The 72,089-nt window shown below is 37.3% G+C and overlaps 1 protein-coding gene across 6 annotated transcripts; it reads right to left on the bottom strand.

The window, feature by feature from the left end:
* Window positions 1-16,549: 16,549 nt before the first annotated feature.
* POSTN (periostin) lies at window positions 16,550-53,608 on the bottom strand. Of its 6 annotated transcripts, XM_065678355.1 has the most exons (24): window positions 53,237-53,608; window positions 51,656-51,754; window positions 44,252-44,316; window positions 42,821-42,978; window positions 42,020-42,184; window positions 41,018-41,164; window positions 38,613-38,754; window positions 37,041-37,253; window positions 36,753-36,887; window positions 36,521-36,669; window positions 35,840-35,976; window positions 34,967-35,097; window positions 33,111-33,241; window positions 32,837-32,939; window positions 32,390-32,457; window positions 31,776-31,821; window positions 29,604-29,651; window positions 26,408-26,503; window positions 25,701-25,790; window positions 24,101-24,178; window positions 23,593-23,673; window positions 20,698-20,784; window positions 18,076-18,117; window positions 16,550-17,809 (listed from the first exon to the last, which is right to left on the bottom strand). In XM_065678355.1, exons 1-24 carry the CDS (start codon window positions 53,356-53,358, stop codon window positions 17,769-17,771), a joined length of 2,574 nt encoding a protein of 857 aa, XP_065534427.1. In that variant the 5' UTR covers window positions 53,359-53,608; the 3' UTR covers window positions 16,550-17,768. The 6 variants fall into 6 exon arrangements, with proteins under 6 accessions (XP_065534427.1, XP_065534431.1, XP_065534428.1 ...); XM_065678359.1 differs by lacking the exon at window positions 26,408-26,503; XM_065678356.1 differs by lacking the exon at window positions 29,604-29,651 and having other exon boundaries at window positions 53,237-53,606.
* Window positions 53,609-72,089: the final 18,481 nt, after the last annotated feature.

Raw genomic sequence — 72,089 nt, 5'->3', positions numbered from 1 at the left:
TAGCTTCATTAATTTCAGTTCTTTGAAGTTTTAAAGTCAAATCAGTAATGCACTGGTTAGCTGCTTTCAGTACAAATACATGCAGGCAAGAGATCCCAAGGTTTGTGAAGAACAGCAGCAGGACAAACGACTCATGAAGCTTTTTATATCTTAACACACTCTTGTATGGAATTAATGAGACAGAGCTACCAGTCTGCCCATTAAAATGGATCACCAGAGATTTTTGGTTCTGTTTTTTTAGAAGTAAAACAGCTTTTTCTCAAAGTATTTTTTTCACCCTTACTGCAGCCTGTGCTTTCTTTATAATAACTACAGTTTCAGTTAAGAAAGTTTAGCTTGATTGGCCTCACACAAGCCAGAAAATGTCCAAATTAGTAGCAAAGAAATTTAAATTGCATATTTATTTCTTTGTTTCTTGCTTTCATTTTCTTCAACAGCACAATCTGGGAGTGTAACACTTACTTAAACTTTATAATCTGGACATCAGCTTTTAAAACATTTCCCTCCTCTTCATCCAACAAATTATCAAGTGATATAAGAAATACATTGGTAGCCAAAACTGGAAAACTGCTGTTGTATGCAGTGCTGCAACACCTAGAAGACTAGTCTGACTCTGGGATGAGAAGTTATGATGCTCTCCCTTGTGGGGGAAGACCTTGTTTTTACCAGGAGGGCTCTGACTGATTTCCTGTTTACCCCATGAGAGACCTTACACAAAACTTGTGCTTTAAGCTGGACACGCAGTTGCTGGGTGCTGAGCCACCAAAGCTGTGCACTCTGGAAGGCTTTTCTAGTACAGTTTATGGATTGGTACCTCCAAAGTTATATGGCCCAGTGGGAGCAAGCAGCTGACCAATGAAGGCTGGAGGGAGGACACTGCTGAAGTACTCACCTGCCACTTTATTAAGCAGGTCTCATCTGGCTCTGCAAGCTGAAATCTCTTCCTTGTCTATGAGAAACTCCAGGCTCTTTGAGTGATTTATAGGATTATGTGAAGCTATAAATCTTCTGCTACAGCTAAAGGCAACAGTGATACTGTTTGTATAACAATTTGCGTCAGCTTCGCTTGACCACATCTGTGTCAATGCAGAATTGCTGAACAACTGAGTAATGGCTGTACTGAGAGCGTGACTAAAATAAGACCAGGGTCCCTGGCCAAGGAGGGGAACTGTCCCAGCTTCATCTGGTTCATGAGGAATTACCAGATTTTGCATAAACAGAGATGAGAATTGAAGTAAAAGTGCCAGAAAACATGTAGGAAATATTCTACTTGGTGAAATTTACAACTTACATTTGTAAACGAATGCAATATTTGGATAAGATTTTGTTTTAGCATAAAATATTTGGCCCTTATTAAGGATGTGTGTGATCTAATGGGTGTGCGCTAAGACTAGCCTTTGACAAAATGAGCATATTTTCAAATGGTCCATAAGCTGCCCATAGAATACCTAATTATGGAAGCAAAATAATAATTCTCAGACTGAATCGGTGCAGACAATTTCAAAGGCATGTCAATAACAGCTTTTCCTATGTAACACTCCTTACTTTTTTCTGGTACACAATGTCTATAACATAGACAAACTGTTTTAAGAACATTTAGAGGGCTTACAAGACACTAGTGGCAATGCTATTCTTAATGTGGTCCTCTCCTTGAATCCAGAAAGTCTGTTACCTAGAAGAAAACTACTTTTTTTTTTTTTTTTAACATGAGTTGTAATTGGCTGTGCTTTCAGTAATAGTTCTCTTTGTTAATTATTATCTGCTAAAAGATTGCTTCCTTCAGAAATTTTCTAGGATTAAAGTTCTTTTTCCAGGATTGGACTGAATTCTATCCAATCAAGAGGACTGAAAATTCATATTTTCTGTTTTCTCCCTTTTTAGAAACACTTCCCCCAGTGTTCTGATACTTCACCCTTCTACAAAAATTCCTCAAGATTCTTTGGCTTCTGAGATTACGTCTATTTCTTTTATTTCCTAGAATGAAATTCATCAGGTCCAACAAGTTTGAAGACATTAAATTCTCAAAGCATTTCTTTTCATTCCACTCTAGAGGAAGACCTTTGCTCTTTGTGGCTGAAGTTAATTTAGATAGCAACTAGTCTGACCTACCAAGGGAGCACTATTGAAACAGATTACAAAAAGCATCAAGTTGGCTGTCAGTTTTCTGTTTCGGTACGACTGTGAGTCAGCACTCCTATCACTATGTTTGATGCTTAGGAACTCAGAAATTACATCCTGGTACTTTCATGATTTAACTCTAATGCACTTTTTTGCATTGCTTTTTCTGATATCCACTCTGCATTGTTGGACTGATTTTCAGTACTTGTCAGCAGTTTCATTTTGTTTCCACTGTCTGTGTGTTAACTTCTTGTGCTGAAGGTTTTTTTCTTGTTTTTTTTTTTTTTTGTTGTTGTTGTTGTTTTGTTTGTTTGTTTTGTTTCAGTTTGGTTTTGCTTTTTTTATTTTTCAGGTGTTTTTGTTTGTTTTGGGTTTTTTTTTTTTTATTTTGGTTTGTTTTTTGGTTTTTTATAAGCTTAGGCTTAACTTTTACTTGTGTTGCTTCCTTTTTTTTCTCTATTGAAGTGCCAGTTCCTTTATCTTACTTTTCATGCTTTTTTATTTCATTTATCAGTACTGTAACTTGTCACCCTCCAAATGATGAGAACAGACATTTCTGTCCAGTTATTAAACTTAGACCTGAAGCTCACATAGTCTATTGAAATAAAGTGGATTTTGTTATTGCTTAATTTGAGAAGAGAATAAAAACCCAAGGGGAAAAAGAGTGAAAATGAAATTCCTACACAGGAAGGGATTTTATTGGTATGAAATAACCTGGCATCCAACAGGGAAAATGAGATGAAATGCAAACAATGGAGATGAAAAAAAACCCCAGCCAAACCAAACCAAACATTTATCAGTAAGCAATTTTTATGAGTTAGTGAACTGTACAATGCAAAATAGACGGAACAAATACAACAAAGCATTGAATCGTACTGTTATATCTGTTATAAGATACTCAGGCCATATCTTTAAACTAGCAAACATACACACACTGTAAATAAAAAACTGCTGAAAACTGCCAGATTTGGCTGCTCAAGAAGCTGAAAGATGATGATGAAGGTATATGAAGTAACAAGAGGTTTTAAAGGACCTGCATGTTGTTTTAAGAGCAGCTGAAGGTACCCATCACACAGCACAGCAAAAGTCTGTGCTTCTGACAAAGATGTGTCCAGATGTGGTATATCACTTAGTCCGGAAGTAAAATGTAGATACATATAATATCGTGATTGTATGACTTATCAGTCCTAGATGCCTGTGGCTTTCTCCCATGTTCTTTTTATGTACGTACGAATTCATACAGAGGAAAAATGCTGGTTTAGGCCTGCTTGGAGAAGTAAACTGGGTATTTTGACAATTTATGATTAAAATAGTTGACATGTTCTCCTGTCACTGAGTTCATATGATGATAAGTCTGTCTGAGGAAGACTAAAAGTAAAATCAGAAAAGGTTATAAATTTTCCAAAAGTCCCTAAAGGTATTACACAGAGAAGTTCTATCAAAGTGGATGAGTAAAATCAAAAATGTAAAAATATAAAGTTTTAGTTTCTTTCAGGGACAAAGAGGAAATATTCTGTACGAGCATGAAATATATTGGCTGAGAAACTCCCATAGTGATTTCTCCTTGGAAGCTGGGTATAGGTACCTCACATGATGGTCCTCCTGAGCCAAAGAGAGGAACATAGACTCGTACTACCCATGAAGCATTGCAGTAAAATCCTTTTCCATCAGCAGTTTTTGACCACTGCTTGGTGGCTCTTTTAATGTGCCATTTGGTGTTATGGGGAGACTGTGTATAATCATCTATAATTAATGATTCTGCCTGCTGTAGGATTTACTGTCTTCTGCACTGACACGGAAAACCAACCCTAGAGGACCACCATTTTGCTAGCTGGCTGTTATATTTTCTAAGAATTTTAAAAATTATTATTCAGTTTTATTTTGTGATTTTTTAAAGAAATCTTCATTGTATTGTGCCAAACATTTATAGTTTATGAAAGGATAAAATAATTCAAAAGAACTGATCTCTTCATCATATATAAGCGTTTAAAAAGTATGATCTGATAAAAGAGGAAAAACTAGTTTGCTTTTTATGTAAACATGATTAGAATTTTCTTGGATAAGAATTTTCCTGTATAAGAATTTTCCTTTTCCATTACAGAACACTATTTAGGCACTGCAAAATTGCAGAAAGGCCAATTAAGTTTAAAGAGGTGTTTTCTCAGGACAAAGAGGATGGGTGATTATAAATGAGAACTATTAAAGCCACAATAGAGGTTAAAGAGCAGACTATTAATATTAAAATATAGACACATCACTTATTCAGCACAATTGTCCTGTGTCTTGGAGAAATGGCTTCAATGTCGTGCAGGAAATGAAATCACTTTTCTACAAAGGCTGCAGCTCAAAAAAAGAGTATATGGCTGAAGGTGAAAGTGTAAGAAAGGGTCACCAGTTATTTAAATGAATAAAACAGTAGTATCAGAATTTAAAATTACAGCCTTTGTGAAACCAAAACTTTCAGACTTGTTCTATGAACATATCAGCTTTGATATCTTTATATCTAGTTTTAGTCCAAATTCTTAGAATTTCTATCTTAACTAAATTTAAGCTTGTGCTTTACAGTCAGAATTTCAGAATCTTCCTTTTATATTGACTGCAATCCTGTGGTCATGAGGGTAATTTAAGAATTTTGCTATGAATAGATTTCCTGTCTTTGGAAAATGCTGATATCCATCAACCAGAAGGTACCAATATGGCACATTTCCTAAACTGGTCCAGTGTTTGATACCTGTTTAGATGAAAGTTTCTATATAGAGTTTTATTTGGCTTTTCTACCCCACATCTTTATAGAAAATAATGTTCCTTATGGCATAGCTCCCAATTTAAAAAAAATATTACAGAAACTTCCTGACCACACTCTCCAGAACAACAGAGATATTCCACCTCACATCTTACTCTTTGCATGTGGCATATGCTCTTACTCAGTATGAAGACCATATACCTTGTGAATGATTCAGCATTTCCTTTAACTAAGGAAGCAGAATTTTTATAGTTTTCTTCTTCAACAAGATAAGATGAGGCATGAACCAGACATGGCCATAATTTTTGTACATGTAATATGTATTTAAAGTATTTGTATCAGTGACCTCTAAGTATTTTTTGAGGCCATGAGTATGTATGATTATTATTACTGAAGAGGATATTCTTTACCAGAAACAACAGAAACAACTCTTCTTTATTATTGTTAACTATGTATATAGGATTTGTTGGCTACCTTTCTTCATAAGTTTTCAAATTATAGACATTCCTTAAAACATTTTTACATTTTTACAGCTAGTTAAAAATTGAGACTGCCTAAATATTTTGGCAATGATGTCTAAATACTAAAGATTGATTCTGACACTGGATACCTTAAAAGACTTTAATGAAGATAGCTGAATATTGCGCACTCTGTGCATCAGGCTTACGTTCATTACAATGCCGCTTCCTTTTTTGGGTTTGTTTCACTTGCTCAGGCTAAGTGAGACAACGCAAATTCCCAATTTAGAAACATGAAGTATAGCCTGGATAGCTCAAGTGTTTTTATTACTTACGGGAAAGGAGATTGAATTCACTATAGAGAGCTTCACTCTTGCACAGATCTACTCACAGCAGAAAGCCTTGTTACCAAAGTTTAGTGTGCCAAAGGCTTTCCTGTAGTCCAGGCTGTCTGTATATGCAGGCAGAGCACACACAGGGTGATCACACCAGCACCTGCACTTCCCCTGGTTTGTGGAAATAGTCAGAAAATGTTGGAGAATGCTTACATGAACGCATTCATGCCAATCCACAAATCGCTCAAACCAGCCATTTCAACTAGCACCACGTATGGTGCATTTTCAGCTGAGACCAACTTGTGCATTGAGTTTAACCTAACCACTAACAAAAAATATAATGATACAAGTAATCTGACAACACTGAGGTGGAGCTGGATTAGAGGGAAGAGAAATCTTTTTCAAGAATAGTTCAGGGAAGGAGATACAACTTTAGTGATGGGGTGACATCTCACAATATAACCTGCAATACAGGATGGGATCAGGGACATGGTTTCTGCCTGCTTCTCTTTTGCTGCAGTATTAAAAGTCTATTCTGGGAAAAACTGCTAGGGCAAAATGCTATCCCAGAATTTTCTGTCAGTATGTTGGAACTATCCTTGCGTATGAAGATCACACTTCATATAATCACAATCTGGGATCTTAGGTCTCTGCTACAAAGGTCTTTCTGCCTGAAAGTACACCTGTAATCAAGCGAACATCATGTCATAGAATCATAGAGTCATGGAATCAACTAGGTTGGAAAAGACCTTTAAGATAATCAAGTCCAACCATTACCCCAGTTCTGTCAAGTCCACCACTAAACCATACCACTAAGGGCCTCATCTGCACAGTTTTTGAACACTTCCAGGGATGAGTGATTTCACCACTTCCCTGGGCAGGATGATTTGGTTAAATGCAGTCCTAGGAGTGAATTAGCTGGGCCTGTTTCAAGGAGCTCTGGAGCGCTATTATCTCAAACAGGAACTAACTCTTTGTTTAGGATGCAACACCAGTAAACCAGATTGCCCAGTTATACTACTGTTTCAGTAAGTTATTCTCTTGAAAAAAAAAAAACCACCTTGTCATAGTAATCTACATCAAGCTGTATTTGAACTAATCACGTTTTACACCATAGTCCAAATGTTGCATTTCTCACAGTAGTATCTGAAGGCCAGTCACTTCTGCAGCTTCGTATAGGTCATAGTCATAATCACAGACTTTCCTGTTTACTGTAGAGCAGATGACTGACTTACTCAGGCATCTACCTCTGTTTCTGAGTCCAAGAGGAGAGTAATATAGAACCAAATCAACCACCCATCAGGGAGCAAGTGGTAAGAGCAAGACTATCTCGTGTATCTCATAACCCACTGAGACCATGTGTTTAAAGGTTTAATTCACATCCAGAGTCACAGATCCTTCTCTTCAGGTAATATAATAAGTGAAAATTGAAGGGACAGTACAAAAAGAAAGGGAAAATTCTATGATGTAATTCTGCTTCCACTAAAATTAATGACAAAACTTTATAGAATCATAGAATAGATAAGGTTGGAAAGGACCTTAAGATCATCTACTTCCAACCCCCGTGCCATGGGCAGGGACACCTCCCACGGGCAGGGACATCTCCCGCTAAAGCATGTCACCCAAGGCTCTGTCCAACCTGGCCTTGAACACCGCTAGGGATGGAGCATTCACAGCTTCTCTGGGCAACCCATTCCAGTGCCTCACCACCCTAACAGGAAAGAACTTCTTCTTTATATCCAATCTAAACTTGCCCTGTTTAAGTTTGAACCTGTTGCGCCTTGTTCTGTCACTACAGTCCTAGTGAAGAGTCCCTCCCCACCATCCCTATAGCCCCCCTTCAGATACTGGAAGGCTGCTATGAGGTCTTCATGCAGCCTTCTCTTCTCCAGGCTGAACAGCCCCAACTTCCTCAGCCTATCTTCGTACAGGAGGTGCTCCAGTCCCCTGATCATCCTCGTGGCCCTCCTCTGGACTTGTTCCAACAGTTCCATGTCCTTTTTATGTTGAGGACACCAGAACTGCACACAATACTCCAGGTGAGGTCTCACAAGAGCAGAGTAGAGGGGCAGGATCACCTCCTTTGACCTGCTGGTCATGCTCCTTTTGATGCAGCCCAGGATACGGTTGGCTTTCTGGGCTGCGAGCGCACACTGAAGCTGGCTCATGTTCATTTTCTCATCAACAAACACCCCAAAATTCTTCTCCACTGGACTGCTCTGAATCTCTTCTCTGCCCAACCTGTAGCTGTGCCTGGGATTGCTCCAACCCAGGTGTAGGACCTTGCACTTGGCATGGTTAACTCCCGCCAGAGTCTGCAGGGTTAGGATGTCTCCTTCCAGATAATATCCATCTACTCTCTCTAATCAAACAGCTGGCAAAATCTTTATCCCATCCTTTTCATTTCCCACATTAGGCTTATGAAGTGATCTATACTTCTGATACTGTGTAGGTCAGGTAGTGGCTGCTTTCACTTCAGCCATGACAAAGGTTTATGCACCTGTATGTCATACTGTCACTCTCATGTTCAAGTAAGCCTGGCTCATACAGGGATTTTGTCCCTATGATGCAGTTTCCCTGAGGGGAACATGGTGACCAAGAGGTAGAGCAGATCCAGGTCACCTTCTGATAGTTCATCACCCAAAAATAAAGAAAGCCTTTAGGAACAGAAGTCATACAAAATGTCTGGTTTGTATCCTCAACATTTGTTACTCCTTATGTGGTATTTTCCACTGCAAAAATAATTTTAATATCATTCACACAGAATCCAGAAAGAGTTAAATCATAAACTCACAATCTGATTAGATGACAGTGTGGAAGCTTGGATAGGGAGAAAACAATAAGCTGTATCTAGGACCTTCATGTTGAAGGTGTCGTCATTGTCAGTGGAGTATCAGCGAGCAGAAGGAGGACAGCTCATGATTAATGGCTTGTTTGGATTCTTTAGCATTTCTAAGCCATAGGCACATAGGTAGCATCTGGCTCTGGCTGCTCACATGAAATTTAGTGACGGTTTTTTGTCACTTAATGCTTCAGAGTGCCTGGTTGATGTCCTAAGTTCATTTGAATCATACTGTAGAACTGGGCTGTAATTTTTGACATTTGCAGTTGAGTACAGTTACAAAATGCAAAAAACTATCAACATGGTAAATTCATTATGACTGTGTCCATGGTCCGTATAGACAGATGTAGCAGACACAATCTAAAGATTACCAGTGAACAAACTGCAAATGCATGTACTTTGCACATATGCTTATTTTCTTTTCTGCTATCAGCTAATACAGCCTGGTTTTGTCTTGTTATTTCAGTCAGCTGTGCTCCTGCTCACAAGCAATTCTGGCTGTGAACCTAGAAGACTAGGGCTTTCTGCACTTTGAATCTCAGGGTCTAGATGCCAAGAGCCAAATTGAAATGGTTTGAAATGGTTTTCTGCTGCTTAATTCTTGGGGGTAACCCTGTTATCTTGGTTGCCAGGAGATGAAAACTTTCAGACCAGTAAGATTTTCAGTGATGAAATGGAAAGTAATCCTGAATTTTATAGTGATTTGCTATCATACTTCTCCTGAAACAAATCTACTTGATTCATGAGGAGTGCCAAAAATGACATGAAATAATTTGTCATTGCACTGGTGTTAGAAAAATTTATTCTGGAACAAGGGAAATACGTAGGGGCATTTCCAGCTCAAAAGGAAATTTTCAGAAATGCAACTGAGTCTTTCAGTAATTTTTAGAACTCTAGTTGACCACTGTCATGGTTTAAGCCCAGGTCATAAACCAAAACCACGCAGTCTACTCCATTTTCTCACCCCCCTCCCCCATTGAAAGAATGTAACTCCCATGGGCTGAGATAAGAACAGTCCAGTAACTAAGGTATAACACAAACCACTACTGCTATCACCAATATTAATAATGATGATAAGGGAAATAACAAGGGAAGAGAATACAATACCACCCGCTGATACTGAGCCCTACTGAGCAGTGAACCAGCCCTTCCGAGTAACTCCCAGTTACCTCCCTGGGCATGACGTGCTGTGGTATGGACAAACTTTGACTAGTTTGGGTCAGGTGTCCTGTCTCTGCTTCATCCCAGCTTCCCCTACTCCCTGGCAGAGCATGAGACTTATAAAGTCCTTGGTCAGACAAAACATTTGAGCAGCAACTTAAAAACATCGGTGTTATCAGTGCTGTTCCCAGGCTGAAAGTCAAAACCACAGCACTGCACCAGCTACTAAGAAGGAGAAAAAACGACTGCTACTGCTGAACCCAGGACAACCACTCCAGAGAAGGGTGTTTGGACCAGATGATCTCCAGAGATCCCTTCCAACCTTAAACATTCCATGTCTCTGTGATTTCATAAACCACATATCCTGAATTAATATGGCATCATTAAGAAGAAAAAAAAAAAAGAAAGAAAAAGTTGGCAGTCTTATGAGGCCATACACAAAATAAATCAAAGTCAATAGTTTGTTCAACACTAGAATAAATCTCCAATTGTACAGATATTTCAGGAAAGTATGAGCAAGTTCATTACTGTCACGTTAACAAGACTGTTCATCCTTATAGTTAAGCCAGATGACTTTTTTGCTGAAGCACTTGATGGAACATGTCAGTCTAGCCTGATGGCAGCTAAGCCAGAAGAGGAACAAAATATGGGAAAGTGGCTCTGTGGAGGGTGTGAGAGAATGACTGTGGGAAGTCACCACCTGCCTGGGCAAAGCATTATGGACTGTAATAGTGGGGAACAATCCGGCCTTGGCAAGGAGACTGATAACATGATCTAATAAGACTTTTCCATCTGTAATGTCTCTGATCTGCAGCTGGAGAAATAATAAATACACATTTGATGTACAGCTCTTTTGTTCCAGACTCACTTCTGTTTGGATTGCTGCATGTCTTCTCCCTGGCATTAGGGCATATTTGAGACACACATGAAGATCCACTATCTTGGAAATACTCCTGAGGCTTTTGCAGACTTGTACAGGAGGTATGTGCCTTGCAGTGGTCACATGTGCTTTTGCCAAGGTCTTAACACTGTAGAATAATCTTTTCCAAAGACAACCACATCAATATCCAGTTTCATATGAAACTGAAAAAGGAATAGAAAATAGCTATATATATCTTCTTTTAAAAAGCTCTTTGCTAGGATTCCTCTTTAAAAATTGTTCCCTGTGTCTGATCAGCTGGGATCTAGAAATGAGTTATCCTTCTGCCTTCCCCATAAAAAGCGGTCTTTACCAATGAAGTAATAGCTGCTTTTTTTTTTTTTTTTTTTTTCCTGGAGATGGAAAAAGGAGGCTCAGCAATCTCATTTACCACTCCGTCTATACCTCCCACCACTGAGGGACACTTTGTAATAAAGGTCTTAATAAAAGACAGAAGCAAGTCCTGCTAAGTCCTCCAGACAAATAGATTAAGGTGTCTGTAGACAGATTTATCTGTACTTGCCATTGAGAACTGTCAGGGCCTGGATTTGCTATAGCTCATGGTGACCGACTAACTGATGGGCAGGCACCTGAGCTCTGGGGATTGCAGGGACATTGATGACCTTAAGAAGTTTCCTAGACCTCATTTGCAGTACAGTCAACAGCCCGAAGAGCCTAGGGTAAACTGCAAATCACACCTCAGTCACTTTTGTCTATACCACTGAAAATGTTTCTCTCTCTTGCCAGTAGTTTTTTCAATTAATAAACATGCGGTTTTAATTCCATTTAACATCACATTCACATCATATGGCTTCAAGGTGGCCCTGACTCAGTCCACATGTTCCATTGCAGGAAATACAGCTGTGAAAAAACTGTTAAATATTTTCCTAAGAAAAAAAATAAAAGAGAAGTGGACTAGCAATTAGAGACATAAATGACTCTGATTCAATACAGCCAAGATTAAAACAACCCTAAAAACTATCAGCAGTTGTAATGTAATGATTGATTTTAAAGCAGGCATGCAGTAAGCGGCACTCCTCATAACTTAAACATCCAACACACCATGACCAGCAGCATCTTTCATTTCATAACCGTATGTCCCAGTGGTTCAGTACTGGGCACACTATTGTAATACTGTTTAACATCTGTGTCAGTGACTTTGGCAATGGGGTGAGTGTACCCACAACAATTTTGCAGAGGCTACGAAATGACGAGGAATGATTGATATACCAGAAGGCTGGTCTGCCGTTCAGAAGACAGGCTGGAGAAATTCGCTGACAGAGATCTCATAAAGTTCAGCAAAAAGAAAAGACAAGTACCTGGAAAGCAATAATCCTGGGCACGAGGACAGGCTATGGGGTAACTTGCTGGAAGGCAGCTCTGCAGAGGAAGACATTTGGTCCTGTCAGACAACACTGTTTTTCCTACAAATAACCTAAACAATGTAGTTTGTAGATAAATGTGATCACCTCACACAGGTGAATGTCACACATTTATTATGAGAGATGAATTAATTATTGGAAATAAAAAAAGAAAGGCATCAGGGCAGTCCATAAAAGAATGTCTGAAACTTGTAAAGTTTAATTTTTTATTCCTCCCCCCCCATTTAAGTATGCTAGACCTATGCAAATATTACAGCATCTCATTTACACCAGCTCAGATAAAATTAAAGATGGAGTACAGCATATAAAAAGAGGGAATTCTAACTAGCCTAATTCATAGTTATATGGATCCATACCTATATACACTATAAAGAGTATATGGAAATGAGATGAAACACTGGACAGTATTCTGCTATGCCTTCTACAGAATGGTTTTGGTCCATGACAGCTTGCAGCTTTTGAGCCAATCATCTCATGCATTAGTCTGTGAACAACAGATTCCAGGAAATGTTCCAACAGATAGCATAGAAAGGCTGCAAAGATTTTGCTTTCTCTCTTCTTCCAACCCTGCAGGCAGTTAACTCCTGTACACTTTACCACGGCGCACACAATGCAAAACTTCCATGTCACATTAAAGCAGCATCCTCAAAAGCACCATGTTATTTCACACATACTTTATAGCAGTGAAAGCAAAAACCAAAGCATTCCCCAGCCCCAGCCAAGAAAATTGAACCACATGAGCACCAGGTGATAAAAGAAGCTGAGGACAAACTGTTGTGTAGTGTGGATGCAGACTGCATGTGCCACTGGATCTAAACACGCAAGCAAAGTCTCTAGATCTGTTTTATTTAGCAGTATAGATATGGGAATTAAAATCAGAAGTCAAGAAGTCTGAGCAGGAAAGAGGTGCATGAGATCAGTAAGTGAAGCAAGAATGTAAAACCCAGCACATGAGAATGGGAGAACTTTATGATCCAAGGTATAATTGCTGATTCCATTCCTCTGAGTTGCAAGTTCCATCAGAGAGGTTACTTCTTGTCAACAAGAAAGAAATCTGTAGAAGAAAGCTTTGAGCTCTGTGGTATTTAAAAGATGACAGTTAAAGCAGCGAGAAAAGGAGCATTTTAATCTAGTATGACATTAGGAATAGATGTCTATGACTGTAAAGGAGACTGAAAAAGTCTTTTGAACGAAAAGTACTGAACAAAAAGTCCAGTATCTGAAGGGGGCCTATAGGGATGCTGGGGAGGGACTCTTCATTAGGTACTGTTAGTGACAGGACAAGGGGTAATGGGTTAAAACTTAAACAGGGGAAGTTTAGACTGGATAAAAGGAAGAAATTTTTTCCTGTTAGGCTGGTGAGGCACTGGAATGGGTTGCCCAGGGAAGTTGTGAATGCTCCATCCCTGGCGGTGCTCAAGGCCAAGTTGGACAGAGCCTTGGGTAACATGCTTTAGTGTGAGGTGTCCCTGCCCGTGGGAGGTGTCCCTGCCCATGGCATGGGGGTTGGAAGTAGATGATCTTAAGGTCCTTTCCAACCCTAACTGTTCTATGATTCTACTGCTACTTTTCAATAAAGAATGAGCTGGGCTCCTGATGACATAGTGTCATCTTGATTTCTTACTAATTAGTTGTACCACAAGGAATTCTCCCCCTCCCCATGTAGAATCTGTAGCTAATATTTCCTCTTCTGTGCTAGCAGTTGAACACAAAACTCATACATCACTGAATTTTTAATTAATGCTGGTTAAAAAAATGCTAGTCTATCAACGTGAAAATTTTTGTGTGTGTCAAAACCAGATTATTGCTATACTGAAAAAATCAGCTTTTGGCAAATGTTGACAAGTGTTTATACTTTCATGCTTCCATTTTCTTGATATGCTGTAATAATAAATTTGGAGAAAAGTGACACAAAGGAGAAGGTAAGCTTTTAATATCTTCATGCTTGTGGTTTATGCAGAAGAGACACAGAGCAAATCTTCCTTTAATAATTGAACATGAATCCCTGTGCCATCCTGATTTTCAAAAAAAGACTCTACATCACCCAAGGCCCAGTTACAAAGAGGATGGAGTACCCCCCATGCATCTCATGGATCTCATACCAGGAGCTTCTGCAGCTCAGTATTCAAAGGAATCAGGTCTTCTTTTATTTGATCACTGCCTAGACTGTTAGACCTACTTAGACCCTCCGCCTGGGACTGACATGTAACACTTCTGAGATTCAGATACTAAAAGGACAAATCATAATACATATTATCATATTCACTTTTAATGGAAAGAATAAACAGAGTTTTATTTTGGAGAACTTGATTTTGGTTATTTTGTCTTGTTCTTTATTGCAGGCAAATTTTGGAATTAGGTTTTATATGTATTAAACTAAGCGGAGTTAACATGACTGCAAAGATCAGAGAACCAGTTTAAGAATATTTTGATCAGACAGATACATGCCAAAGAAGTGTTCAAGCATCCTTGCTGGTCACTTCATATTGCAGATAAGAAAAAGAGGAAGAGAGGACTGAAGTGATCGTTTTATATCAAAACCCCCTGTATTCAGTGATCTAGAAGAAGACCTAATTGTGCTAGTTCAGGTATTTGCCCACCTCTTAATTTTCCTCCAATAGCAATTATGGCTATAAGATGATTCTTAAATTTTCAGTCTTCTCCTCTGACATATTTTTGTATATGCATTAGTCTGTACCTCAGATTTATCTGTAAATATTTCTCTGTTGAAACCTTAATTCACTGATCTCAACCCTGGCAATATTTTATTTTAATTTTTTTTTTTTTACTCTTTAGGACTTACTTTCCATTTATAGTTTTGTGGCTGAATTCCTTCAGTGACATTGAGAAAGAGTTTATTGCTGTGACAATTTCAAGTTCCTTTTCCATCAACCCAGTGGATGCTACTATGATGGTATCCACTGGCCATAATTTCTCCACCTTGCGGCTTCTACTTTTATTCATTTATCTAATATATGAATACCATTCATCATGGTCTCCTCTGTTCAATAGTTGTCAAATTATGATTATGAATATTCACCCTCTTTCATCACAAAGAAAAGCGTGCAGATACAATTCCTAGTTTCCAGAAAATCACAAGGTAACAATTAAACATGTAATTCTAAAATTTCATTATTTTTAAAGAAAACATTAACATTTAGTGGTCTTATAGATCGTTTATGTGACGCCTACTGCTGACAAAACTGACAGATTTGGGAGCATTTCCAGTTAAATATTCTTTGGCATCAGTTTTTCACACAGGATACCAAAGGAAGCAGATAAAGTCTTTTCAGAATTCCATCACCAACTCAGCTGGGCATTCCTACTTATAAATGCCCAAGAGATTACAAGGAAACATCAAAGAGAAAAGTGAGTTCTCTATTATTAGTAAGCATTCTGACTTGGTAGTATGTTAATCCTTGTTTAATCACATGACACTAGTTTAAATTACTGTGAGGTGTGGAGAAACAGATAATGGGGCAGAAGAAGTCATAGTCACAAAAGTTCTCCAGTTCTGCTCTTTGGTGAAAGACTGTCTGTGCTGAGACAGAAATTACTAACTATATAAAAAGCAATTGAAAGAACATGTTAATTTTCTTTCTACATTGGGTTGTGGAAGGATTCTTGTTCAGATAAACAGAAAAAGCCACACCATCAGTGATGGAGATGTGAGTGTACAGTGTAGCTAGGCAGACACATTCTGTGTCCAAGGAAGGGCTCAGGGGACAGAGTGTACCAGGAAAACAAGTATTGATGGAGGAGTAGTTGCATTTCACTTGGATTATATTAATGAAGGGTGAAGTGCAGAAAGGTATTTTAGTGACTCAGAGAGGCTTTAGATTGTTATTAATCAGAAAATATGACAAAATTAGTATTCCACATATTTATTACCACTTGAAAGTTAAAAACTTCCTACCACATGACAGGTTTTAATCTAATATCTTGCCTTCTTCTGATTCCTCCCCAGATCCTGTACATACTTTGTCATTTCCACTTCATTTTCTTCCCCATCTCCTTATTTATTTTTGGGATAAAAGAGCACAGGCATATTCCTCCCCTAAGATAATTAAAATCTTATTTGACTGACAGCTCACAGTGGCACAACAGTGAAGAAAGCAGATTAAAGTTAATGATTTAATAACAGTCAAAGGTCCCCAGGGGAAGATGATAGCTTTAGTTTATCCTCTAGGCAGACTTAAAAGTTCTCATTCTTCCCTAAGAGTTATCTAGCTCTTAACCAGGGTTAAAAGCTCTTCTTCCAACAAAGCAGTATGATAGTAGATACTGAGATCACCTTACTGAGAGAGTCTGACAGCCTAGTCAGACTGTGCAACATATCAATCCAGTGCCTGGATAGCTTTGCCTTTCAGGGAGTAGTGCTCGTGGTATGTGATTATGGAATTAAGGAAGGTTTTTAATTGTGTTTAAAGAAAGTAATAAGTTTAAGTGCATTAGCATGTGCTAGGTGAGAAAGGGAAGCATCAGTTTGCTTCAGTGAAAATGCATTTTTTAACTAAAACCACATTAAATGCTTAAAAATATTTAGAAATTGCTTTACAAATAAAAATAAATATTTACAAAAGCAAGCAAGTTCAGCCAAATTCTTTATTGAGTATTTCTTTGAACCCAGAAGTATAAAAGCACACTAGACAACTTGTCTGAAACTTTGGTCTGCAGAATTAAGGCACTTTGAACACATTTTTCTACTCCACGAGTAATTGTTTGCCAACTTTTGTTAATAAAGGCAAAGAAGTTTTATGAGTACAAAACTAGAGGTATAAAATTGACATAATTTACAGACAACTCCACATTAGTACCAGGCATTAGCAAAACATGTTTTGATATAAAAGCTTTCAAGACAGAGCCTCATTTTTGTAAAGCACTTTTCTATGCTGAGTTAACTGTTTACATGCATTTTATTTATCCCTTTTATAATCTACTTTAATAATCAAAATTTATTTAGGAAAATGTGGGAAGATGCTGAAGAATCTCAGTACATGTATTGGCATAGCGAATGATTTTTCTTAAAGAAGTCAACAGGATCTAAATTACGTTTCAAGAAGCTCATAATGATTGCTTTCTTCTTTTTAAGAGCTTCCATTAGCCATATTACTAGAAGGCATTTGGATATGCAATGCAGAACGAAAAGAAAAGGCTACATTTAATATAAGACATGTTTGTTTAGAAAATGTGACATTACTGATGTATTCTGACATTAAAACATGACGAAGACTGACTTATACGAAGCGTACAATACTACTGAACCAAAAATGCTATTGTAATATCTAAATTTCCTTAGATTACTCCATAAGTCCCCTGATGTGATCTTTTTTCTAGAAAGGATCTAATTGCAGTTATATTTCTTATTTAGAGGAAATAGTATTAAAAAACAGTATTAAAAAAAATACATTCTGTACTGTTCCCTGCTCTTTTTTAATCCAATTCTGCAAACATTTAGTAGCCAGCAGAAGAAGGAATCCTGGTTCTACAGAAGTTCCAGGATCCCACCCTGAATAGTGCTTACTATCAAGAGCAGTTAAAGCACCAACCAATGGACTATTCCTTGTAAGTACTGCGTTAGCAAGCAGCATCTGCAGCTTCACATCTTTTTGTGGATTTGTGGTTCAGCTTACGTTGTTATCGAAACAAAGTCATTTTCTAATGATCTTGCTTGGTTGTTTGTTTTTTGTTTGCTTGGGTTTTCTTTTTTTTTTGTTTTGTTTTTTGTTTTTTTTTTTTAACCAGTTTCTCTTCCTCTCAAAGACCATGCTGTTAATTTGTAATTCTGTGGATTCCATCTTGGAAAGCTTTTAGTGGTTAGCTAGTCTTGTCCTCCTTCTTGCTGTTCCCCCTTGGAAAAATGGGAAAAACCTGATAAGTATTACTTATAATTAGACATAATATAGTTCCAGTGTATACTGTATTTACTCGTGAAACAGATGTAAAGTGGAAAGATGAAGTCCTACATTAAAATTTCTTTATTAAAAAAGCATAAATACAGCTCTGTCCTTTTGAGCTGTTTTCTTAAGAGTTGTTTTTTTTCGTCATGACTATCAACATTACTAAGAATAATATTTGATGCATGTTAGTACATTTAAATATATGTTTCGCTTTTACCTTGTGTCCTCCTGGTTGGTTGTGCTTTCCGTACAGGTGCTTCTACAAAATTAGAAATATTGCAGTCAGAAATTATTTGTAAAACCATTTTAATGAAAACTCATTAAAAATGTTGGAAACCCATTGCTGACTTGTGAAGTTTGTTCTTTTAGGTTTTCAGTAAATTAAGAATTTCATCCCATTGGCATGTTGACTTGATGACCTGAAACAAGAATGCTTATAATACAATTCACACATTTCTGTCATGTGACACTATCGTTCCTACAATTCTGTCATGCACCAAATCGTAGCAACATTTCAAAGGTATTTTTACATTTTAACAGTATGAATTAATCCATTATTCACACCACTGATCTCCTGCAGATGGTTACATGACGTAGGCAGGTGCCAGGATGTTTTGCCCATGCTCTTCATTCAGCAAACACCATCTGACACTTTCAGCAATGTAGAAGCTCAGGTTAATGTACAGCCCAGGACTCAGTCTCAGCTTTTGGCAGAGGATGTCCAGGTCTGATGTAGAGAATTACTTCAGGAATTATTTGTGCTTGAAACTCAACCCTCATAAGGTGGTGGCCACATTTCCATCTGTGTTTGGGCCTTGATTTGTAACTGCATTTTGAGTCCGCATTTAGAGTTCAGTTAATTTTTTCAGAGACTATTGTTTTAAAGTGTAGAGTAGAGCAAGGGCTATTGAATACCTACCACTCCCATTAGCGGATACATGTGTTTTACAAAATACTGATTCAGTGAAACTATGGACACTTTTTCCTCTTTCTCATCAAAAAGTTGAGACGTTTTTAAAACCAGATTTCTCCTCATTGGGAGGAGAAACATTTCACAAGCATAAGAGAGAATTTTTCTGTAACTGTCACAGAAATGTTACTGCAGTATTTTTAATTCTTTACAACCATCAAGTATTGCATTTTTGCTTAACCAGCTGCAGTCAATAGTCTTTTCATCCTGAAGCAGGGTATATAAGTGCATAATCCTGAAATACTGGCTTCACCTCAATTACAGCTGAGGCTAAATACTGGGTATCTGCACCAATATATTCAAGCTCTGCACTGCCCTGACAAGAACAGAACATGGTCCACCCAAAGTAGGATTTCCACACTTATATGTTGTCCATATAATTATGCTTTCACATAAACCTCATGGTTGAAAGTCACATCTGTTTGTCATTTTCAGGCAATACTTGACTTTCCTGTATGTTTCGTACTACTCAGCATTGAAATCATACTAAGATATAATTTCAGTATTTAGCATAGACTTCAAAATTAAGAAACCTATTTATTTAACTTCATTCTCCGCAAGCCATTTTTTCCTACTGTGTTCAGTTCTGGGGTCCCCAACAAATGAGGTCATGGACCTGTTTGAGTGTCCAGAGGAGGACCGTGAAGATGATCAGAAGGCTGGAGCACCTTCCCTATGAAGACAGGCTAAGAGGGCTGGGGTTGTTCAGTCTGAAGAAGAGAAGGCTCTGAGAAGACCTTATAACAGTCTTCCAGTACCTAAAGGGGTCCTACAAGAAGTCTGGAGAGGGACAATATACAAGGGCATGTAGGGATAGGACAAGGGGAATGGCTTTAAACTGCAAGGGGATAAATTTAGATTATATATAAGGGATAAATTCTTTTCTGTGAGGATGGTGAGGCACTGGCACAGTTTGCCCAGAGAAGCTGTGGCTGCCCATCCTTGGCAGTGTTCAAGGCCAAGTTGGATGGGGCTTTGAGCAGCCTGGTCAAGTGGAAGGTGCAGGGAGGTTGAAACTGAATGATTTTTAAGGTCCCTTCCAACCCAAACCATTCTACTATTTAGTTCAAAGGCTAACAGCATAGTTTATTCTGCCTTATTTGAATCAGAGTTAGAAAAAGACATTCATACAAACATGAAACAAACCCTGAATAAGCTACTTCTTAACTTTGAATGAAGCACATAAAAATATGTTTCTTAAACTTAAAGAACAAATTCCTTATATAAAGCCAGACTGAATTGTATTTGGCTCCTGTAGGAGCTTCATTGACACCATTCAGCTTTTTCAAACACAAGAACTTCCCTCATTTAAAAACAGTATAAAGGTAGAGAAATTCCAGAATTCTGTGAGATATTTACTTAACTGCAGAGGTTATATTCCCTCCACCCTACACCCTTTCACCTGTGAGATATTTACTTAACTGCAGAGGTTATATTCCCTCCACCCTACACCCTTTCACCAAGCTGAGAACCCCTTACATGAACAGATCACATTAACACTGACAAGAAATAACTCAAGTCAAAAACAACTCACGTGGTCTTCTTCTGGGTGTGCTGCTTACAGACAAGGCAATTCTTATGGTGCTTGTTCCTTCAAAAGTTTTACCTAAGCTTTGTAGTTAGACATTTCCTCTTGCCTACTACACTTGCCAAATGTTTTAGTCACTTTTAGCCACAAGGTAAGCCTCAACATTTTTCTCTGCAACATCAGCGAAAAAATTCTTTTCCAAAACAATTGTAAAACTTCTTGCTAAAATACTGGCTTTAGACCTAAGTAATTTTTGTGAATAGATACTATAAAACCCCACCTGGAATGATCACTTCAGACAAAGCAGGTCTTGGTGATACTGGATTTTTAGACAAACTAACCTTCCAGATGGACCTTCTTGATTTCTCTCTCGATAATCTGTGGCTCTCTCTCAATTACTTTAGTAACCTTGGTGTACTCAGTTCCAGCTATGGTAAGCATCAAAAACAAATGAGTTAAATCTGGCATAGAATTTTTCCATATGCAAGGAGCCTTCAGTGGAAAAAATGTCACTTTGGGGATGTAGGAGTATGCAGACCACAATATTATTCATGCTGTAAGGTCCCTCTCATTTCCTTGGCCCTGCCACAGGTGATTCCTTCTGTGGGGCTGAGTGTCATCCATTGCTTCTTGGCTTGAAGCTTTGTTTCAGCAAAGACTGCCAATTGTAATAAGCAGTGCTGGATATTGTATAGTGTTACAGCCCATATCAAATCATCCTTTTACTTTAGACAGCAACAATACATTTGTTTGTGACTGGAGTCAGATTTAAATATTTAGGAAGTCTTCAGTAAAACAGAAGAATTTTGATGTAGACAAGAGGTCCATAAAATATTGTCACTAACAACCACAAAGCAGCATGTGTATCTGCTTTTATTGGCTAAAAGCACGGTAAGGTATTATTATGGCAGCCAAGGGTAGCTGACTGAATAAATAATGGAAAAGATAGAGAAAAATCAAATTAAAACAAGAGACAAATCTGTCTATTCGTTCCATTGTAAAGCAGGATGCTTATGCAAACTAACATATAACAGCAAGGAAAAATAGTATGAATTCAAGAGACAATATTCTCTTTTCCAAATTTTCTAAGAAAAAACTATTATCTCTTTTCCATATGCATATAGAGTCCCTGTGAGATGTGTCTCTACAGATTATGTCTATTTAATTGTGCATTGCTGTAATTGGAGATGTTTACAATTACAATTAGAATTGTTAGATTCTAACATAAGACCTGTTATGAGAATTTAGAACAGTTCTACAGATTCTGCAGGTCGAAGGAGGTGATCCTGCCACTCTACTCTGCTCTTGTGAGACCTCACCTCATCAGTATTGTGTGCAGTTCTGGTGTCCTCAACATAAAAAGGACATGGAACTGTTGGAACAAGTCCAGAGGAGGGCCACAAGGATGATCAGGGGACTGGAGCACCTCCCGTATGAAGACAGGCTGAGAAAGTTGGGGCTTTTCAGCCTGGAGAAGAGAAGGCTGCGTGGAGACCTCATAGCAGCCTTCCAGTATCTGAAGGGGGGCTATAGGGATGCTGGGGAAGGACTCTTCATTAGGGACTGTAGTGACAGGACAAGGGGTAATGGGTTAAAACTCAAACAGGGCAAGGTTAGATTGGATATAAGGAAGAAATTCTTTCCTGTTAGGGTGGTGAGGCACTGGAATGGGTTGCCCAGGGAGGTTGTGAGTGCTCCATCCCTGGCAGTGTTCAAGGCCAGGTTGGACAGAGCCTTGGGTGGGATGGTTTAGTGTGAGGTGTCCCTGCCCGTGGCAGCGGGGTTGGAACTAGATGATCTTAGGGTCCTTTCCAACCCTATCTATTCTGTGATTCTATAAAGTTTGATCTTGCTCTTCACTGGTTGGTTGAAACCTATAGAATATAGTCCACTATATGGAGGGATTTTCTTGCTATTTCTTTAATTTTCAACTTTCAACATTCCTTGTAATTATTCAGCACTTAAAATAGGCATGTCCAGAGAGTAACTCTTTTCACATATGTAGAAAACTTAAGATCGGATAAAATAAAAAACCTTCTGGAAGTTCCTATTTCTCACCAATTATTATAGGCAAATCCTAGCTTATTAAGTCAAATTATAGGCAAATCTGTAAAACTAAGTTTTAGATGTCTAAAACAGAAGGAAGAAATAGAGTCTACAGTATACATAGACGTATCTTGGCTTTTCTCTAAAACTAACTCTATTACCAACTAGCATGGGTCTTTTTTCTTTTTAGTGGAGAGCTGTTCAGTTGTTCAGCATCGCTATATTTTTTACTTAACTGAAGACACATATACAGAATAGTGTTTTTGAACAGCTACATGATTTAGTTCATTGAACACACAGCTGGCTGTGAGGTACTTCACTAGTGGTCTAGTTTGTAACTTGGTAAATACTGAACATAAGATGAAGTGGATTCAATTAATTTATGCCAAGAGGAACATATATACACACATACATACGTATTTTTGAGCTTCTGGCTCAGCTTTAAGCTAACATTTACTACAAACACATCGCTTGAATTCTCTTTTTTTATTCCCCATTGCTATTATATGTAGTTTTTCTAAGCTACATTAAGCAGAGAACATTCCAAATTCTTAAATAAAGATTAATTTTAAGCACAAGTTCTTTTACTAGTTTTCTACAGCTACTGGTTATATATTGCCAAAACGGTTAGAATTAAGAGAGCAAGAAGGAAAGAAAACCATTCCTTGGAATGCTATATTTGAAGAGAATTATAGTTAATGCCTTGATATCCATCGCCTGTAAGCACTGAAAGAAGGATGCTAAACATGCCTTTAATTGTTAACTTGAGGGCAATGAATATTCATTTCTGAAGAACTGATAAGTAAGTTGAATTTGGCCTATTATAATACTTTCCACTTCATAAGTGCTTTTCACAGATTTAAATTCATTGAGGAAAAAAAAAAGTTCACAGAGGAATAAATCTTCATTGCTCCCCTGAGTTTTAATTAGATAACTTTTTAAAGACTGAAAACCACTAAATACAATATTTTTTTCATGATCAATATATTAAAAAAAATATTAATCAATTTTTGGTAGTTATTTCCATTTCACAGACATCTGACCCTTCATATATGGCATTCTATTTTTTATGCCATTAAAATTACACTTCTGCTAAGTCAGTCTTTAAAATGTTGAGATCAACATATCTGAGAGGCATTTCAGTTATCACAACCTGTTGCAAAAACGTTAGTTATAGTACACTGAGTTACCTCCCTGCAGAAGTCTTTTGATTTCTTCATCTTCAAGTAAATGACCATCACCTTCAATAAATTTGGTCACCTTGGTAACCTCTGATAGAATACAGGTTATGGCAAGAAGTTGATTTATAGAAAACATTTGACAATTCTGTAACAGCATATTACTGAATTAATCCTGTCATAGATTTTGCTGAATTACAAAAGTAATCTATTATAATATTAAATTCCATGTAAACACTGAAAACACTATTTTATGAGAAACATAGCATATTATGTACTAAAGCCAGGCAGCATCAACTCTGGGGATGGCTGAAATGTGAAGATCAGAGACTCAAACCAGAACACTAGATTTAGATATTTCTCAAGTTCTGAGGTTTAATCTCTGGGTACGATTTTGCAGTATGAGCACCTTTGCTGAAAACATGAAGCATCCATTTAGTACTTACTTAAATAATACAATTTTTAATATGTTGTTTTTTTTTTTTTTTTTTAAGGAAGGGAAGAAAACAAGGATACTAACCTTCTTCAAGCAATTTCTTTAACTTTTCTTCATTGTCTGAACCACCTGCAGTAATTCTGGTATATTTTATTTCAGGACCTGAAAAAAAGATGTGTGAGACAGTGCTTTAATCAGATATAACAGGGTTGTCTTTTAAATAATTTTTTCCTATTCAACACTTAGGATGGTTCCATAGTTAAGATTCTTTAATCTGATTTTATGATCATTTACTTTCACTGTGCCCCAAATCAAAGTGCAAGAGAATTACTAAGAGTATTTAAATCTATTCAGGAAAGTACTTAGACAAATTTAACATACTTACAGAAAGTAAGTAAGATACTGTAAATATCTGCTCACAAACTTAAATTAAGACACAGTTTTAAACATTCTGTTGCATTACCTCATAAATTACATATTTCCTAAGTGCAAAAAGAGTCTGGATCCACTGTTGTAAATAGATGTTGTTGCTTTTATTACTGCTATGAATAACATCAAATAATAATATTTGAGATTCTTTATAAGTTTCTAGTACAGAGGGAAGAGAGGAAAATATTAGGTCTGAAACACTGGTATTTTACATTACATTGACCATTTTGTGTGGGATATTAGTGAAATTTGAATTTGAAAAATGAGAAAAATGTCATTTTATATTCATGTTGAAAAATATACCCACTTTTACTAGAAACCACTAATGTTTTTCATTCAGTTATTTCCATTGCAGTAAATAGTTATATGAGAATAATTTAAGTTTCATTCATTATTTCTCTCTTGCTTGAATGACTGCCTGCTAAGCTGTATGATCCTATAGTGCTGTCTTTCCAGCTGCTCTGGTAGACAGAATTTTAATGGCAGCATTCAGACTGATATTTAACCAAGCAGATCAAAATGTGTTAGCAAAGAACTTGAGACTGTTTAAATATGCCCTCTTCCCTTTTCAATTTCTGTGAATTTTCTAGAATTCTTAAAGAAATATCTCTCTATTGGGTCAAATATACTTGAAATTGGCCAATATCAAGTATTTTGGCAAAAGAGCAATTGGCCAAAGAGTTTGAAAGTTAGTGTGGGAGAAGATCAAAGCACACAGATGCACATTAATTTTATCTTATATTAGCTGAATACAAATGTCAATAGAGGCCCTTCCTTAGAAAGAAACAGAGATGTTACTCTTTGGAAATGGCTGTCAAGGAAGCTTGGGATGACATGCAGAAGTAGGTATCTACACACTGAAGATCTACCTTTGGTCAAATGAAACCTACCTGGAGATACACAACTCCAAAATTCACTCACACACAAAAAAGTCTTCTATCTTAAAGAAAACCAGACTAAACAAATGCAGTAAAAGCAGTCACATCTTAGGCATTTAGCAAAGACAAAAAAAAAGAAAAAACAAAGGACAGTTTTTTACTGTTTTGCATTCTGTTAAAATATTCTTGCCATTTCTTGTATATGTGTGTGTATCAGACACAGCCAGAATCTGGGCCATACATAGGCAGTGGGAAGCATTAGGGGAAAATGACCTCTTCAGGAAATGCAGTTTAGGCATTAAGACCAAATTTAAGTTATATCATGTTTGTATCTAATGGTGAACTTTAATAAATTTGAAAAGCTTGGCATAATTTACCTTGAATAATTCTTTCTTCTGTTACTTTTTTCTCTGTCACTTCCACAGGTCGCCCATCAATGATTTTGGTGTATGTTTTAATAATTGGTTCTGTAAGGATTTTTAAATTGAAGACATTAAGCAAGTAATGAACAGTGTTATAAGTGCTGTTTTTGAGATGCTGTAACTTACTGAAGGACACAAGGAAAAACTATAGCGTATTTTACAAAAGATAAAAAAGTTCAGAAAAGACTAGGAACTAAGTTTCCTCAAAATTTAGGATGGCCAGATGCTGTTTTCCTCTAAAAAAAAAAAAACCCTAGATGTGAACTTTCAATGTCCCTAGCAAAGCAGAAGGCAAAGTTTACCTCTCTAGCTAATAAAAATTGCCTTTCTATCACAGAATCACATTATAACTGCATTTTTGATTGCAGGACAAAAACCATCAAATAATTCTTAACTGAGACATGTTATGTCAGCATGCAGAATATTTCTAACAGTGTCTTGACTGTAGCTATGGCACACGGCTAGGCAAAAAAATTCCAAGTTTTTGAAATGCACAAGTGATAATGAAATGATGCAATAACATTACAAAGCCTCAAGGACGTATTGTTAAAAACAGGACAGGTTTTTAACAGAACATCACCTACATAATTAGAAACTGACTGGGAATAGTTAATAATTCAGATTTTAACTAATACAAATTGAGTTGCTGAAAGCATACCAACCTCCATTAATCACTTTAGTTACTGTCTCCCCTTCCCTGACTATTTTGAACTCAGGTTCCCCTTCAATTAATTTAGTGAGTTGTGTGATAGATGGGTCTGTGACACAGGAAAAAAACAACATGTTACATAGTCATAAAAATATTTACGGTATTCCATGGAGCTGAAATGAAGCTAAAATTATTCCCCCTTTCCTAAATAAACCAAATCACTATAACAAAGGATTTTTAAAATCTGAAAAACCATTTGCATTGATGCTGTGCAATCTTGCACTTCCATGCAATCTTAAATTCAGATCCTATTGTATACTTACTATTTACAATTTTATTATTTTTACATATCTGATTATTTTTAACATCTGTTGACAAGTCTCAGGCGAAAGACAGATCCTCAGAAGCTGAAAGGAAGTCTTCCTCTACGTATATTGGTACAGAAGGCTACCCTGAATCACTGCTGGAATCTTACAGCTATTGCTCCATGAGTGATCAGTGTGCAAACTACTGTATGAAAGTTTAGAAAAGAAATAGAGAGAGAAATGTTTCTCTTGTTATTTGCAGCTAACTGTATAGGTATCCAAGAGGAGACTATGTCTTTTAATCATAATTCCCTTATGGTTAATTTATGTATTTATTTATTATTTGTTGGTTTGGGGGGTGTTTTAACTTGTTTTAAGAGGGTTTTCAATTAAACTTAGCCAGTGGTCACCCAGCTTAAAGAAATAAAAGTAAACTTCAGAGATCAACTGGAACAGCTGTAATGATATCTATCAGCATTAATGTCTGACATTCTTTGAGTTGCATGGAAGAGGTCATCTTGGTTTCAATAGCCAAAACAAACCTCTTAATCTTGTGCAGTCCCTATAGACCACACTGATCCAAATGTTATCTGTCTGACAAGCTGGAGTAGCAGATATGAAATAAATTAAGAACATACCATTGATGCACTCATTTAACATGAATAACACAGTTCTGTAACGAGTGTTACAGCAGCACTTCTACTTAAGGACTTGCTGTAGCAGAGAGTTCCTTTATTCACTTTTCAGACTTAGAAACTTAACGCAGTCCATCTCTCTCACTTTCATTAAAAAACCCTTAAAAACCTTTCTTTATGTGAGTTTATGTAGAAGTCAATACTGCATAGATTTATTTGGTTTTTAATTACTGACCAGGATCTAACAGTAGCTTTCAATACATGTGCCTGATGTTAATTGCTGAAAACAGTACAATCCAGGCTAACTAGTGTCCTTCAAAAGTAACATATCCAAGCACGCATTTTTGTTTGCTTTTGCAGCAGATGATTGTTTAAGTTAGAACTTAGAGCTAAATAATTCATTTATTTGCTGCAGATGAAATTATATGACAGGATTATAATGATGCTTAGTTATTATACAGCTCTATTCATCTGTTCTACATTTTAAATAACTGAACAACCCACTGCTTTTTCTATTATTTCCAAATTACTGTACCTTCCTATATGATTGATGCAGCAGATGTATGCAAGACAAAACGTACAACCATAGTTTGCTATACTACCTACTCTAAGATCAATCCTTTGAAAATTTAATCCATTAAGATTTGAGTTTCAATCAGATTTAACTCTTAGATCCCCTTAACTTGCCTATGTATGGACAAATGGAAGCAAAACTCAAGTAGGAAACACTGAGATAGGAAAAGGCAGACTTCACCCTCTGAACTTGGTGTTGGTGGTTTTTCTCTTTTTATTGAACTCTTCTTTCCATCCTGATCTGGAGAACTTCCTGACACATGTTACACAAATTAACATGCAACTTTGCCAGCTTTTCTTCTGCAGAAATTCGTGAGCTTAAGTGGTTTTGATGTGAGCTGCTACTCACTCCTGTTACTCCTGGTAAGCTCAGAAGGGCCAGAATTGGCTTTACTGGTGATTCTTTCTGAATCATCAGCAGGAAGGCCGTGCTGGCCAGAGACCATTCCCTGGAGCATGCTCCAAAGCAGAAATACCGTAATGGCAGTGGAAACTCTTCAATACTCACTAACATATAAAATTACTTTTTCTCTTTCTGGTGAATAATATTTAGTTGTACATTTGACTACAGAAGTGCTCAGACATTCAATTTTTTGTTTCAGTTAACTTTCAACTTCCAAACATCATGTAAATCAGCTAAACTATATACCCTGTCTTTAACATAAAATAACAGGTATATTCAGAGGGTGATTCACTTATCATAGGAAGATTTCTAAAATATCTTGGTTGAATTGCCATGTGCAATCATCTATCTATTTATATTGTTCTGTGGATCTGATCTTATGATGCAGACTAGGCAGTAAAGATCAGCAGATATATGCAAGATGGTGGCTAATCCTAAGTGGCATGAAGCACAGACAAGCTGCTGAAAAAGCAAGATCATGTAATTTCTGCTGGGAGTCCTCCCAGAAACAATGATTAAACAATTTGGACATTTTAAATTGCCTTTCTCTTCAGTTGGGCTCAACAAGATTCCCTTTGAGCATTTCTATTTTGGTGGGGAACTGGAGCTCATTAGCTATATACCTGGTCTCTTGAAACTGATGGGTGTTTTAGTTAACTTATGAATCATGAGTGATTTTGGCAGTGCCAGCTCCACTTGCTGTTTTTTTCAGTTCCGTCACTGATCTTTAAGTCATGCTTTTGTCTTGAGAAATTGAAAAAAAAAGTTTGGCTAACTGTCCTTCCCAGGCATCTGACAGATATTGGTATTTAGAACTGATTGAAAACCATTGAGAAAAGAACCGATATTGTTTTTTCCTTAAAAGTATTAGAAACAATTCTAATTATTTTTTAAAAAAACTGTTTCAATAAAAAAGTTTTAATTAAAAGGCTTTTTAAAATGTTCTAATGAAAAATTAATCTAAAAAAGATATGTTTTTATTGAAATTATGCAAAGATTTCAGGCACATATATAAATGGTTTGAAAAAAAGATGATTTTAAAATTATTTTTTTAAATGCCCATAGAAAAAGGAGAGAATCCATTTGGGAGAACAACTGTGGTAAATATTTTTATACAAAATGTTTCAGCCAGTTCTAATTGCAATATTTGTATCTTTGCTTTTCTAGCAAAGTGCTGAATGTCCTGGAGTTGTTAAGTACAAAATGCATCCTATAAAAGAAATATATGCAATATATATTCTATATATGTATTTGAACATATACAGAAATATATATACTAGTGGCCACATTTACCTTCCTTTCTGATGATGGGCTGAACGTTGCTTTCAATTATGTTAATTTCTGAAAGTATAGAAAATGGAATGTAAAGCACATTCTTATAGTTTCTTCATGGTAATCAGTTACACTTGGTCTGGTCAAAAAGATGTGGGTAAATTAATAGATATCAATGGATGAAAAACTAACTCTAGGGATCTAGAGTACGGATTTCCATTCTAGTTATTAAATGGTGGTGTATACAAGTCACCTGCAGACAGAGTCTGCTGCCATGCTATTTGCCTTCCTTTGTGCCTTATGATACCCACTAGTCATGAAACCCATGATAATGTAAGGCACGTAATAATAACAGCTCATAATGTTCCCTGCATAGAGATTTGCACAATTCCCTGACATATCTTAAATAAAAATCTTGCACTTTTTTTTTCAAGGAGCTGACCTAGTAAATGGAGGAAACCCTCTGACATTCAGAACTAGTCTTACACTTGATAGAACATAATGGAAAGCACAACAGTGGTGCCCTTGAGAGATCAAGTTCTCCCTCTACACCTAACACAGACTCAAATATTCATTGAATAACTCTGACAGATTGTTATTTGACTTGTATCCATTCAATGGTAGAGAAGCCTTTGCTGATAGAGAGGTTTCATCCCTTCCGTTTTCGCATTTAACTAAATCAACAGCTACATCTTGATGTCTGACATTGACCTCCCTTGCTTCACCTCACAGGCGTGAGTAGCTTCTTGTGCTACTCTCACTCACCATGGGAGATAGAATCATAGAATCACGGAATATCTCAAGTTGGAAAAGACCTATGGATTCAATGATCCAACTCCCTGCTCCTCACAGGACTACCTAAAACTAAACCATATGACTAAGAGCATCACCAAGACAGTCCTGAACACTCACAGGCTTAATTAATACCAGGATCATTTCTCTGGGAAGCCTGTTACAGTGACCAGCCACCCTCTCAATGAAGAAGCTTTTCCAAGTGACCAATCTGAACTTCCCCTGATATAGCTTCATTCCATTTTCTCATGTCCTATTACTGGTCACCAGAGAGACATCAGCACCTCCTTCTCTGCTTTTCCCCTGAGGGAATTGTAGACTGTGATGTCTCGCCTTTGAGGCTTTTCACTCTCTTGATTGCCTGCCTCTGGACACACTGCAATAGTTCAATGTCCTTATGCTGAGGAGCCCCAGAGTGCTCGACACAGGGCTGCATCAGTGCACTGCAGAGTAGGACAATCACCTGACACAACTGGCTGGCTATGCTGTTGCTGGACGCACCCAGGAAATGGCTTGCTTTTTTGACTGTCAGGGCACACTGTTGGCTCATATTCAACTTGTCATCAAGCTAGATTATTTCTTTTTTTCTTTCAAGAGTCTTTTAAATTCAGTGTTTCCATTCTCAATTTTCAAAAGCCTCATGTGATGGTCTTCATTTCTACTGAGAAACGTGTGTAGAATCCCATAGAAATTTCATCATCTGCCTAAATTCACATTTCCTCACAAGCCAAAGCTTCAGCAGGACCTTTGTTTTCTAACAGATTGCTTCAATGGGTTCTACTTTATATGTAGAAGCTAAAGGCAAACCCTGAGAAAGGCTGCAAGAGAGCAAAAATGGTTAATTTTTTACATTTACTCCCTAAAGAAAATGGTTAGAATAACCACATCTCACACAAGCATCATATTTGCATGGATGGGAGACAGGTGAAATAGGTACATTCTGTCCTCTGGAAGCATTTATGAAAAAAAAAAAAAAAAGCATTTCAATGCAGAGTTTGGTCAATGCTACATCTTGGACAGTCAGTACAGTACAAAGTTACATCTTGAAGAGAGAGGCAGTACAACTCTGCTATGCACCAAACACTGAACCTTGGCTGAAAACTGAAAACAACCAATCCTTTCCATATGTATCTTGCCTACTCCAAAGAGTCTGAATATCTTAATTCAGGGTTATTTTCCTGTCACACATCTGGAAAGCAAAAAAATATGTACAGTAGCACAGCAGCCAGAAATATTCTACTTTGAGTCTTTCTCTTCCTGTGCTTCACTGGCACATCTTACTTTCCCAGAAATTGCTTTCTTTTTGATTGAAAACAAAATAGATCTGCGATTCAAGATTGGAATTGGCAACATTTAAAAAGCAATCTCAAACCCATCTGGTAATATTTAAAATGAACTTACTGTAAAACGTCAGTGGAATCTCTTTGAAGGTACTGTCACGAACAAACTATAAATACAGAAAAGTAATTTAAAAAATGAAAAGAAAGAGCACTTTTTTTCTATTTTCCTAATGAGTGTTAGGATGCACTGCTTCATTTATCTAGAGGTTTGTTTAGATCCTCTCATTCATTGTTGAGGGAAAATGTAATCTCAAAAGGATAGCTGAGATAGATAAAGACACCTATTTTTCTCCACATGCTATTGAGGCTGGTGGCTTTAATGACATAGCAATTTAGCCACTCAGCATTTCTTTCACAGAGAGATTGCCTCAAGAATTTAGAAGTGATTAATTTTGCTGGAGTGATAAAGTATACCTGAACCAAAGAACAGATTCTGGCCAGTTCACATTGGAGTTATACAAATGCAAATATTCTGCAAGTATTTGGTGTTGAAAAACATAAATTCTAACTATTAACTGCAGAGTATGACTCATTATTATATTTGGGTAATTGAAAGCTATTGAATGTGTTGTCTGCTGAAGAAACAGAGGGACCAGAAAATCATTTACAAGTTATAATGTATATAGTGTCACAGATCCTGCCAAAAAGACAAAGGGATCATTATTCAAAGAGTACCTTAATTTGAATGTACTTAATCAACTTCTTCAAGATTGTGAGCAACTGATCATTTCCAACAGGCAGATCTGACAAAAGAAATAGGCATGTAAGAGAGAACATACATCTGTGTTCATTTTGCTTTTATTTATAATGATCAGGAGATGTAATCACTCTCAAACACTCACACAAATGCGTACTTGTACATATACATTCTTCCATATGAGTAGAAAAGATAGCCTACGGCATGTTGTCTACCATCTAATTGACTTTCACAGAATTTCGAAGAGTTTCCATGGTTTCAACCAAGGTTCTTCCACAAAATGAGTAGTGAGGTAAATTTTCTCTTTCTTATTCAACATGGAAATTGTCTCTTCAAAGGAATTATATTTTTTGGCATTATTTCACCTACATAACATGTAAACAGATTCAGAAGAGTGTGTATAAATTCCATTAACTAATACTCACCTGCTGGATATAGGAGTTTATCAATAACATGAATGACACCATTGGTTGCCATAAGATCAGATTCTCTTGATTTCAGTTCATTAACGAGAAGGGTATCATTTACCTGGAAAAAGATGAAAAGAGAACACAAATCATTAGGGACATTAAAAAAATAACCCCAAACCCTAATATAATGTTCAGAGAAATGCATCCCATTCTGTAATGTAGATAGACATGGAATGTCAAATCCCTGTTACAAGGATGTATCAGTGAGACTTCTTTTTCGACACTTAACTGTTTTCAAGTAGAGTTTCCCTCCTTGGATGGTTTTAAGAATGTTTGTCACACCAGGCTCAAAGCCACTTCCAATGAAAACTCCTTGTGTTAAGTGGTAAAGAAGAATATTCCTGAGAGCATTTTTGTCTCCTATTTAAAAAGAAAAGTACAAGTAATAACTAAGCAGTTCTAAAACACACTTGATTACCGTTACTTGTAATATTGACCATACTATTACAAGTTTCATATTAACATTACATGCTGATATTGATTGTTATTAGGAGTTTCAGCCTTGATGAAACTGCAATGGAAAAATGCTGGTTAGGATTTTTTCCTGATGTCTCTTTTGGAGAAAATTTTCTTACTCTTCTTTTGTTTTGATCACAGATATTACTGCAATTCACTTTACTACTGAAATGCAATTAAATGCTCTTCTGCCTACTAAAATTAACACTGAGATTTTCTGACTGGACCATTCATAGATAGCGTCAAGTTACATGCAAAGGTTAAACATGGCCGTTCAAAAGCTGATTTCACCAACTATCAGATTAGCTTTGTTCTATGCCATAATAGCTACTGGTTAAAATAATCTTTGGTTTGTATCTTTCTTACAGATAAAAAAAAAAGTTTTTATGTTCCTTAATAAGCAATGTAATGTCTTCAAAAAAGCCAAGACAAACAGAATTCCAGAAAGAAATCTGACATAAAAAATAGACATTCTGCTTAAAAAAAAAAACAAAAAAGAAAGGAAAAAAGAGGGTAAATTAAAATATCTTTTGCCAAGCAAAGTAAGTAGAAACTGAGTAACAATGACAGGAAAAGACAGTGCATAAAGCCTTTGTAAAGCAGAATATAATTGTATTCTTAATTACAGAAATAATCCAATGGCATGGTCATTTATGTTGTTATTTTACTGTTAGTCACTAGAGACATACAACACTAGAAGGTAATTTAGACCCTATCATGACTTTAAAGAGAAAAGTAATTCAAATTCACAGTGCCTTATCAGTGAGATAAAGGCTGTAGAGAGCTGGGTTGCTGCTTATCAATGCTTTGAGCTGAATTCTTTGAAGGCATTAAGGATTCACGGGATTTGGCTTCATGTCATCAAACTTTGGCCTAAAATGTGCAGCAATGGAAAATCTGACTGGCCTTCTGATGTGGGATTCAAGGCAATCACTCCTCCTGTATTTGTGCACAAGCTATGTCCACATTACTCTCAAATAAACTAAAAATAGTCATAGTGCTATGGCCACAGTCTACCTCTCTAGTGGGAAATTCTGCAGGAGTAATGGAGTATTCAGCGTTTCTTCTCTTATGGTAATAAAGCATGACATTAAAGAAAGTACATAAAATTGAAATTACATAAAATTGAATTTAACAATGCATATTAAATATTTAACTTGTAGAGCACAAGTGATATTAGAGATCACTGGGCAGAGAAGAGAAAAGAATGACAGGAAAGTCAGTATTAAATATCTTTTACTGCAATGGCCACAACTAGAAAAGAAAGAGGATAGAAGAGACTTTTCAGCTGAGAAAAAAATATAAATTATAGCAAGGTTCAATAATGACAAGTTAAAACTAATTAAATGAATGCAGATTTTAGCTTTGATGGTAATTACATCTTGGAATAATACTATATCAAGGATTGAAGTTTAAATTTAAATTCAGGTAGGTAGTTAGGTTTTTTTTTTTCCAAAAAGATATTTTCTCCATTCCCCAAGAAGGAATGAATTTAAGGATGGCCTATGACCTGACGTTAGTCAAAAGTAAACTGTTTTATCAGATTAGTTTTGGTGTAAGAAAAGCACTAGCAACCTTTCCCTTCAGTTTTACCTTTGCTTATATTTCTATTTTTCTTATGTTACTTACTTATCAGTATATCCTTGTCGTCATCAGTCAAACCTTTAAAGGCATCATTAGTAGGAACAAATAGAGTCCATTCTCCAGGTCGTGACAGAACATCATCTAAATCTGCAGCTTTCACCAGACTGAGGAAAACACTGTTTACCACAAAGAAACAAACCAAAAATAATAAACTGCACTTGGGTCCAGACATTTAGCTTCCTCATTATTTGATAATGCAACGATCTCACTATTCCCGGAAGTGGAAGAGAGAAATCAGAAAAAAAAGACAGTCTTAAAAGTAGCAGGCTAAAGAAAAAGATTTGAAGGGGAGAAAAAAAAAAAAAAGTCAGACTGTATCAGAGCAGAATTCATCAAATTAAGTCCCCACCAATCAAAGAGATGAAGAAAAGATGACAAGGGTGGTTGTTCTTTCTGAAAGTATTGAGATACTTGCAGGAAAGAGACAGAAATATGTACCCGAAGGCCATAAATTCATGTTGCACCCATATGGAATTGTCCTAATTAACTAAAGCACCAGAAACTGCTGTATTTATAATTCTGGAGGTATTACCCAATTTTGTCTTTTTACTCCTCTCACTCTGGTGTCTTACAGATAACTATGTACCAAAACAACCATTGTAACATTAAGTCTGAGAGCCCTTTCAGCGTATAGCTAGAGAAGAACACTTTTTCTTTTTGTTCCCCAACCTCCCACATTTTCTTTCTCAATTGTTTTTTTTTTTTTTTTTTGAGGAGGCAATTATGCCTTTCCTGCCCTCCCTGCTCCTCAAAATCCAACAACCCACAGTCCACAATTATTTCTCAGACCAGCTGTGCTGTATATCCTAGAGTTGTTATCTCTGGGGAAATCTCAGGGCTGTCAAAACCACTACTCACCTAAAACGCTTATCATTCCTCAGCATTTCATGCAGTGTCTTTTCTGCTGGATTGATGATCTGTCTGAAGATGTGAATAAAACCATTCCTTCCTTCTTTACTTCCTCTGACCATGCATGAATTTTCAACACATACAGCCTGATTAAAAAGAGAAACAAGTGCAGCTTTCGCACAGTCATACACATTTAAACATATCTGATAAAATGAGATGGATACATACTTCCCAACAGGTTTCTAAATTTAAAAATAAGATTCATATGTATTTCCTACAGTCACATTTTGTGTTCTTGCCAGGAAATCTGGTATTGCTTGAGAAAGCAAAAGTAGTAAAATCTGGAGTAAGTTAATATGGTATAAATATTTCCAAACTTGATTTTTTAGTTTCCCTTGAGAATTCTCTTAACTAGTTCTAAACAAACAAACAAAATGTTAAAAATTAGCTAATGGAGTGCCAAATATGGAATCCTGCTTTGTTTTTGCAAAGTGTCTTCCATGCAAACAAAGTTCCTATTGATAAATATTAGATTTTCACACTTTCTTAGCCTAAAAGCTTGAATTTTCTTTTTCTAGATAATCATGTTGGTAAAAGTTGGAAGTTTTATTCAGCTTTGTCTTTTACTCTTTCATGATTCTTCATTTTCATAGTTGGTACACATAGTGCTAGAAAGCCCTTTTAACTTACTGTGCGATACACAAAGACTCTAAGCAATTTTCCTCCGATTGTCTCCAGCTCTTGTCCGTTGTACAGTTCATTGAGCCCGACTTTCACTTTTATAATGTGATTCTGCAAGATTGTTTTAAGAAGGCGTTGATCCATCCTTAAGGTGTCATCTATAAAAAATATAAATATTAATATGTAGCATATATTCTTATTTATTTTGATATCCAGAGCATAATCTTTTAAGGCTACTAACCTGAGAAAGCACCATTCAGAGGTGCCAGAAGAGTGTATTGTCCTTCAGGTCTTAGAGAAGATGCGAGTCCTACCTGCGCCACCAGGTCTGTAAAAGTTGTCTGCTGGGCACCACCAAGCTCAATGACTTGCTTGGCTGCAAATCAATTAAGAAAAAAACATTTTTACACACAGTTTATTCCTTTTACTGGATTCTCCATGCTTATCCATAACAACAGAGCTGAGGGAATATAGGTAAGATTGTAGAAAACATCTTCAGTATAAGAAGCTTTTCATACACATCACTGACCAGAATCAGGAATTAAGACTTCATCAATGAGATGGATAACACCATTGCTTGTCACAATATCTTTGCGTTTTACCATCTTCACTCCATTCACAGTCAGACTTTCACCATCACAACCAACTTCAACTGTGTTTCCTTCCAAGGTCTCATAGACAGCTCCACCGGTGATAGCTTCAGAGCACTGGAGAGTATTTAAAATATGGAACTTCACTAGAGCTGTGGAGAAAAGATCAGGACATTAATATATAGGTATTTAGATACAAGTATTTTTTTTTAGGCACTGGAATCGGTTGCCCAGGGGGGTTGTGAGTGCTCCATCCCTGGCGGTGTTCAAGGCCAGGTTGGACGAAGCCTTGGGTGAGATGGTTTAGTGGGAGGTGTCCCTGCCCATGGCGGGGGGGTTGGAACTAGATGATCTTGAGGTCCTTTCCAACCCTAACTATTCTATGATTCTATGATTCTATATATATCCATATATATATACAAAACATACATATATGTGGGGGATAAAATATCTACACTATTTTTAATAGTTTACTAGCTTATCTAGCATACATATTTGCACTGATAGATAATTTATTGAAAGTTATTTATGTCACAATTGATCCTACAGGCCTCTAAAAAACATCTATGCTCAAACATCTTTGGCATCCCTGGTATTATGGTAACTATACAGTTTATGTGACAACCTGCATGTAACAAAGTATATAACTTAGTGACTGTAGATGGTATGCTCCAAACAGACCTCTAAGTACACAACTGTATAGGCTATGAAAATCCAGCCCAGATTTTTATTTTGTTATGCTTTTCTATAGTGACTGAGATTCAGTGTGCTATCCTCTGTGAGTACCAAAAGAATCAGCCAAAAATTTGTGAAATTGAAAAAAAATAATAAAAAGCCACATCAAAAAAATTGTTATTTCAGAATTCCATTTTTAGCTATCGTCTCACATTAAAGTTAGCCCAGATCCCTCTTTTCACCATTCTTCTTTGACTGACTTCATTGACTGACTTAATCAGGCTAAAATGAAATGATTGAGAACTTGTTTAGTGCAGTGGAGAGCATAAAGGAGACAACAGAAATGCAGCTTTCCATTTCTTAGTGGTCCATTACATTACTGTTCACATAACTGATTCAGCTATTATTTGGATTTACTGTGGTTCTCAAAAAAGTAAGTGTGCCAACTGCTACAGTTTGACAGAATATATAGCACAAATTCAGTTCAACTTGCAGGGCCAAACTTAGCTTTTACAAGAACATTTCTTTTTTGTATGAAAAAGCTGTTGATGAGAAAGCTATGAGAAGCTCTCACATTCTGTTAGCCCTACATTTCTAGAGGCAGTAATCTCTATTGTAACTGTGCAGCTAAACTATCAGAAACATCAGTGTTTCGGAAACTAAGTTTTCAGGGACTTCTAATCATTAGGTAATTGGAAAAATCAGAGATGAAAGAAATAACTCCTCCAATATGTATGAAAGTACAGGAGCTTAATTTCAGAGCCAGTAGGATAATGTTGTTTCTACCTCCTGATCTATTCACTTATATTTCTCATTTGAAAAAAAGGGTTACATACCTTCAGAAGCCACCTTGTCACCCATAATCCTCTCTAGAACTCCTCTTGGAAGTCTCTCAAAAGCTTCATTAGTAGGAGCAAAGAGTGTGTAATGGCCAGGCCTTCCAAGGGTATCCAAGACATCTGATGTGATGGCAGCAGCCTAGAAGATAAATTTGGTTTTAATGCTGGTTATTTAAAATATTACCAAAAACCATTATTTGTCTTGTTTTACCAAGTGCCCACAGGTACTTTAATGCTAGACTGAGATCTGTGTTATGGAAAGACAAAACTGACAATAAGGAATAGAAAACTATTTTTGTTCGGAAAATGTGTCTTGATAGACTGAGTTACCTCCTTAATGTAGCACACAGTAATCAAATTCTAACAGTGGTGACAACAGGGTAAAATTTGGAATTATTTTGGCCTGAATTTTTGAGCGAAGAATGTGAACATCTTGACAAATCAGAACAAAACTAATAAGTTGCCCTTGAAATAATAAAAAATATGTTACAGGTGTATGACTAATTTGATTAAACATAAGGAAGAAGTTCTGAATCACAGCAAGAGGTTGAGGAGCAACCTCCCTGCTTTCTACAGCTTCCTGAAGAGAGTAAGTGGAGAGGGAGGAGCTGATCTCCCTGTTATCCAGTGATAGGATGCATGGGAATTGTTCAATTGTTGTGTCAGGAGAGGATTAGACTGGACATTAGGAAGCATTTCTTTACTAAGAGGGTGATCAAACACTTGAGCAGGCTTGTAGGAAGCATTCTTTACTGAGAAGTGGTCAATGCCTCAAGCCTGTCAGTGTTTCGACAATGCCCTTAATAACATGATTTAACTTTTGGTGAGCCCTGAAATGATCAGGCTAGATGATCCTTGATCAAATTCCAACTGAAACATCTTATTCTATCCCATCTCAGGCCTTGAGACTAGGAAAAATTACCTCTGGGTTTTGCAACCTGGTCTAGTGGAATGTGTCCCTGTCCATGGCAGGAGGTTGGAATTAGATGATCTTTAAGGTCCCCTTCAACCCAAACCATTCTATGATTATATGATTCTATAATTATAAATGTTACTCAGCTCTGGACATTCAAGAAGTAGTTGTGAGAATATATGATGGATTAAAAGGGTACTATAACAGAGTATGCCAATATGAATTATTTGCAGATTTTCTAGATAAAGAATATATGTACAATTGAACACATATGGACTTGAGTAAAGAATTTGCTCAGTTAAAGATGAAATATTATTAGCTCAACCCAAGACAGAATGATAAAGTGCATATGAAACTGGTGAATTGGAAGATGGGAATAACCATCCTAAAAGAAATGCCATATTAGAGTCTCAGGATTGATTTTGTTGCGAATGGTTTCATTAGCACAGTTGCTTTTGGAGCCAAAGTCATTAAAGCAGTATTAAGTGCAAACACACAGTAATTGGCAAGTGTATGTGCTATAAACAGGGAATTCACCCTTTGAAACGTTAGAAAGGCAGAGTTTAATGTGATGCAACTGAAAGAAAAACAAGCATTATCCTAGCAACTAGGAAGTGTTTGCTTGTACATTAACTTTTTTTAAAGAGATTAAATTATGTGGTTGCTTGTCATGGACTAGATTTGAGGGATTCAGAAGGTGTTTTCCAGATTTATGCCCTGCATTTAAAATTATTATGATTTTTTTAATTAAGGATATGGGGGAGAGAAAATGACAACAGCTACTTGTGAAACCATGGCATATTCTTTTAAACATGTACAGCATGAAAACCCATTACACTAAGCAGACTCATCTCCCAGAAGAAAGAGAGATTAGAAACCTGGGCAGAAAAAACCTGCCTCCTCTCTGCAAGAAAAATCTTTCTTATGGTTATCTACTGGTGCGCTGAAACTTGCTGTTAGTTAGGTCCTACACTGGAGATATTCAAGGCCCACCTGAACAAGTTCCTGTGTGATGTACTGTAGGTTACCCTGCTCTTGCAGGGGGGTTGGACTAGATGATCTTTTTAGGTCCCTTCCAACCCTTGGGATTCTGTGATTCTGTGATTCTGGAATTCGTTGTGTTTTTTTTACCATTTTCTATCATCCATTTTGAACTTTTTCTTATTTATCTAGCAGCACCAGATGGTAACTTATGACACACGTTTCATTACCTCAGTGCTTGGAGACACACTTTTTATGTACAGGGAGACATTATGTTCTATTGATGTGATTATTTGATTCACAAAAGAGAATAAAGAGATTCCTTATGTAAAATATACTTTTACTTTTTATGTAGCCAGATATGCAACATTAGTTGGAGCTCATAACTGAATTTCTTTCTCTCTCTTTCTGAACTAATCCTTCTCACTTCCAACTATCATACACAAATAGAAAAGAAATAAAAACACCCTACAAGACCAGAAAAGTGTTTTTATTTTTGTCCACTTACTCTAAGAGATGAAAGATCATCTTCGACCTCAATGAAATCTTGAATAGTATTTCCAACAGCAGTCAGGACACGATCAATGACATGAACAACACCATTGGTAGCAATCTGGTTGCCATGGATGATCCTGGCACAGTTAACAGTAACAACCTATATTTGGTCAATCAAGCAGAACATTAAACATTTGTTTGATCATATACTTGCAATCTGATCCTTCAGATGGGCAATGTATGGACTGTACTTTCCATATTCATTGTTCTTTCAGTTTTTATCTTAAATTTTAAGTAAAAACATGCAAGATTTCAAAGGCTGGCTAAGCTTCTGGGAAGCTAGCAGTAGATTTATTCAGGCAACATTTATTTCATATTCATGTTTAATTTCTTAATACAGTTATTCAATTTTGGGTTTGGTATATGGTTAATACAGTGATTGTATGAGAATTTTTTACTAATGTAAGCTGTAGTCAAACATATAAGTTTCAATGCCTTTAAGGCAACAAAGATGAGTGAATTAACTGGGAGATTTCTAGAATTTATATAAGTTATTTTTTTTCTAGCCAAATACAGGAAGTATGTCCCCTATGATCTTAAATGCTTCTACCATGCACTCCAATTGAAATTAAAGATCTGATGTAAAAATTATTTTGCAAATACATGAAGATTAATACTAGATTTTCTCCCCAGTTTATTATGATTCTTATTTTGGACACAAAAGTCTTTGTCTTTCAGGAAGAAAGTTTATTTTCATTTGAACTCTGATTTCTAAACAGCAAGAACGCACATTCTTTCTTAATGATTAGTCTACATAGCAGACAAAATTTTTTCAAGAGAAAATTTATCTATTTTTGTCAGTGGCAACTGATTTGCTAGATGTTAAACTTTCTATAGCCAGTTTTCTTAGCTATAGAAGGAAACAAAGGAAAAAGTAATGGCTATAACTGAATAATTTTCTTATGAAAAAAACCCCAAACAAACAAAAAAAAAAAAAAAAAGAGAGCAGACTTACCCCATTAGGATAATGGTTAATAAGCAATTTCTGGTCATTATACATAGACACCAGAGTCATGCCATTCTTAAGATCTTTTGTCAACATACGCTTGTTTACCATGTGGTGGTGGAGAGCATTATACAGTTCAATATTTACATTGTCAACCAAATTCCTGTGAATTTCCTGAAGAAGAAAGGAATTTAATTACTTAGAGAATTCAAAACATTCTTCTAGTCAGAAAGATGTACATATAGTTACTTTAACATATGCTTTCAATATATACTGCAATGGATATTTCCTATTAGGAGACACAACTTTGATACCAGTCAATCTGGCTCTACTTAAATGATACTTCAGTCTGATTTGCTCACAAATGGAAGACAGGAATTCTCACCACAGACAGGTCATTGAGCTTTCATTCGATATTTATTTACCTAAATACATTACTAAAAGGACACCTGAATCACTGACAAAGTACAGTTGTACTCTACATCATGCAATTACTGGAATTCCTATGAATTTACCCCAAACTGTGCTAATAGCACTAACAATATTCATATTTTTCATGGAAGCATTTAATGAAGAAACACAGTTGCTTAGTACTACTGAAAACAAATTCAGACTCTCTAGATTCAGCAATGCATGTTAAACATGAAAATAATTTTATTATAACTTGTCCAGTGTCTTTTTATATCTAAAATATCAGTATTTTTTCTGGTCTACCTTATCATAGACTATCTCTTGCAGCTAAAACAACATTAGCTGAAAGAGAAATACAGTTTAACACATATATGTGTGCATGAGCATACACACACTTACTGAATTTAATTGCTCCCAGGCTTCATTGCTTGGTGCAAAGAAAGTGAATGATCCTCGTCCTTCAATCTCTTCTCTCAGCTTTGATATGTCAGAATACTGCTGTGTGGAAATAGCTCCCACAATACCAAGTGTGCCATATACGTGATCAATAGGAGCAACTGAAATAAACATAAAAATACTGTAAACTCTTCAGTCATCCATTTTCTCACAATCAAATGTATTCTGTTTCTTTTAGTTGGACAGTAGTACTGCATTTCTGAAACTGTTTAAACCAATATTAAAACATTATACTTGGATTAAAATTCTATTGTCAAAACACTCAAAAACCATCCAAACACATCTGCTTGTTATTTATTTTTTCAGTTTGTTTAATGAAAGATTAGATCAAACAAAACTGAATATTGTAATGTTTTCTTTAGAAGAGCTGTTTTGTTTTGTGCCAGTCCAACCTGAAATGGGTGTCTATCCATTAAGGACAAGAGAAAATTCCATATATAATCACAAAAATTTTGATGGAGTGGGTCTCATTTGGTCATGGTGGAGTAGAATTGTTCTTGTAAGGCCTCTTGCTCTTCCAGTGTGTGGTTTATGCATAAACTCTCATCCAGAGAGTAAGGATATCCATAGGCTTACAGTTAAAACAACTCTACATGAGACCTGAATTCAGCTTTCCTACTTCTAGGCGTTGAGAAGCAAGACATCTGTGTGTGAGCTAGCTGTTCTTGGCTCTTTTTAAGGCCATGGAGAGTAACAGGCAATTCTAGAGTATGACTGACCTCATTCTAATGTCAATATCTAAAGCAAAATTAATTCATCTGAACAAATTCTGCCTCAGGTATGCCTAACTCTATTACTGAATGTAAAGGGCATAGCTCAGATATAAGGATCTGAAGTTATGAAATAAATTTCTTCACAGTTTACTCTTCCCTGCTTTGATTAAATTTATGTATGCAAAGCATAGTAGCAGAAATAAAGAAAATCAAGAATTTAATTAAATAAATCTTAATTTTCAGTTCTTAGTTTATTTAAAGCCTATAACACTCTTCTAATAAATAAGTTTCAAATCTTCCAGGGAAAAAGGAATAAACAGAAGTTAGGTATACCACACCTCACGTCCTTGGTTTCTAACCTTACTGGTATGCTTTTAGGTTACTCTGGGGTGTGGTGAAAATAGGAATAAAAGTTCTTTCGCAGCTTTGGGAGCTACCATTCCTCTCAATTGCAAGCAGCTGGGAAATTCAACTTAAACTGAATGACCAAATTCAGTGCTGGCTGATTTCTAACTGTGTGGGCTGTATGCAAATGAAGCTGTGTATTCTCAGGCAGTAATTCTTAAAAAGAGGCATAATTTCTCAAGATGACCATCTTTGAAAGTCTCCTGTGCTGTGATGTTTCTTATACTGACTCATCCATATGAAAACAAGCTTGCACCTGCAGGACATCCTCTTGTACCATCCATCCTCATATAGCCAGGACAGCACTCATATAAGACAGTTCTGAGGGATACAAACAAAGCACAATCAAAAAATGTACAGGATAAGTGAATACTAATTTTAGCTAAGTCTAATTATTAATTAATTTTTCATTGCTAAGTACACAGTCTCCAGTTCTTCATCCCTTTTTATCATTTAACCTTTTCTTTATAGACTACAGATTGGTTGCATTTTAGTAAATGGAAGGCTTTAGAATTTACAGAATGACTTCCACCCTTAAGTTTAAGTGCTAGGAAGGAAAATAGGAGGGGATGTGGAACGTGTATAGAGTTATTAAAAGATGAAGCAACTAGAACAGCAGTTGAAGAAAATTAATGAAACTGATCTGTTTTGAAAAGATTAGATGGGATTGAAGAAAGGGAAAAATAAAGTGAAGACATTGATAGAAATTGGTGGCATCAGGGTTGTAAAGGAAAAGGAAAACAAATGAACAGAACAGAAATTAAAATGACAAATCTACATGAGGTCATGTACATACCGGCTATAGGAACTAATAGGTATTTAGAAGAAAGTCCTGTGTAGTGTATGATGATAGAAAGTGGGATGAGAGAGCCTCAGTTTTTCAAGGAAGACTGAAGAAGCTTAGGAATGAGGGAGAGAATTAAGAACAGACATAAAGCAGGTTACAGAGAAGGAAGTCACTAAAGACTGGATGGATGAACACAAGGGAAAGTTCACTGGTAAATGTAGTGAGGATGAAAACCAGACAACAAGAAATCAAATACAGAGTTAAAGGAGTATGTCGTCACAGCATACACAGAATTTAGCAATTCCTGGGATCAGGAACTGGTATATAATGATGTAAATAAAATATTCGTATTCTTGAATATGTGTATGCTACACATAAGAGCAAACTAGGGCTAAATGATAATTCTATACTGTAACACACAATTTACCATTCATGCTCCTATAAGATATAAGGTCTTCTTCATTAAGCTGACAGAAATAAAAGGTCTACTACTATACATCTGTTTGACAATTTCTCTTCTCTTACACAAAAGTGCAAATTTACAAAAGTTATCAGTCTTGACTTTGGCTCCTTGAGAGAGGAAATGCTGACAAATTATACAATCTTATGAAAGGTTTAAAACAAATTTTAAGACAATAGACTCCGGATATTATATTTCCAATTATGGTACCCTGTAAATGACAAAGAAAAATTAGCATCACAGTTTTGCATAGTATATATATTTTTGTAGGTCTGGCTGATGTTGGCAGTGATAAAAGTCCTGAACACTAATTCCTGGAAAATTTTGCTGAGCTTTTACCACCACATTCCAGCTTTACATTTGTAGGCACTTTGGTAGCAGCTGAGTACACTTCTCTCATTTTTCATAAACTAAAGCTGACAAAACATTAACCACAAGTACATTAAAATAAACAACTTATTCAAATGAAAAGTTGATCTCAAGACCTTCAACATCCAAACTCCTTGAAGAGATTAAAAAATTCCAGACCAGTAACATTACAAAGCATGATTTCAAAAGTGAGTATAATTCTGAAATTGACAGCAATGTGAAAGATCTGGCAAAGATTAAAGAATTATTTTTAAAAACAGCCTTTTTTTCCAGGTGCATCTTTTCAACTGAGAAGCCATATATTTAAACTACTTGTACAGTTCTTTTTAATACATATTTTTCTTTAAAGCAAGTCACTGATTTTTTTTTTTTCCTTGGGAATGCAAGAATAAGATACAATTTAGGCTACTGATTTTCTGACTAATAGGAAATTTTATGCTCCATCCCTGGCAGTGATCAAGGCCAGCTTGGATAAAGCCCTGGGTGGTATGGTTTAGTGTGAGATGTCCCTGTCATGGGCAGGGGGGTTGGAACTAGATGATCTTAAGGTCCTTTCCAACCCTAACTATTCTATGATTCTATAAATTAACTTTATATTCTTCCTTTTTGTTGAATCCCTGCCAGAAGCTAATAAAACCCCTAAAACTGATTAAAGAAAACCATGTAGTAGAGTAGGAGTCATAATGTTCTCTCAACTGTGTGAACTGCTTTGTCATGAGAAAATAATTTTTCCTTCCATGGGGCAGAAAATCTCTCCCCATCACCCCATGAGCAGCTATGAATGATTGCATTTTGCAGATATAATTAGCTTTTGAAAAAGGAAAGAGGAAACTAAGTTATCAGCATAGAATAAGAAATGGCAAGTTTAGTCTTCTTGACTATATCCAACAACGACACAGTTAATGAAAGGCAGAAAATTGGCTTAAGAACATAATTGAGAAAGAAAATGTTTTTTCAGCCAAGCATTACAAGATCAGTGCCTTTTTTACCATGTAACTTGTTATGTACAGCCCAGGATTTCTTTTCAGTCGTTAAAGGTTACTGTAAGCCTCTACTTACAGTATTGCTGTTCTCTTACAGTTAACAGCAATTAGAATGCCATACATCAGCTCTGTTCAAATTGTAATGAGGAAGATGTAATGAGAAAAAAAAAGAGTTTTGTATGGAGAATATCATAATGAGGTTAAAATCAGATAAAACTCAGTACAAGAGGCAGTTCCTCGGTACCACAGTACTCAGGGGAAGTATGATCCCACACCATAAGTTATACTCATTTCTATCTCCCTGCTAGTTCAATATAAGATGGTGCCCAAGAGAAGAAAGCAGTTTCTCAGATATCAAACAATGCAACATTCTTGAGGCTTTGGAGGTTTTGGAGGTTTTTTTGAGTGGTGGGCTTGGTTGGTTGTTTGATGGGGTTTTTTTTCCATGCAAATTTGTTCTGATCTCATCCAAAGTAGTGTATTCCAAAGGAAAAAGGGGGAGAGCAAGACTATCTTAAGTCCTTGTTATTCTTGGCTATCAGAGACTGTTTTTAGTTTATTCAGATCAGCTCTGTGACTCATCTGTTTCTACTCCTTGCTGGCGTGGAGAAAAATACTGCAGAGAAACAGTGGAAAGACTTTTGGCCCAATAGACTCATAGTTTAGCATCCCAACTGGATCTAATCTAGAGTACTGGATAGGAAGTGTAAATAATAAAAACATTTTTAAACTAACATTTTATAGATCACATATGCAAGTTAAGGAGGACTTTGTAACGTAGATATTAACATGAGAAGAGCCATTGCCATTACCATTCTTATTATAGTAACCTCTTTAGTCATGTCTGCATTTCTGTTTTGGATGCAGAGAGAATAAAACTTCCATTGGCAGCTAAGACTATATTATAACAGATGCTCTATTACAGTCACAAAAAGCCCTTCAGGAGTTCTGTGACTGAACTTAGAATCATAGCCTCATAGAATGGTTAGGGTTGAAGGGGACCTTAAAGATCATCTAGTTCCAGCACCCTGCCATAAGCAGAGACACCCTCCACTACGCCAAGTTTCTCAAAGCTCCATCCAACCTGGCCTTAAACACTTTCAGGGGTGGGATATCCACAATTTCTCTAGACAACCTATGCCAGTGTCTCACCACCCTCATAGTAAAGAATTTCTTCCTAATATCTAACCTAAATCTCCCCTCTGTCAGCTTAAAGCCATTCCTCTTTGTCTTGTCACTACATGTCCTTGTAAAAAGTCCCACTCCAGAATTCTTGGACGTGCCCTTTAAATATTGAAAGCTACCTTAAGGTCTTCCCTGAGCCTTCTCTTCTCCAGGCTGAACAAGCCCAACTCCCTCAGCCTGTCTTCATAGAAAAGTGCTCCAGTTCTCTGATTATCTTCAAGGCCCTCCTTTGGACTCGCTCCACCAAGTCCCCATCCCTCTTGCACTGCTGTCATACACACTGTTTTCTTCCCCTAGCCTTGCTCTGTGCATGCTTGCACGAGTGTAGTTTTGTGTAGACTATTCATGCCCAAATCTACCCAGTCCCACCACTCAGTCTTCCTCTGGTAGGCCATAGAATTCTTGCTTAGGTCCTTACATAGATTCTGTGATATTATTTACAGTTTACATTCCTCTTAAGTGCCAGTCAGCGAAGAGAACAAAGTCACAACACACATGGCTTTAGTTCTGAGTTCAAACTGCCTATTGCATCAATTTTTTCCTGACACATGAAGGTATCTATCACTTCATAACTCAGTTTACTTCTGGAGCTCAGCAAAGTAATGAATTTCTTGTCAGATTTGTGCTGAGACCACATTTTCTCTCATGGGAAGACTTGACATCTATCTAGGAATAAAACCACAGGAACAGGTTGTTTCCAATATCGACTGTGAGAATACCCAAGTTCCAGTCTAAGTCATTTTCAGGAAATACCCTTCTTCCCAATGTGTCTGCAGTGGAATAATATGTAGTGCCAAAGATGTCAGTGGTATGGCAGACCTCACTCAAAAGATGAAGTATTTTGGATGACTTGCAGCATGTCCTTTGAAGGAAAAGGGAAGTCAGCATTATAATGCCACTCGGAGGAGAGGGAAGATTTTGATAAATACTATAAACCTGTGGGTCCTGACAAAATTGAACGTAGAGGTGGGCAAATGAACCCACAGAGTCTATTTTGACTGGAAACCAATTATTATTACCATCATCAAGTGCATATAAATCTGTAATTTTGGGAAAAAATTGGTTTTAACCTGTCTGGATTTGCTTGTAAAATCAAAGCCAAAATCAAAATGGGAGAGACTAGTTAGAATTCCAGACATTCAATTACGTACCAAAAAAACTTCTGGGCATTTAGAATAATCAGATTGCTTGTCTGTGTAGGAAGTTCATTATGATTTGCTCTACATGTACTGTAACTTACTGAGGTTACTGTCTTCCACCTCTTTAAGTAAGTAATTAGTAACCAATAAAGTTTACAATAGCAAAAAGCTTAGGGTGACAGCTTGGCCCATGAATGCCAGGTCTTTTCCTTGGCTTTGGTGGTGCCATGGTATCATTTTCATGTCTAGGTTTGCTTCAGAGTTAAAACTTCAAAGCCATGGCAGTGTTTGAAAAGCAACACTGTGTACTGGAATCAGTGCCTCACTGTATCGGATGTACAGTTCAGTTCCACTAACTTGTGGTATGCTGTCAGAGCACTGAAAACTCTTTCTCAGAAAGAAAATGGAAGAAAACTTCCTACTGCATTTTCCCTCATTTGGATTCTTTCCTTTTTCTCATTTGGATCCTTCCTTTTCCAAATGGGAAAGCACCCTTTCCAACACTGGGTTATGACACGCAGCATCTTTCAGGAAAATCAAAAAATGCAAAGCCTCTGATATCCAACAGAAACCACAATTCAAGCCCATTTGCTGTCCTTGCCTGACTACTATCTGATTTACATGTCTGATTTTACAGTTTGCAATTATTTAAGTTGGATTTTAATTTGATTTAATCTGATTTTACAGATTACAGTGCAAAAAATCAATACTGGAGGCATTTTTCTCACATAAAGAATCATTTGGGAGTCTTAATCAGTTTTGCATTATTAAGTATAGCGATCATGCTCAAGAAGAACTATGAATATAATTGCTTTTCAGCCATCATAGCTGAACCAGCCAAAAAATGAAGCAAACCATAAAGCTGGCTTTGAAAAAAAAAAAAAAAAAAGAAAGAAAAAAAAGGAAAATTATTTATTTTTATTTTTTTTTAATGAGAGTGCCACATATGTAAATGCACTGGAGAGCATGAGAGACTGTAGCTGTATCAGCATTGCTAGTGATGCATGCACACTCCACATAATTTTTTGCACCACCCCGTTCCTTAGCACAAGCCCAGATTGTGTCTGGATCTAATTCTTTGTCAACATAGAATTCTTTGACTTTCTGTAAAGAACTATTCAATGAATTTCATATAAGTTTTAAAAGTCTTGTGGTTGCATTTCTTATTTAAAAAACTTTCTGTTTGTAGAAGCTCACTTGGATTCAATGTGAGCTATGTGTAATTGTTTGAATCCAAATATATCTACTCCCTCCCTCCCCCCAAATTTATAATTTTTTTCTATATTTTAAAAATACTTTTAAAAACTTGAAGAATGGACTCAAAAATGTGGATCCTATTTACTCATTACTTTGGCAATCAGGAGAACAAAAATATGACTAGCTAATTGCAAATTATCAGTTACTTCTTGATCATGCTCTCCTTTCTGTTGATCCAAAATCATTCTCAAGACAATTTAAGAGCTTGTTTATGAAGGGAGTCATCCTTGACTGGCTCATGTTGTTGACACTTCAGGTATTTCTCTTTCATACTAACCAGTCTTAAGGAAGCTTATGGCACAGAAACAAAATCTCTAATCCCCATTACCTTATCATCTAAAACAGTGGCTGATGTTCGTTAGGAAAGTTTTAAATATAAATCTTACTTTAAATGGAGGGAAGTTCCTCATACATACAATTAGCACCACATATCAATATAACATCTCTATCTCTTAAGGCACGCAATCTCTCAGTTTCCATTCAAATTGTGTACTTTAATTTTACTTGGGAATTTGGAAGAGTTTTATCGACTTTCACTAAGAGACTCCTAATACTCTCAGACAGTTGCAATTAAAGCCTTGACCCCCTGTTCACTTAAGCCTTTCCGAAAATGTTACCCCAGACCTATTTGGACCCTGTAAGAGAATAACAGAAAAATAAAAATTACTTCCTCTGAGAACTGCTGAGAAATGTATCCAAGTAATTGCATAACATCAACAGAAAAGGTGGTACACAAGAAAAACCTTTGTTTAGTGTATTGGATAAACAATGTCAGCCTCTGTTAAATTATTTAAATTCTAAGTAAGACAAGTGAGGCAGACCAAGTTCAGGACTGGGGGTGCTTGTATGTGTTCACACTCTGAAGCTGCTCTATGCTTGACAAAGTAGTAGTGACTTCGACATTTTGTCACAGAGAAGGCAATGACTTGCATTCTGAGAAGGCATGGTAATTGAAATACACAGATTTCAAAAGAATACTAGACTCACACAGATTTAATCTGTATCCACAATTATATTTTTATTTTGGTTTTTTCTTTGTAGAGAGAGGTGATCTGAGCACACGTCTCTGCTAAGTAGTGCCAAGGTCTTGTCACAACTGGCCTATTGGGTCTCCCTGTGGTTTTGGGTAAGTCACTTAACTGCATATCTCTGTGTGTAAAACGGAGCTACGAATACTTAACTCAGAATTATTAGCTGAGCCTAATTCTCTGAAGCCTCTTAAACTTTAAAAAGACTATATACTATGCTGTCATTTCCAGACTTTCCACTCCTTTTGTGATATTTTGGCAATAATTATTGGATCAGTTACCCAGGTGGTTTTAGAAGCAGCCAAAGAGAAGCTTTAACCCAGTAAAATTATGAAATGAATTCTTACTGTGTCTGCATGAAACAGCTTATCTCTGAGAATATGAGAGTTTCCTTATCATACATGATACTATTTCAGTGAATGGGGAATAGTTTTGAAACACAGCATACTTACGCTTTTTTCCCACAGATGGCTCCCTGGTACCAGTTTCTGCAAGTGCTGAAGTATTTCTTTTTTGTTCCCATAACTTGCTGAAGGGCACAGACATTGGGGCTACAGGTGGGAGTGAGAAACATTTTAAAACGAAGTTTCTGTACATCTTTGGAAAAGTTCTATGTAAAATGGCTCGAATACTGTTTCTGTTGAGCAAGAGTAAGAAATTAACATTCAGTTCCCAGGGCAGGTGTGTTTTCAAGCAAATAGAGTGCAAGCTCCTGGGACTGCCCAGCTGGGTTTCTTTGGCAAGCCCACCCTCCCAGCAGGGACAGAATATTCCCCTCCATTCTGGTTTGAGCCTCTGTTTCTGACGAGTAGTGATCACCAGCTGTGCCTAGTCAAGTCTCAATGTGCCTTACATTACTCCCTTTCCCCTGCAAAGTGAATTAATTACCAGCCACCAGGGATGGGGTTGTGAATACCATCAAGCTCTTTTCGTTAAAGTTTTGTCTTGTACACATCTGTGCAGCTGAAGGTCATGGGGAGATGGGGAAGAAAAGTGCCTTGTTCTTTAAGTAGAAGGAAACCCTGTCTTCTGTAAATCAATCAGCTATTTTGATTACCAACCGTTTGGAGTACCGCAGGCACCTAAGTAAACATTCTGGGAATTACTGGGGACCAAAGGGTAAATTGGCATGTAAATAAAAGGAGTCACAGTTTTCAAATGAGGAATACTTGTTCCTTAGCATGGTAGTGTACAGAAAAGGAATTTCTTAAGGGCGAATTCCATGGAGCAGAGGAACATTGCCACTAATAGAAAAAAGTCAGCTCAAAAGTTAGAACACATATTTTACATCAGTGGGAAGTCGGTGATTTTTTTATTTAAAAAGCTCCCTGTGAGTGAGTTTAGCAGGCTGAGGAAATGTAACAAAGGAAGATAGGACGGCAAAAAATTCTTATTCACAGAATGCTTTTTACTTAAGAAGACTGCAGGAAAATATCTATAGACACGTGTGTCTCCCTGACACCAGCTGTTAAAATTATTTCCATGTTTCTGAACAGTCTGACTTGGGAGCATTGTCCTTTGCACACCCTGGTGAGCAGCTTGCTGCATTGCTCTAGCGGGAACAGAAGTTTTACAAAAGACTCCCAGTATATATTCTCATGTTAGAAAGCATTTAAATAGAGTTCATTGTTTCCATTAGAATGGAATAAAGAGAGCAAATACTGTGGGATAGGTGCCAACTCTATTCAAAGTTTTGAAAATATATATTAAACATACTCGGCATCCCATTATGTTAATTGTGAACTGTAATTAATTTTAGTGATTCTAAAATGCATGTATTTTGTTCATTAGGAAGTGTTGATTTTAGATTTTTCCGTATTTTATGAAGTTTGACAATATTCTATCTCCTTTAGAAACTCCCCAGAAAGCTTTTTATTGAAGAACAATTCCTTTAAAAATTAACTGAGAAAGTTCTACTTGATTGACAGTAAAAATTTATAGTGAAAAATTACATTTAATACAATATGAGAAGGAAGGGGAGGATAAGTGTTAAAAGCTCCCTTTTAAAATCAAAATAAAACCCAGTTACTTACCCTTGGTCGCGTGCCCTTATTCGACTATGAGTTAAAATCTTGTCATAGTGAGCAGAAGCAGCTGCTTGTTCAAAAGCAGACAACAAAAAAGTGGAAAAGGTGAATAAGAAAAAGGTCTTCATCTCTAGTCCTCTGTTGCTTCTGGCAAGTCTGGAAGAGAGAACTGGCAAAGGATCTGGAGAGCTGACAACTTATATACATGTTGGAAGGTGGTGGGAGGGATCCACAGGATAACCTGAAACTTCGAACCACCCTCCTTAGAACAGCAACTTTTGCTGCCAGATTCAGTAACCTCAATTAGTACCATACATTAACTATATAAAACATTTTTTTAATCCCTAGTTGACTAATTTCTTCCTTATTACAGACGGGTTAGCATTTTATTCTGCTGACACAACAGCAGAGAAAGTTTGAGAAGTTTAGACTTTGACTTATGGGTTCGTATTTATAGCACTGAAGCATTCAGAGGTCATGATCATCACGTGTGGTTTTGTTCAAACCCAGAGGAAGATGTTGTCTCTTCCCATAAGAACTGCACTGCTTTGCTTTCTATGTCCTCACAGCTCATCTATGAGCTGTTTAACTAGTGAAGCTGGTGAAAGTTCCAAACAATGCTGCTGTTAATAACCTGGAATAGCATTTTTGTCTTGAGGAAAAAAGCTGTATTAAAGCACATTCTGATTATGAAGTAGTTACATAATCAAATGCAGCATTAGCTTAGAGATTCATTTTAATTCTAATAACAGTTGTTATTAAATAACACTTTTATTCAGAGCTTCATGTAATCGTATAAAAATCACTGAGTATTTGAAAATTTGTATATGTAACATTCTATACTTATTAATAGGTCTTTGGGAGCCTCTTGTGAAGTAAATGGAAAATGTAAGTCCAAGATGTAAATGAGGGAACAGAGGCAGAAGGGTGAAGTGACTGGCATGAATGGCGCATGAGCCCCCAGCGAACTGGCAGTCATAACTGTATAGGAGCAATTGGTGTTCAGATTTCAACCCAGGAGTTTGTAATTTTTATGTAAAGGAAAAAATTCTGGCATTTATATGGAAGTGTTTGTATGTGAATACAATTTCAAGGTATAGTCTATAAATGATACCAGATCTTTATAAATTGAGGTGAGTCCTAATGGCAGTAGTTTGCTGTAGTTTATTCCTCCAAAGCAGAGTGACTAACTGGAACCAGGGGTGTAAAACTAGACATTAATGCAGTATTGGACTGACACACCTGGGACCATCGCCTCTGTATAGAACAGACTGAAATGGGGTAAAAAGCAGTGGACTTTCCTACATCTCATCATAGGTAAAGGTTGTAACTAGGCATAGGTATATGGCCACTTTATGATTAAGGTCATGCATTACATAACCATAGCACTTCATGGTTTCTAAGGTTAAGAGCAGGGACATCTGGTTAAATGACAGGTGTTCTTCTTTTCTACTATGATCTATGCACATCCTTATCTGCAAAAGACTCAGAATAGCTCAAGGAAGTACCAGCATCTCTAGACTCATTGCATGTGAGCTAAATAAAACTCCAAGCCTGAAAACCCTCACTGCTAGATCAGCTGATGGAGGTTATGGGTCAACTCTGTGATATGACAATTTGAGGGAAAATATCAGTGCTGCATTCCTTCTATTCCACTCAGAGCTTTTTAGCTCTTTCTGGTCTTTGCAGCAAGAAATAAAGCGAGAATTATCACCTGTTCAATGTGTAGCTATGACATTTCAAGATGCTAATTTGCCTCAGTTTATTACTGTTTGCTGTTCTGAGTCTACAGATGAAAAGAATCAGAAGATACGCTGTTAAAGCAACTTGACAAACTTCAAAAAGCCCCAGGACTGTCCCAGAATGCAGAAACCTGTATTCTCAGGAGTGCCCTCCTCTTGAGTCGCTCCACTCTTAGCACAGCTCATCTTCTACACTTAGTTCATGTTCCACACTTACTACATAGGATCAGAAAATGAGTAGAAATTACTGCTGCTAAATGCACTGAACTCCTGTTGTTTCCACAGATATCCACAAGGTAAAGAAGGAGCAATCCGAGCAGGGCAAGTATTCTTATTTCCATGATTTTTCAGCTTTCTGATTAGTGATCCAACCTCACATCACAGCAAACCCCATTTATTCCCTGTGAACAGTAGGCTATAATTCTTGAACTGGTAGTTCTTATTAATACCTTACTCTTCTCTGTTTCCACTGGGTTTTAATTATGATAGGAATTGGACATAAACGGAACATATAGTGATCCTAAGACCTTTCAGCTTCTAACTTCAATGCATTAATATTATAAAACTCCCCTTTCCACTTCAGAGGGGAAACAATCTGAAAGATTGTTAAATGTCAAATGTAATACCAAACATGGTGATAGAGGTAATAGCGCAGCACAGAAACTGGTGATGAAGAAATATGCAAATATAAAGTTCTATTAATTAGCCAAATTAAAGGATAATCAATATTAAACCTTACAGATACCCTAGTGATATCATCATATTAAAGAAGACAGGCTCTCTTTTGCCTGTGATATAATGGCGTGCTGAACAGCACACCAGATAAATAATTTTATAATTTTCCAATTAAACTACTGTCCAGATTAATCAATGCTTTCTTCACTTGTGCTCACTGCTACTTTATTTATTTTAGATTGCTCTTCATTTAGAAAGGGTGGCTACTCCAGCAAGTAGGTACCTTAGGTTTTTTCTTCCTTTGCCTAAATACTTTGTGCAATGCCATTCTTCCTAAAGGATGTGATGTTGAAATTCTAATTATAAATGTTGAAACTCTAATTACAAAATACTTTAAATCACCTCATGGGTGTGAATTATTATTGTAGTAATAGGACTTTTTATTATCCACAGAAAAAGATATATATACAAAGAAATGAAACAAATATAGAACAAGTGTTGATCTTCATCTTCCACTAAATGTAAATAGTGTAAAGAGAAGTCTAAGGCACTAGCGATGGTGAATTTTCTTGTATTTCTCTAGAGACCCCTAGTGGAGAGAACTCTGTAAAAGTCGTTTAGTCAAAGCAGCAGTAAGTGTTTACATTAAGAATTTATTGTATAATAAAGCAATTAGTTTTATTATTCCTAAAGAGGATTCATTTAAACATATGGTGCAAAACCCCTTGCATTCAAATATTTAGGGGCTTGAATAAGTGCCTTTACATCAAATTGAAGTAGCACAAACATCTATCTATTAGTCGCTTGTGGCTAATTCTACTGATGATGTGCAGAAATTTAGCAAATAAAAATGAAGGAAATTAAGAGCTTTTCAAATATTCTCTTTCCAGTTAAAACCTACAGATGTTTTAGATCACTAACAATGTATGCCATGTGTTATACATATTGTGCTACATTTTATAACTACTTCATGTGTATACTTTTTATTGTGTATGTGTGTGTTAAGTGGCAAGCCTAAATGAGCAAAAAATTCTAAAGATCAAAAAAGAAGCTTCTTCTATCCTGTAGTTGTTGCTTGAATCCTTAAGTTTCCTTTGGAAAGCATTATTAAAAAAAATGGGAATTTTTAACATTAACTTTACTTAGATCAGATATTTGCATCTGGAGTAAGTTTTGGTGCCTCTTCCTAAGAACTAGTTTGGTTTTAAGAATGCCACTGACATGTACTAGAATCATAGAATCAAATAGGTTGGAAAAGACCTTTAAGATCATCAAGTCCAACCATTACCCCAGGACTGCCATGACCACCACTAAACCATGTCACTGTGGGCTTCATATACACAGTTTTTGAACACTTCCAGAGATGATGACTCTACCACTTTCCTGGGCAGCCTGTTCCAGTGCTTGATCACCCTCACCCTAATATCCAGTCTAAACCTCCCCTGGTGCAGCTTGAGGCTGTTACCTCTTGTCGTATCACTTGTTACATAGGAGAAGAGACCAACGCTCACCTCACTACCACCTCTTTTCAGGTAGTTGTAGAGAGTGATAAGGTACCTCCTGAGCCTGCTCTTCTCCAGACTAAACAACCCCAGTTCCCTCAGGCATTCCTCCTAGGACTTATTCCCCAGGCCCTTCACCAGCTTTGTTGCCCTTTTCTGGACCTGCTCCAGCACCTCAGTGTCTTTCTTGTAATGAGTGGCCCAGAACTGAACACAGAATTTGAGGTGTGGCCTCACCAGCGCTGAGTACAGGGGTATGATCACTGCCCTGGCCCTGCTGGCTATGCTGTTTCTGATACAGGGCGGGATGCCATTGGCCTTCTTGGATGCCTGGGTACAAGCTGGCATCAGCCATCAATCAGCATCCCCAGGTCCTTTTCCACCAAGCAGCTTTCCAGCCACTCTTCCCCAAGCCTGGAGCATTGCATGGGGTTGTTACGGCCCAAATGCAGGACCTGGCACTTTGCCTTATTGAGCCTTATATAATTGGCCACAGCCAATTGATCCAGCCTGTCCAGATCCTTCTGCAGAGCCTCCCTATCCTTCAGTAGATCAACACTCCCAAGCAACTTGGTGCTCTCCACAGATTTGCTCAAATGCACACAATTCCCTCATCCAGATCACCAGTGAAGATATTAAACAACACTGGCCCTAACACTGAGCCCTGAGAGCCACCACTAGTGACTGGTCGTGAACTAGATGTGATACCATTTACCACCACTCTTTGGGCTCTGCCATCCAGCCAGTTTTTAACCCAGCAAAGAATCCTCCTACCCAGGCCATGAGCAGTCAATTTCTCCAGGGGAATGCTGTGGGAGACAGTGTCAAACGCTTTACTAAAGTCCAAATAGACAATGTCCACAGCCTTTCCCTCATCAACCAAGCAAGCCACGTTATTATAGAAGGAGATCAGGCTGGTCAAGCAGAACGCACTCTTTATATATCCCTGCTAACTGGGCCTGATTTCCCACAAATACTTTGTGAAGGAAAACCTAAGAAATCTATTGTCCTTTAGGACAAACTAAGATGTTGATGTTAACACAAGTTTAAGAAACCTAGTATTTGTAAGTGCAAGGTGATAAACCTTAGAAGTAAAGGGTTTAGTTGTAAAAGAGTTCTGGGCCACGCACAGCTTCTCTGCACATCTGCCTAACAGGAGTGTTGTAAGGGAGCTGCAGTCAAGGAAAAAAATATTTACCACCTGATGGTTTACTGCAGAACTACTTAAGAACCCCATCAAATAAAGCATGAAAAAGCCATGTAAAACATCTGTTTCCTTGAAAGTATAAGCAGAGAGGCACTGGGGATAAAGATGTAAAGCAGAACCAGCTTAATCCAGTTAGAATTTGTACCTTCTGGGGATTTAGATCAGAAATAAAAAACAAACAAACACAAAAACAAACAAAAAAATAATTCAGAGCATAGTAAGCCTGGCTACCAACACAACTACCAAGGGAAAGAAATTCCCCTGGTATGGTAACGGACCCAGCAACGCTTAAACTAGATGAAACCTGGTTTCCACACAAACTCATGTAACGTATAGGGGTTTTAAATATCAACTAGAGGGAAGAGGGCTTGATGTTCCCATGGATACACAGAAATCAGAGGTATAAAGTAAATATGCTTATAGTAGTGATAGCGATAGTGATAATGATTATGCTAGTAATAGCAAGAATAATAACTTATGGGAAAATTTGTAAAGTAAGAAAATCAAGCTTGGTTTGACTGAAGGCAAAATGAAAAATGTTTTGTGTGTTTTAAAGGGGATGGATTATCACCAAAACATTCACTGCACGATTTCTGATGTAAATGCCTGACAAATGTTTGCTACTGTAAGTTATCTCCTTCCTTTCCATACCTATTTTAGCGAAGATGAATTAATGTAAAACTATCACCATAAATGAGAAATGGAAATATACCTCAGGGAAGTAACCAAGAAAAACCTGATGGTGAGTCCTGTGAAGAGGATAAACATGAGTGCATGGGTTTATAGTCAGTCGGTCTTCTAGGGAAATTTCAATAAAATAGTCCAAGAAGGCTCCTATTTTTTTTCTCTATCACCAGTATTTAGATGCTAATGAATTTTCTTAAGCCACCTGCTTATTTTCTGTCACATCAGGGTTTACTTGAAGGTATGCTAACGCACTTTTGAAACATCATGACCCTACTCAACTGATGATTTTTCATGTGATCGTTTTCAAGCTAGAATTCATACTGCCAAAATTTAGCCATCTTAATGGCAGAGTTAGTCATATCAGCTCCCCTTTTATCCCAGATGGAGAGAAGGCAAGTCTTTTAGGTAAGGATGATTTGTGTTCTGTAAGTGCCTCCCTCCTTTAACAGCAGAGCAGATGGGATGACTAGTTTGAACTAGCCTAATGTTTAGACAGCCTGACGTCACATGAGAAGAATCCCGTCCTTTGCATCCATTCTTGAATGGTCTGTTTTTCTGAGAATAGATGCTTAGAAATATATCATGTTGAATAAGATTACTTTGCAACACCATATATTTTCTGGTGATCAGCTGGGTTATTATGTTTTCCCTTTGTTATCTCAACCTAATGACTAGACCCAAACGGCCTCTTGCCAGTATTCCACCTATATTTTCACTTTTATTGAGGTCATCAGATTAAGCATAGCTGTACCACACCTGCAGGAGCTAATTAATTCTCTTACTGTTGGGTTTATTTACTCAAGTGCTTTAGACTCTTCTCATAAATCTCATTAGAGTTTTCATTGCCAATTTGTACAATTAGAATCTTCTAATGTTTCCCCATTACCTAATTTTTCCAGTCATTATGTTGCTCTTTCTGAACTTAGCCTCCATTGTTAAAAATCTCTCAGTCAACAAGATATAGAAAAGTGAAAGCAAATCTCAGCATGATTGTATTATGCTTCAAAAGAAGCCAGTACTAATTCTGGATTAATTTCTCTCTGGTCATTTACTGCAGGACTCAGACGAAGGACTCTGCTCCTTACTATCAATTAATTCTTTTTTGTTTTTATTTAAATTTCATTTAGCACACATCTGCAAATGGCTTTTCTCCTCATATTTCCACAGTTCTTTAAGCTTATTCTATACATTAGTATGTATTCACAAGCCTAACAATGTTTTAAGTAAGATGTTTAGCAAAGTAATTTCCTATTATTTTTTCCCCATGACATGCAGCAGTGAATGCACAACATTGTAGCATGTGCATGTATATGGGCATTAAATCACAGAAAGCACTGCTAGGTGGAGCAGAATGACAGCTCTAAGCCACCTGAATTTGGGAAAGAAGTGAAGGAGAAAGGAAGAATTAAAATTACTGGTTTTGTAATTGAGAGCTGGAGATACCAATCAACACTTCGGCTCTGTGATGTGTAAGGAAATAACCATCCTTGGATATCCTTGGAAGCTATAGGTGTCTAAATTTTAGGCAAATCAAAAGAAGCTGTAAAATAAATCAGATCCCTTAGAAAGTATATTTTATAGTCATATTCTGATGGGAGAAGAGATAGTGTTAAATTTTAAAATATCATGGCACAAACTACAGTTTTATTAAAAATCATCCTATAATGTTTATGAATAATGATTAAATTTAAAATTATTAATAAATAATAAAGAGATCCAAACACACGAACTGATATTTGCTGACACACTTATGTGCATATGGCAGTATTATATAAAAAAAATTACAGTTATACAGTTTAATCCTGATCTGCAAATTCACATCATTTACCCTGAAAAATAAAGTAAGCGTGAGGCAGACGCCTCAGGAAATGGGACTGTTAATTCCTTATCCAACAGCAGGTGATGCTGTTGCCACAGGCAAACAGTTCTCTTTAGAAAAGGAACATATCATCTGATAACGCAGCCTGAGGTAAGATCCACAATATTACCAGGTTTTTGTGCTTATACAGCACATGATAAGCATCAGGCCAACACTAAGATAAAAGCTGAGTGGACCTATCAACAGCAATTAATAAGCAATTCAGACAGCAGTAAAATGTAGTACATAGTCCCAAAGAAGCAGCAAAAGCCTCATCAAGGGTGCTTGTACTGTCACCCACTAATATTTAATATTTCAAGGTTGTCCTGGTATTAGATGGTATGACAGTGAACTACACTGTATGTCTCTATTCTTTACTGTTTAAAGAAAAAACACAGACAAGCAAACAAGAGAACAGAAAAGCCTACCAGTCAGCCAGTATGATCCAGTTTATCTGTTCACTTCACATGTCTCCTTGCGAATATTTTTTTCTGGTTGAGATTGAAATGACAGCAAATTGTCAGCAAGACACATTCTAAATGGACAAATTAAATGCTTAATTACTCTGATGGAAAGCCTTTACAGATTTCAAAAATAATTTAATCTACTGCAGTGTAGGTAAAAGTTACCTCATTTCTAGTTAATCAAAAGTCAATTTATTGCAGGGTCTGCATTGTCAGGATATGTATTGCAAAGATTATAGAATCAAAGAATAGTTAGGGTTGGAAAGGAACTTAAGATCATCAAGTTCCAACCCCTTGCCGTGGGCAGGGACACCTCACACATACCACCGAAAGCTCTGTCCAACCTGGCCTTGAACACTGCCAGGGATGGAGCATTCACAACTTCCTTGGGTGATCCATTCCAGTGGCTCACTGGAGTGCCTCACCACCCTTACAGTAAAGAACTTCTTCCTTATATCTAATATGAACATCCCCTGTTTAAGTTTTAACCCGTTACCCCTTGTCCTATCACTACAATTGCTAATGAAGAGTCCCTCCCCAGCATCTTGATTAGTCCCCCTTCAGATACCGGAAGGCTGCTATGAGGTCTCCACGCAGCCTTTTCTTCTCCAGGCTGAACAGCCCCAACTTCCTCAGCCTGTCTTCATACGGGAGGTGCTCCAGCCCCCTGATCATCCTCGTGGCCCTCCTCTGGACTTGTTCCAACAGTTCCATGTCCTTTTTATGTTGAGGGCACCAGAACTGTACAAAATAAGTGAGGTCTCAGTAATAGCTGTTTCACCTGTTTTGAATTTGTTGATGTTTACTCTCAAGTTAAGGTAAAATTCCAGGCTTTTTGTTATTTACAGACTGTAAAACCCTGACTGCCATGAGTCCTTCCTGTTACAGGATGTCTTCGCAACCTAGAATGTACAGGTTCTAAGGCACAAATCAAAACTGTAAGAAAGGTACAGGAATTTATGGGGCGCAGTGGCATGTGGTCGTTGAGAAAGCTTTGCATAAAAAATCAAGAGAAAAATGGGAATAATCAGCCTTTAGGATGAAATAAGTCTTTTAAGTCAGGCTTTTGATCACATCAGTAAGACTAAAAGAACTGGTATTCCTTTGCATGGAGTATAATGTAGAGATACTTAGTAGTGGCTTCAAATGAAACAAATACTTTCAGCTTTTATAAGATGGATGGTGTTAAACACAGGGAAAAGTGGCATTCTGGAAGAAGTGAAATGTATGGAAGGGGAACAGATTTGGCATTAAAATGAATGTACATAAATTATTTTTTTTCTCAAGTTTCAAGTACACATGCCATACCAAAATGCACTTTATCTTACTGCTAACTAAAGAATGTAGTAGTTATATCAAATTAATGTGGGAAAACGAAATGGTCTAGGGATCTAGATGCAGTTTTTTGAGAATTATCTGTCAGTTTCTCAAGCAAGATCTAAAAAGTACTTCCAGTTCAGATTACTTTTTGATCTAGAAGCAATATGATTTGCTTTCAGAAGTCACTGCATAAACTGAACATGAAATAAATCATGGATTACACAGTGATAAATGCTAAAAATTGATAAAAATATTTTTAAGTGAAGAATATATCAAAAAAAATAATGAAAATTAATATAATTATTTTACAAGGTTGATTACAAAACATGTATTAAAATCTTGAGTTTCAAGATTTTCTGGTTATCCACAGCTTCCACTCAAATTGAGTAGGGAGGAATTGGACCCTGGATTCCTACATGTTTTGAAACATCAGGCATCTCTATTTGTCTGACATTCATTCTTGTGATCACTTTCCAGAGTTGAAATTAAATTCAGAGAAATTATTTCAGACATGACAAGATGCATTGCTTTCATTCTTCCCATTTACATTCCTATTTAGCCTGTTGGGGTTCTACAATTTCTGAAGACAGGGAAATTGTCTTGTGTCCTTTCCCTAAAACCAGCTATAGTAAGTGGCACAAATTTTAGGTATTTCTCAGTATGTGGTTATGCTACTGTATTTTAAGAGTAGAATAAAAAAATTACAGAACAGTATGGGTTATGAATCAGGGTTTCATTTTATAAACATTAATTCCAAAATGTTGATCTTTTCTAGGAAGCAAATTACCTCTTCTAGGAATGGAAGTACTTAGGTTTTATGCTTTTAAAAATTATGGGTTCACCCAATAATCTCAATAAATAGTCAGTCATAGAATCATAAAATGGTTAGGATTGGAAAGGACATTAAGATCATTTCGTTCCAACCCCCCTGCCATGGGCAGGGACATTTTCCACTAGAACATGTTGCTCAAGGGCCTATCCAACCTGGCCTTGAGCACTTCAAGAGATGGGGCAGCCACAACTTCTTTGGGCAGCCTGTTCTAGCACTTCACCACTCTCACAGTAAAGAATTTCTTCCTTATATCTAGCCTGAATTTCTCCTGTTTAAGTCTGAACCCGTTACCCCTTGTCCTATCACTACTGTCCCTGATGAAGAGATGCTGTTAATAAGAACTCAGTGCAGAGGCATTGTTACATACTAATTAGACCCTTTAGCGGGTTTTCATTCGTGCACAGAAAGAAACACAATGAAAATGGCATCAAAAATCTCTTTCCAGTCTCAACCTGCGGCCAGATGACAGTTCTCACATACAATATGAAAAGGTGGGTCAAAACAGAAACAACTTTTTGACAAAAATTATGAAACGTTTTTGCCATGAATATCTTTAAACACACAAGTTGTCTTCTGAAGAGCTAGGATATACGAAAATATGAGTAATGTCACCTTTCTAAAACAGATCATAGAAACCTGCTTGAAGGAAATCAAACTCCTGCCTCTAACTGGATTCTATATAGATCCAGTAAAACACATTTACAGAAAAATGTGTAGATTGCAATTGAAATCAGATGTAGATTTCAATTCAGAGAAGTCATATGAACACTTTTTTTTTTTTTTTTTTTCATTTTTGACTTTTCAAAGCATGCACAGTCAGACTTGATCTATATTATATGTGTCTGGATGCAGTTCAGTATTTGCACATCAGTTTTATTTTCAGTCCCTTCAAAAATATATGACTTTTCATAGGAAGTGACATCTACTGTATCTTTTATTATTAAACTGACACTTCATTCAGCTTAAAGATCACTGCTTCTAAGGCAAAATTGAACAAACATAATCATGCAGAATATAATCTACCTTAACAAATCAGCAGATTTAATGCTGCAAATCAGGGAAAACTGATTTTCTCCTTGACATAAGTAAAAGGTTGAGGAAAAGTTTATCAGTTATTCTATTTTGGAGGGAAAATGAAATCTTTATGTATAATGTTAGGCACACAATTATTATTTCAGGGATCAGTGGGTTACCATAGCAATACAACCCGCTGGCTTTTGAAATACTTTATTTAGCTTAATCACTGGGGGGAAGGATTTGCTGTATTCAGAATCAAACTTAATCAGAATGACAAAATAATTTTTTCCCATACCTACAGTGAATAGCCCATAGCTTCACCGAATATGGTTACTGCTTACTTACAGATCTGTCTTTTGAAATCATCCTCACTTGTACTACTTAATTCATTAACATATTGTGAAGGACCAAGAGTAAATCATTCCAGTGGTCACTTTTTATGTTATAAGGACCTTATCCATGGCTTTGTGTGGTTCCTACCTATTTTGTGGTGCTTTCAGAACACTGAAAGTTACAGTTACATGACACAGGTCATTGCTGTGGGTTGGCATTTGCACTGGTTTCAAACAACATTCTTGTTAGAGGAAGGTTTAATAGGCAGAGTCTGAGCCTGTCTGATGCAGCACTAAGTGACACAATTCGCTTGCTTAGCAGGCAGCATCCGTGGCAAAGAAGTATTTCAGTATCAGATAATCTCTTGCTGCAGAAAAGCTGAATTAATAGGAATTGGACTGCAAGATTGCCTTTTAGGAGTAAAAGCTCTGTGGAACTAAACAAGCATCCACATGCACAGAAGATCAGATGTGTGGCAAATTAAAAATCAGATTCCTGAAAGTTCATGGAAAGCTCTGTCTATAAAAGTACTGCATTGTTAAGATGATGAACAAAATTGCTGTTTGATTATTCTGGCTCTGAAAAAGAAAGATTTATAATTTCTCATATCACATAAAATACCAAAGTACAAGCCCAAACACTGCACTATATGTCTCAGGTGCCAGAAATGTCTTCTTTGAGAGGTAACAATTGCAAAAGCAGATTCATTTTTTGTATTCTTTTCAACCACACATAAAAGTTTATACCAGATTGCTTGATTGATTGGGTAAATTTATACATTTTGCAGTACAGATGATGCCATTATAGTGCTAAAGAATATACTGCAGATGGCACAAATCTGGCTGATCATTAAATAAATTTTAACTCCATTGAGTATACTGAATTTTAACGAACTTATGGCTAATAAACTATTAGGCACATGACAACCACCTCTTTAAATAACTAGACTGCGGCTCTTATTTTAGTGTCTGCTCTGGAGTGTTAATATCAGAAAATTTAGATATTGTGTGACTGACTCTAAGACTATCCAAGCAAACAGCCAGTACCTACAGATCATATAAAACTCAGACTTTTGATTGATTACTGTTAACAGTGTGCAAAGGATTAGCGTCTTAGATGCTACCAATACAAATAGAAATAACTTTATGAATCTAGTTGGAACAGATGATGGACAAAATAAAAGTGATCATATCCTACTGACTTTCAATGGACACCAGAGTTGTAAATTGCCAAGTGACACATTTTCTAAATGTTCTTCATCATCTTAGAAGTTGCATTCTCACATGGGAAGAACTCCACACAACTTCAAGTTCTTTTAAAATTTGTCCCCAGGACACCTTTGAAAAAGTGACAGATTTCAGCACTAGAGCATCGACAGTATGCACGACTGAAGTTTCACTTTCAGAGATTGGAACAGTGCTTCTGAAATGCATGATGTCCCAATATAGGGTCAAAATTATGTCACAATAATATAGCAAGCCAAGTATACAGTGCAGAAACAGATCTTTGGAAAATAATCTACTTTAGGAAAAGTTTATATTAAAATGGATTTCTCCTTTTTTCCTTTTTTTTTTTTTTTCCTCCAGTTTGGGGGAAAATTCTCCACTGACCTATATGACCCTGATGATGCCTGAGAAATCGTGTAAGAGAAGACGTGACAGGTACCATGTGCTCCCGCACCTCAGGAAGTAGGATTGGCAGTGATGGTGAGGCAAACACAACCTGTGGGTGAGAACATCTCACCACACAGATAGGAGGTAATAGGGAGGCACTCTGGCCTCTAACACTATCCATAGGCTCCCCAGCATCCTTCATGACTTCTCCTGGGGCACCTGGAGGCTAGTGCCTGGGACTCAGTGGGAGCATGCCAGGGCCTTTGGGTGGAAAGAACATGGGAAGAGGGACATATGCACATTGCTCAGGGAGCAGTCAGCCTCTACACACATTGAGAGAGCCTTGTCCAGAACAGCAGGAGGACCCAGCACTTTGTGACCTCACCCACATCTTCCATCCTCCATCAGTGGATCTCTGCTTAATCTCAGTCCATATTCACCTATCAGACTTAAAAATTTAGCTTTCAACAGAAATTAATAGTTTTTATTAATGATGCATTAGTGTCAGCAATGGATAACAAGAAAGCTAGCTGATGTCTTATTTCCAGCCCAAACCAATCTTATCAGAAACAGTTGGGAAACTGATACTGGATCATGTTTCCTACCAAGTACTACCTAAGAATGCACAGCAGGTACTCTAAATAATCACATTATCAAAGCAACATTGGCCAGTCTTCCTCTGGATGAAATAAAAGTGCCTTCAGGATCTGTGTGTAACACAGAATATAGGTATTCTGCCTTTCTGCAGACCACATTTTTCAGTTGATAACCATTTGTTGGCTTGAGCAATTACAAAGCCTGATATTCCTTTTGTCTTTTTTAACTCAGTGAGCTTCTGAATTTCTTTAATTTATACAGCTGCTAACTTAAGATCATACCTGCTTTATGTGCGTAGATAGTGAAGGAAAATGGTTATTGGCTAATTACTGATAATACAGATAGCAGTTTCATAGCTTTGATTGCATAGTTTAGTATTTCCCAATAGTAATTGATTTTGGCTCCTTTCTGTGTGTGTTTTGTTCTACTGCTGGATTTTGACTTTTTTACACTTGTGTGTTCTGTTTCTTACTGTGGTGGGTGTATCAGTGTCAGGGAAAGATGCCTGCTTTTGAAGATCAGTCCATGCTCCTGCTCTTTGCAGCCAATTAGGAAGCAAATTATACACGGCAATAAAAAGTTTTGAACTGTCATATCAGGCAATGAATTTTATAGTGATAGAATGCAAGGTATAGAGTGCAAAATGTACCCTGACAATTACTGTGAGCTGCAAAACTACATATTTTTTTCTCTACTTTCTTTTTTTTCTCTTTTATTTTTAATTGGAGGAAAATAATGCTTGTGTATTTAATACCTGTTTTGCTTTTCTTTTAAAATAATGTGGATGCTTTATCTTCCCAGAAGTCTTGGATTTTTTACTTAAAAATTAAGTTAACAATACTGCTTGCTTCAATTGTAAGGCTACAGCGGACATTCTTCCACTAGACTGAGAGAAGGAGAAAGAAGGAGGCCATGTCTGGTTACTCTGCTTGATGACCTCCCACCTGCAACTGGTTTTACTGTTGTCAGTTTTCAGAAGTCATATGTATTTATCACATACCTCTGTTTGTCACATGAAATTGATACAGAAATTATCAAGTTCTGCTGTAATGACTCTTGCTACTTGAATCAGGCTACTTATATGAATCAGGCAGCCTCTGCAAGAAATTACCATAATGGAAGAAAGACACAAGATGAAAAATTTAAGCCACTAAGCTTAATTTAAGCTACTTCTGCAGTGCACTGAAAGTTATGAAAGAACAATATTCTATTCTACCTAGGCAAAATATAATTTTCTGTGACATGCATTACACATGAAGCATACTGGGGCTGGTTGATTCAGGTGGTTCTTTCTGTAGAATTTGTATTTTAGAAGGTTGACCAGAGAATAATAGTATTTTATTCTGATGCTTCCATAAAACATTATTTCTCTTGAGCTGAGCACCCACAACTCTTGGAAGCGTTTTTTTCCAGACTTCTATTCTTGAATGGTTTGACACAAACTATCCTTGATGTGAATATGTCATCAAAGCTTTATGGAACAATTCTTTGTCGATATTATGTCTTACTTCTAATAAATTAACAATCTCCAGTTCTAGCTTGAGTAATACTAGATAATTCTAACATGAGAAATCATCTGTTCCAAGGTTTCTTTTTACATATAAGGTTGCATTTAAATTAATTTAGAGTTTCCTCCTATGTACTGCTCACACAAGCCTTAATTTGGATATGATAATCCTCCCATGTATAATTAGAACCTGGAATTAAAGAGGATTAAGAGAAAAAAAAAAAACGGGAGAACAGCAACCCTGGGGATATTAAGATTGATCTTTGTTTCTAACAGATGGTGTAGGCACAGAGGTTAATAGTCAAAAACCTTATGATTTGCTCTGTCAGTTCTAGCAGTGCTTCCAAATGCTTTGCCCTTTATCACACCATTGCTTAGAAACACTCAAGGACTAATTCTGTTTCACACAGTTCCCTCTGTCAGGATAAGGATGGCTAAAGGGTAAAGGAAAAAACCTGAGTGAAGTAAAATGGAAGACATATAAGTGAGAATGAGGTTGTCAAAATAAACTATAATCAGTCCAAACTGTATATAAAGTTCACACCAGACTTTAAAATATACTGCTAACATTTAATGAGAGTTGTGATTGCATGTAGGTTTTGTGTCATTGCAGAGCATCTGCACATTTGTGCCGATGCCTTGCCCAGACTTGCCTTAAAGTTCCGGCTGTTACCACCAAAGATAGAGAATAAAATCATAGAATAGTTAGGGTTGGAAAGGACCTCAAGATCATCTACTTCCAACCCCCCTGCCATGGGCAGGGACACCTCACACTAAACCATCCCACACAAGGCTTCATCCAACCTGGCCTTGAACTCTGCTAGGGATGGAGCACTCACAATCTCCCTGGGCAACCCATTCCAGTGCCTCACCACCCTAATAGGAAAGAATTTCCTCCTTATATCCAATTTAAACTTCCCCTGATTAAGTTTTAACCCATTACCCCTTGTCCTGTCACTACAGTCCCTGATGAAGAGTCCCTCCCCAGCATCCCTATAGGCCCGCTTCAGATACTGGAAGGCTGCTATGAGGTCTCCACACAGCCTTCTCTTCTCCAGGATGAACAGCCCCAACTTCCTCAGCCTGTCTTCATACGGGAGGTGCTCCAGTCCCCTGATCATCCTTGTGTTCCAGGAGTTCCATGTCATTTTTATGTTGAGGATACCAGAACTTCACACAATACTCCGGGTGAGGTCTCACAGGAGCAGAGTAGAGGGGCAGGATCACCTCCTTCGTCCTGCTGGTCACGCTCCTTTTGATGCAGCCCAGGATACAGTTGGCTTTCTGGGCTGCGAGTGCACACTGAAGCCGGCCCATGTTCATTTTCTCCTCGACCAGCACCCCCAAGTCCTTCTCTGCAGGGCCGCTCTGAATCTCTTCTTTGCCCAGTCTGTAGCTGTGCCTGGGATTCCTCTGACCCAGGTGTAGGACCTTGCACTTGTCGTGGTTGAACTTCGTAAGGTTGGCATCAGCCCACCTCACAAGCGTGTCAAGGTCCCTCTGGATGGCATCCCTTCCCTCCAGCATATCAACCGGGCCACACAGCTTGGTGTCATCGGCAAACTTGCTGAGGGCGCACTCAATCTCACTGTCCATGTCAGCGATGAAGGTGTTAAACAAGACCGGTCCCAACACCAATCCCTGAGGGACACCACTTGTTACTGGTCTCCAGCCAGATATCGAGCCATTGACCACAACTCTTTGTGTGTAGCCATTCAGCCAGTTCTTTATCCACCGAGTGGTCCATCCATCAAATTGATATCTCTCCAATTTAGAGAGAAGGATGTTGTGTGGGACAGTGTCAAACGCTTTGCACAAGTCCAGGTAGATGACATCAACTGCTTTACCCTTGTCCATCAGTTCTGTAGCCCCATCATAGAAGGCCACCAAATTGGTCAGACAGGATTTCCCCTTACTGAAGCCATGCTGGCTGTCACCAAGCACCTTGCTGCCTTAGCATGCCGTCCAGGAGAATGTGCTCCAAGATTTTACCAGGCACAGAGGTGAGACTGACTGGTCTGTAATTTCCTGGGTCATCCATTTTCCCCTTCTTGAAAATGGGGGTTATATTTCCCTTTTTCCAGTCGTCGGGAACTTCACCTGACTGCCATGATTTTTCAAATACGATGGCCAGTGGCTTAGCAACTTCATTTGCCAGCTCCTTCAGGACCCGTGGATGGATTCCATCAGGTCCCACGGACTTGTGCACGTTCAGATTTTGAAGATGGTCTCGAACCAGATCCTCTCCTACAGTGGGCCCAAAGTCTTCATTTTCACAGTCCCTGCGTCTACCTTCTAAGACCTGGGTGGTGCAGTCAGAGCCTTTGCCAGTGAAGACCGAGGTGAAGAAGTCATTCAGAACCTCAGCCTTCTCCAAATCCTGTGTAGCCAGTTCTCCCGAGAGCTTCCTCAGGGGGCCTGCGTTGTCCCTAGTCTGTTTTTTGTTTGCTACGTACCTGTAGAATCCCTTCCTGTTATCCTTAACATCTCTGGACAAGTTTAATTCTAACTGGGCCTTAGCCTTCCTAACCTGGTCCCTAGCTTCCCGGACAACATCCCTGTACTCTACCCAGGCTGCCTGTCCTTGCTTCCACTTTTTATAAGCCTCTTTTTCCCTTTGAATTTTCCTCAGCAGCTCCTTATCCATCCAAGGAGGTCTCCTGGCCCTTCTGCCGCACTTCCTTCTAGTTGAGATGCAGCACTCCTGAGCTTGGAGCAGGTGATCCTTGAATATCAACCAAGAGTCTTGGGCCCCCCTGCCCTCCAGGGCTGTATCCCATGGAACCTTACTAAGCAGGCTCCTGGAGAGGCCAAAGTCTGCTCTTCTTAAGTCTAGGGCAGTGAGCTTGCTACACGCTCGTCTCACTGTCCTGGGCATCTCAAATTCGACCATCTTGTGATCGCTGCATCCAAGGCTGCCCTGGAGTACCACATTCTCAACAAGCCCTTCCCTGTTTGTGAGCACAAGGTCAAGCGTGGCACCTCTCCTTGTCGGCTCCTCTATTACTTGCAGAAGGAAGTTGTCTTCCACACAATCGAGGACCCTCCTGGATTGCTTGTGCCGTGCAGTGCCGTCGTTCCAACAGATGTCAGGGTGGTTGAAGTCCCCCATGAGAACAAGAAACCCAAACCTTTAAAGACTTGACTTTTGAAGTGAGTATAGACATAAAACACGTGACAGAGGGCACAACCCTGCCTCCAAAGCCCTGAGTACTGTGTAGCCATGCGCACACAGAGTTTAGGAAACTCCTCTTTGCTGAAGGTGTCATCAGAAATAGCACCTGGCTTTGGTCTGGGTTTCAGACATTCAAGCTCAAAGGCTCCTGAAATGTCTGTCTGCAGCTGTCTTCTCCTCCACAGATAAGGCTTCAGAGAGAGATTTACAAGAACATTGGAGAACTGAGCTCTTATACAGCACATGGCTCTTGATCTACAGAAGTTATATTTGGGAGCATCTTGAGCAAATGTAATTGAACAGCAATGGACATTTGGCCCTGAAGCTGCA

Source organism: Lathamus discolor, chromosome 4 (assembly GCF_037157495.1).
Source record: "Lathamus discolor isolate bLatDis1 chromosome 4, bLatDis1.hap1, whole genome shotgun sequence".
Classification (NCBI taxonomy): Eukaryota; Metazoa; Chordata; class Aves; order Psittaciformes; family Psittacidae; genus Lathamus; species Lathamus discolor.
This window is presented reverse-complemented; position numbering and strand designations above follow the sequence as displayed.

Coding starts and splice junctions, on each gene's coding strand:
- POSTN (XM_065678355.1), bottom strand. CDS start 53,358: ATGAAGACCTTTTTCTTATTCACCTTTTCCACTTTTTTGTTGTCTGCT. Junction 32,458..32,836: donor TAAACTCCTATATCCAGCAG/GTGAGTATTAGT, acceptor TTCTTTTGTCAG/ATCTGCCTGTTGGAAATGAT. Junction 20,785..23,592: donor CAAAAGACTTCTGCAGGGAG/GTAACTCAGTGT, acceptor TGCTTACCATAG/CTGGAACTGAGTACACCAAG.